The 67,996-nt window shown below is 43.3% G+C and overlaps 5 protein-coding genes across 12 annotated transcripts; 3 read left to right on the top strand and 2 right to left on the bottom strand.

Moving 5' to 3' along the window:
• The first annotated feature begins 1,692 nt into the window (after positions 1-1,692).
• Positions 1,693-9,461, top strand: LOC100839954 (MADS-box transcription factor 34-like). 2 transcript variants are annotated; one of them, NM_001302865.1, is made up of 10 exons: positions 1,828-2,012; positions 3,955-4,036; positions 5,571-5,632; positions 5,729-5,828; positions 6,289-6,330; positions 6,414-6,455; positions 6,740-6,879; positions 7,261-7,264; positions 8,004-8,178; positions 9,265-9,461. In NM_001302865.1, exons 1-10 carry the CDS (start codon positions 1,828-1,830, stop codon positions 9,459-9,461), a joined length of 1,029 nt encoding a protein of 342 aa, NP_001289794.1. The 2 variants fall into 2 exon arrangements, with proteins under 2 accessions (XP_003559391.1, NP_001289794.1); XM_003559343.4 differs by lacking the exons at positions 8,004-8,178; positions 9,265-9,461 and having other exon boundaries at positions 1,693-2,012; positions 6,976-7,353.
• A 7,457-nt stretch (positions 9,462-16,918) lies between these two features.
• Positions 16,919-26,294, top strand: LOC100842079 (MADS-box transcription factor 14-like). Its single transcript, NM_001301390.1, has 8 exons — positions 16,919-17,103; positions 23,408-23,486; positions 24,887-24,951; positions 25,031-25,130; positions 25,432-25,473; positions 25,582-25,623; positions 25,700-25,815; positions 26,192-26,294. Exons 1-8 carry the CDS (start codon positions 16,919-16,921, stop codon positions 26,292-26,294), a joined length of 732 nt encoding a protein of 243 aa, NP_001288319.1.
• A 528-nt stretch (positions 26,295-26,822) lies between these two features.
• LOC100823003 lies at positions 26,823-30,203 on the bottom strand. The gene is made up of 5 exons (XM_010231458.3): positions 30,008-30,203; positions 28,356-29,853; positions 27,846-27,968; positions 27,608-27,739; positions 26,823-27,215 (listed from the first exon to the last, which is right to left on the bottom strand). Exons 2-5 carry the CDS (start codon positions 29,724-29,726, stop codon positions 27,081-27,083), a joined length of 1,761 nt encoding a protein of 586 aa, XP_010229760.1. The 5' UTR covers positions 29,727-29,853; positions 30,008-30,203; the 3' UTR covers positions 26,823-27,080.
• A 25,362-nt stretch (positions 30,204-55,565) lies between these two features.
• LOC100822378 (senescence-specific cysteine protease SAG39) lies at positions 55,566-57,727 on the top strand. Its single transcript, XM_003559366.3, has 2 exons — positions 55,566-56,192; positions 56,798-57,727. The coding sequence occupies exons 1-2, from the start codon at positions 55,712-55,714 to the stop codon at positions 57,397-57,399; spliced, it is 1,083 nt and encodes a 360-aa protein (XP_003559414.1). The 5' UTR covers positions 55,566-55,711; the 3' UTR covers positions 57,400-57,727.
• Positions 57,728-59,430: 1,703 nt separating this feature from the next.
• On the bottom strand, positions 59,431-63,737 carry LOC100831895. Of its 7 annotated transcripts, none has more exons than XM_014897013.2 (4): positions 63,460-63,737; positions 63,032-63,364; positions 62,758-62,794; positions 61,707-62,219 (listed from the first exon to the last, which is right to left on the bottom strand). In XM_014897013.2, the coding sequence occupies exons 1-4, from the start codon at positions 63,658-63,660 to the stop codon at positions 62,182-62,184; spliced, it is 609 nt and encodes a 202-aa protein (XP_014752499.1). In that variant the 5' UTR covers positions 63,661-63,737; the 3' UTR covers positions 61,707-62,181. The 7 variants fall into 7 exon arrangements, with proteins under 7 accessions (XP_024312640.1, XP_024312639.1, XP_014752499.1 ...); XM_014897017.2 differs by having other exon boundaries at positions 61,707-62,387; positions 63,460-63,736; XM_024456872.1 differs by lacking the exons at positions 61,707-62,219; positions 62,758-62,794 and adding an exon at positions 59,431-61,464 and having other exon boundaries at positions 63,460-63,736.
• Between the last annotated feature and the right edge of the window lie 4,259 nt (positions 63,738-67,996).

The raw sequence follows: 67,996 nt of genomic DNA on the forward strand, positions 1-67,996 counted from the left end.
TATTGTCCTGCCCATATCTCTGTATCCAAGATGAGAGGAGGGTGACATTTAAATCTCTTAAATTGGGAATTCCCAAACCCCCGTACTCTTTTTTCATGGCCATCATTTCCCAGTGGGCAAGTTGGTATTTCCTGTGACCAACGAACATATCGAAAGGTTAGCTCGATCTCCGTGATTGATATGATTCAAATCCCCGCATGCAACACGACAAGTCAACAACAATCACGCAATGCAGGTCTCAGAAGCACCATTAGATTTGCATAGAGCCGATCATCATGGAGCCATGGGGCTCGGTGACACGGCGGGGCCCACGATCGAGGCGGCACTGTAGCATGCAGTCACCTCTTTAATCGCCGCTGGGACCCACCCTGCCTGGCCCCACGACGATGCGTGTACGTACCCTGCGGTGTAGTTGCATCTTGCATGCGCTCCTGTGCAGATGCGATGCGCTTCCTCCGGCTAGCGCTCAAACTGGCATCCCTGCAGACTGCAGAGAGGCCAAGGACGCAGGACTACCTAGCTAGGTCACGTGAGGCGACGCCGACGGCCCATCGGAGTAGACGCGTACTGTGCTGTATGCATGCCAGCCCCGCGTCCTATCGGCGCTCGGCAACGCGACGCCGTCCCATCGGATGCGCTCACTCACTGATCTCCACGCACGTACGTACTCCTGCTGCGCGCTGCACCGTAAAATTAACCACGCGCACGCCCACGTACGGCGCTCGCGGAGTGGCCAAACCAGAGAAGGATCGATCGATATAGACGGAGGATCGATATTAAACCCCTCGTGCCGTGTCGATCTGACCCCCAGTCCGTCACTGCTGACCCCTGATGGCATGATTCTGGCGCGGCAGACTGCAGCGGTGAAGTAAATAGTGGAGCGCGCGGCAGCATTGCTCCAGTAGCGTAAGTTTTGTCACTTGACAGGGAGCAGCCAAGCGGCGAAGCTAGGCTAGCGGCCTGGGAGATGAGAGAGCCGTATACCTGTCGGCGGAAGCGATCGAGCTGCTCAAGCTTTTGGGCAAGGGCAAAAGGGCGCGGCACCAGCCGCAGCTCGACACGTCCGCGATGCCTGCCCCTGCCGGCGGCAACGACCCGGCCGGATCCCCTTCCCCGCCTCTGCCCGGCCTTGCCGCCCACCGCCCTCGGTCGCACGTACGTGTTGATCTCACCTCATGCACCTCCCCGCAGCGCACCTGCACGTACGTACGTACTACATGGTCTCGATACACATCTCGCCGGTGACTTGGGGGAATTTTTTTTTCACTGGCATATTGATGGTTTGGGTGACACTGACTACTCGTGCATGGGGGTGTGGGGAACGTTTTGCGAGCGGGCGTTTGCTTGCTGCCTGGCCGGCCATGGGGCTGCCTGACCTAGTGGCTAGTAGTAGTAGCGGTGTCTAGATATAGTAGAGGTACCCTAATTAAGCTAGGGCGAGAGGGAGAGGTGAGACCGGGCCAATTTCCCCAATCTGCAACCAACGAAAAGGGAGAAAAAAGATTCTTCCCTTGCTCTTCTCGGCCAAGCTAGCTATAGCCCACCACCACTACCACAGGCCGGGGGCACTGCAGCTAGAGTCTGGCCAGTCCCATAAAAAAAAAATCTAGCTAGGAATCGATCGAACCAAGCTTCATGCCATCCTAGGTTATATAAACAATTAGCTACCAGTGGGGGGGGGGGGGGGGGGGTGAGAGCAGACAGATCGTGTGGTGGGTGCTGAATTGGGAAGGCCTCGTCTTGCTGGATTTGGAGCCAAGGAGGAGGGAAGGGGCCGGGGAGCTAGCTGGATTTGGGAGGAGTAGCTAGAAGAGCCGGAAGAGAGAGATGGGTCGCGGCAAGGTGGTGTTGCAGCGGATCGAGAACAAGATCAGCCGCCAGGTGACGTTCGCCAAGCGCCGCAACGGCCTGCTCAAGAAGGCCTACGAGCTCTCCATCCTCTGCGACGCCGAGGTCGCGCTCGTCCTCTTCTCCCACGCCGGCCGCCTCTACCAGTTCTCCTCCTCCTCAAAGTAAGAATCCCATCTCCCCTTCGCTTTGCTTAATTCCTCTTCCGTACGTCGTTGCCGCAATTTTTCTCCCTCGGATCGATTTGGCGCACGCTTTGCTCTCCCCGTTGCTGCAATCTCGCACGCACGCGCAATTGCCCGTACGCGGCAATTGATCTTGGACTCTGGTGCTAGGGTCCGTGCGTCCGTGCATGAACTCATGGGCCGGGGGTGGTTACGACGTACGTTATTTCCCTGTTCTTTTCTGTTCTATTGGGCAACTGTGTCAAAAGACGATAGCAAAGAGACGAACAAGGAAATGCGAGCCCATCCGCAGCACGAAATCGACACATGTGTACGTTTGCCATGTATGTGTGCGTCACTTACAGTACGAGAAAAGGGGTTTCATTTGATGTGCGCCAGGCCAGTCCTTTATATGAAGTATACACACGTATGCACGTACATAGTAATTAGTTACCGGTTATTTTATTACCTGATTTTTTATTTACTGATCTGTCATGCATGCTTGTGATGAAAACTGGCTATGAACTACTAATTATCTAGGTGTTCATGATGATTTGACGTCTTGGAGGTGAAATTAAGTTCATTCAGGATAATTTGTCACCTCTCTTAATAGTGGAGTTCAGGATAATTTTAGGCCATAAGAATAATTTTAGTTGGGCAGTCATAACTACATGAGTAAAAGTGACGGCGCGCCAAGTTACTGCATAAGATATAAGTACACAAACCGTACCAATTCCACTTGCTGGGAAACAAGAGAGGAAACAAAAGAAAACTAGTTAATTATAGTTATGTGTATACGCGCATAGCAGCTTTATGGGACATTGCAGAAGGAATAAGAGCTTTATTCATGTTGGATTCATACGTAGATATCTAATTTTTTATTTAATCTGCCAAGATTAATTAAAGCCAGTGATATGCATGAAATGTGCAAGTAATCAGAGTTAGTAAATTAGTACATGTTAATTATTTCTAGGTTAGTTATGTTTAATCCATGCCTTCTATAATGAGGACACACACACATTGTGGCTATATAGCTTCTCGCTTATTTGCGCCAATATATGCCAGTTCAAAACTTGGTAAAACTTATAAACGCAGGTAGTAAACATGGTCAAACTTGAAAAAGTTTGACTTAGAACAAAACTAGAAACATCTTAAATTTTACATGCAGGTTTTCTCCTTTATTTTCCATATATTCTTACTATCTAAATGGAACGACTTAGTTTGGGCTTGGCTGCTATGCTAAGCCACCTTTTCTCACATAAAACTGAGCGGTTGCCACATCTCTCACAAGGTCCAAAGACAACCTAGAATTGCTAACGTTGATTGGTTTTGAACATGCCAAACGTTTTTATTATCAGAGAATCCTTCACATAGAAAGTGAGCCATTGTGATATTTATCTTCTTTAGCTTAATTTTCATCAATGAAGTTGATAGGAGGCATGATCTGATTATTTTGCCAAACCTGGCTGAAAAAGAGCCAACTAGACTTCTAACGGGTTGGCCGGGTCAGGTCCAGATCTAACGTGTCAAAGGAAATGGGCCACCGGGACAAGTCTCATCTCACATGCGGGCCATATAACTGTCGGAAACTCTGTCAATTAGCTTAATCTTCCAGATTTGGTTTATGTAAAAATGTTCGTCTGAAGAGTGGTGGTGCTCTCACACAATTAGCGATAACTGTGGTTCTATGAAAACCTAGACACAAAATGTGTATTTACTCTGAAAAATATGACCTGGAACTTGCATGTTCTTGTTGAAGTACTCGATTGCATATATGAAGCCATCCGTGTATATATGTACTCTGAAAAAGCTTATTCTGCCATTTATTATGTTACTGTAACAGTATATCATGCATGCATCTCGCCATGGCTTCTGAAGTTGTGCCATTTCCGTATAAGTGAATATTTGCATAAGTTAACCTTGGTTTTTCAATTCATCGCAGTATGCTTAAGACCCTCGAGAGGTACCAGAGGTACATTTATGCTTCTCAAGATGCTGTGGTGCCGACTAGTGATGAGATGCAGGTCTGAGGTTTTTATTCTGTCTACAATTGTTATTGTTGATTACTAATTTTCCTTTAAAGAAACATGTTTGCTTTCTGGTCGAAACATTGATTAGGTTATTGCTAAAAATAGTTACATATCCACTTCTATAGGGGGGAAAAAGCACTATAGCATTCCTCACTATAATGCCTTAGATAACATATTTATGTTGGTTCTCACTGAATAGATGTTTAGATTTTGAGTTACACAATTAGAAAATCATCTTAAATAGTAGCATTGTGATAAGGGCTGCATATTTTCTTGAAAATATTATCCATCTCATGATGGCACATAAAGGTTTTTCTCCTGGCTCATGCACTATCTTATGCCTTGTTTTAAGCACGGGGTTTTCTTTCCAGCCTCTTCGACGTCATGTGGGCTATAAGCTAATTGTTTATTTTCTTCGGTAAAATTACTGCGTTCCAAATGTGCCCACATCGTCTGTGAACCAAACTAAAGGTAAAACTAGCAAAAGTTTTTAGCCATCGCAAAACAATACATGATATATGGTCCTATATATGGGTTGGTTGATTTAATATATGGTCTTGGTCTTCTCACAAAAAAAAAATACATTGCATGATATATATTTCATGCACAATCAGGAAACTTGCAAGTATATATGGCTAATGAGCACTGACCAAGTGCATTTCATGCATACGAACAACATAATTCATGTCTGTCTCCGTCTATCTGAAATTCTGGACGAAGCAATTTTGCATCTAGCAAGGTAAGTTATGAGTCTTTGTAGCAGATAGCAGCTTCAGCTTCAGCTTGGTTGAGTTACTACTTAGGCGCATGCCCTTGAGTTACTACTTAGGCGCATGCATGTTGCGGCAGCTTGGTTGAACGGTGTATCAAGTTCTGTAGCAGATAGCAGCTTCAGCGTTTGGTTGCCCATGTCATATTTATACTGACGAGTTGATTGTAGAAGTGGCATTCTATCAGATTTTGTGCAGTATGTCAAATATAGCCATATGCTATATGATACAAACACTATAAACATGCCTAGGGTACAATGCCGATTTCTTTTGTTAGAACCTAAAGCCTAATTAAAAAAATCCAATGAATTTTACTTGCTCTATCCTTAGTTCCTTACCTATCCATGTGAGAATCGAGCACTGATGAGGATATATTCACAGAGTCTGTTATGAAATATGCAAGGATATAGAAAGCAGAAGACGAGAAAAAGCATTGCTAGCTAGTTCTTTTTTTCTTGGTATTTTGTTATACACCACACCTGAGTCACGCTATAGGTTGGTTTGCATTTTTACATGATATCCAAGGTTCCAATTTGTATAGAAGCATGCTACTTCAAATAAGCTACGTACAAATTGCAAAATGATGATTCAAGATGGATATGGTAATTTTCCTTTTTATTGGTGAAACAAAAAAAATGACCGACACATATTCTGAATCGACCTACATTGTGACATAGAGGAATTATTTGTGGATTAAGTTGTTGTTTTTAGTTTATTATTAAATTACCTGTTTAGATATCTCTTTCTTGGTATTGCAGAACAACTATCTGGAATATATGGAGCTCAAGGCACGTGTTGAGGTTTTACAGAACTCGCAAAGGTTATGCTTCTCGCATTCTCAGAGAAGTGTGTGTTTAGTTTCGTTTTTTTATACCTTGCTATATTTGCTCAAGGAGGTACTGGTGACGATTCACAGGAATCTTCTAGGTGAGGACTTGGCTCCACTTGGTACAACCGAGCTTGATCAGCTTGAGAGTCAAGTAGGCAAAACCTTGAGGCAAATAAGATCAAGAAAGGTAATTAAGCTGAGCTGTCAGAAGGTTCAGGAGATTTTTTAGATAATGAGAAGATCGTCCCTCCGGTCTCTGCATTATGATACACACGTCTAAATTTTATTTGAGCAACATGCATTTCATTCATCGTATTGAGCATTCTTTGTCTTGCATATATGTCATGGTTTTAATTATTTACTTCACAGAGTGCCCAAATATATGTTTGGCGTTTGATGTTTACTTGTTTAAGTTTATCTTAGAATGTAAAAAGGTTTGAATGTGCAGACAAGTTATGAACTTGTGGCATAGAATGCGGAATAATATATAGGCAACCGCAATTTCCCATCCTGGAATTTGCAGTTTGCTGTTCCATTGAACAGAACAAAGAAATACCATTCTTCCCTAAAATTCTAAAATTGCACACCCAAGCTGCTAGCTCAGTTTCACTAACTCTTCTGTGCTTGGCTTCACCTGCACTTTTCAGACCCAAGTACAACTCGACGAACTCTGCGACTTAAAGAGAAAGGTAACACGCTAAAATACTTTCCATTCCTGTTCCCAAATCATACAAGTCTCCTCTTTAGTGTCAAACAGAGTCGTACTTTGCAGGAACAAATGCTAGAGGATGCAAACCTGACCCTGAAAAGAAAGGTAAGAAGACCCAAATCTTCCTAAAATGATTTGCATTTGTAGCTACTAGCTAGGGACCACCCCTCGACAGCAAGAGGTTGTCGTTTGCCATTTTATTTGAGCCAGTGACAAGTGATTGGAAAGTCCATGATGCCACACGTAGCTAGTAATGGGTACGTAGGAGCAGGACCTGCCAAATGCAGCTGCAGAGGTCCTGCGTGTGTTTAACCCCATCTGTCCAAGATTGTTTGGTCGATCCATAATGTTGTGATGCTTAATTTGGACCACCCCGTGGTTTGTTTCAGCTAGACGAGATCCCGGTGGAGGCAGCGGCTCCCCCACAGCTGCCGTGGCAGGGCGACCGCGGCGTGCCGTCCCATGCGCCTCTTCCGCAGCCAGACCACTTCTTCCAGGCCCTAGAATGCAACCCCTCCCTGCAGCCAGCGTAAGAGCACTTTCTTGTATTATTTCCCCTTTCCGTGATGCCATGGCGCAAAGGTGATCGCGGATGGTGACATTTTTATCCGGGTTCTGGTTTCAGGTTTCGTGGCATGGACGTGAACCAACCGCCGCCTGCATGGATGGCATAGCACTTGGCCGCATTTACCGTTTGGATTGAGCAATTTCTACATGTTACAACTGCAAGTAACATGGCTGCATCTGTGTTCTGCGTGTGCTGCTACGTATCAACCCTGCTGCTTTTGTCGTCGTTCTCCTCTTCAGTGCTCGCCCGAGTCCGAACGACTGCCTTCAAGTAATGAGTACAGGGCTAAGGGCTTTGCTTGATTTGCTCGTCAACTGTTATATTGCTGCTCATTTTGTTCAGAAAGGTAAGCGAAAACAGTTTTACCGGCCCTTTGGGATTTTACCTCACTTGCAAATTAATGAAACCTTCGCGGTGTGTAGTGGAGCAAGCTAATGCTGATACTGCGCTGCTTCCATGTGTGCCTCCAGCTTTATCACACGTTACCCGGCCGTGCCCTTATGGCACGTCTAATAAGGCGCGCATCTTATAGCTTAGTGACCAAACTTGTAGGGAAGATCATACTACTCCGTAAAGAATTTTCTTCCATTTGCCATGCATCGACAGGTGAAAAATGGAGGATATAGCTCGCGGGGGAGAACTATCCGCGCTAGACGAACACACCACGCAGCCTGCAGTGCGCACGGGCGATCGGAAGTCACTTTGCAATACATAGCTTGCCGTGTCGCCGTAAATTAATAAGGTGATAATGAAGCAAAGCCGGTCGGGAGATGAAAGAAACTTCGGTTACGGCACCGGCAAGTGCGTTTGCATCGACGTGACGGAGAGACAAAAGACTGAGAAAGAGTCAGCAAAGACGCCTGCCTTGCTCTGGAATCCGGATGCGTCGCGAGATCATCGGTCGCGTCGCCTCGTTTTATCTTTCGCTTTGCTGGGGAACGTCTCGGGATGCGGGATACTGTCGCTCCGTGCATGCAGCTCCACCCTTTTTACGCTGTTGTGACACTTGTGGTTTGGCTGGCGACGCGACGGGGCGGCATCTTGCACCTGATGCTCAATGTCGACCGAATCAGCGCCTTTGACAGGTGAGGGAAAATGCCAAAGTGCAGTCGAAAGCGAGAGATATTTCGCTAGTGGGGTTTTGTGGGCGGATATTTGAGAATATCTTATCTCTTCCGGAGGAAAGAAAGGAAAAGAGGGATACTTGCGAGCTTGGGAAAAGAACACCTATGCTTGGTGTTGCTGAAAGGATAGCAGAGGGTACGTACTAGTCAACGAGCAAGGACGCACGCACGAAACCGATGGGTCGATCGGGTGGACGCGTTCCTTTGTGTCCGCGCGCACAAAACGCATGTCTCGACGCGGCGACCCTTTTTTATCCGGCTCGATCCATTCCCGGTCCAATTTTTGCCTAATTCTCGTCTAGGTGGACAGTGCGTGTACGCTGTGTTTTTGTTCTCTCACCCTTCTGTATTGTGACCAAAACTAAATAAGAAAACAGACTAAGTTAAATGATCGAGTGACTGTGTCGAGGGCACCAGCAGAGCTAAATGGACACAGTCCAGACAAAGCCCTTAGGCGTGTTCGAGTCGCCACCAAAACGGACCAAACCGGCAATTTTGTGTCCGATTTGGGTGGCAGCATTGGAGTCGCGCTAACAATCTTTTCGCAGATAAATTTAGACAAAATCAAAAAGAAATAAGGTTTTGCCATTAATAAGTCGTCTGATTTTTAGTTAGAAATTAGACAACATGCTTGTATGTTGGATCTTTATCCAACGATAGCACTTGGGAGAGGAGAGAGTGAAGATGACTCTCATATCTTACTCCAACGACTCTAATGATACGCCAACTAAGATTTAACTTCGTTTGATTAGAAATCAGGCGACTAAAAAATAACTGCACCCAAAGAAATAACGTCTTGTGAAAGATACGATGACAGAGTGATGACTTGGGTGGCACTGTTGCTCCTGTGTGGGGCTGCTCTGGATTGATCTCCGCGTGGTAGCATGCTTGGGTGCCTCATTTTTCTTCTTAATTGAAGAGCGTCAAGCGCTTTTCTCTTTATAACGTTAGGGGAGCCTTCCCCTGGTGATTACTAAAAAAAAAATGAAGAGGTTATTACCACCGGCTCGCTCAAGCTACTCATGCAAACATTGTAAAACAGAAAATTGTGCATCGGTTTCAAAACCTACTAAGATACCCATGGAAATAAAAATAGGAAAATGATCCCGTCCAACAGAGGTATCGGAAAAAAATAATCAACCATCAGCTCGCTCAGGTCTCTCTCCTCCTCTACTCATCTCCACCTAGTACACCGTCTCTTTGGGTGCGATTTTTTATCCAGTCTTTTTTACATCATTAAACCTCTTGAGTTTTGTCAAAGTCAACCCACAATCTAAGGGCGTGTTCGGCAACGCCCCCGCTTCTATCTCGTTCTCCTGCTTCCGATCGAGAGCGAGAGGTGTTCGGGACAGCTTCTCGTTTCAACTGGGCTGGAAGCCCACAACCCAGCTAACTCTATTTGGCCTGCTCACCGGATGAAGGTGGAACATTGCAGGCCGACCAGATTGGGAGAGAAATTGAGTCCATTAGGCCAGTCAGGTGTTTCAATCGATCGATCAGCTATTCAATCGATCGATCAGATACTTGTGTAAACAAAGGAACTCCGCTATTCAAAACCTGCCGTTCAAAACATAAAGAACTGGTGCTAGACCAACAAAGAGAAGCTCCTGATCAACATAACATATACTGGTGCTAGACCTGGGCAAGATGACCAACCGTGACAGCAAACAAGCTCCTGATTACAGTAAGCAAGCTCCTGATCAACATAACATCAACTTTCATATGGCTCGCTACTACTCTAGTAGTACAGTAAGCAAGTTCGTGATTACGGTATCTAACAAAGAGAAGTCAGAGAAAGGAGAACTCATTAACATATACATATATTCTTTATCTAACAAAGAAAAGCTCCTGATGGTTCAGTTCTTCGTGCCTGTACTCGCATGTTCCAAATGACAAAAGCATCACAATTCACTGGCATGTTTCAAACGACAAAAAACATCAGTCACACCGAAGTGGGCATCACCAACCAACAGCAATGGCGGTAGCAAGCTGATCCCTGATCGCATCCATGTCATCACCGTTTGCCTCCGGAGTTGATGAATCCGAAGCACCTGGAGGAACAACATACCTCTTATATCGTTCCGGAATTTCTGGAATATAATCTGGATCTCTGTCGCAGCACTGAAAATGGATATCTTGTCTATCATGGGCACGGACATAATTGTGCAATGTCATACTCGCAGCAACAATCATCTTTTGGGTATCAACGGAGTACTTCGGCATCTTGAGAAGAATTTGCCATTTGTTCTTCAATACTCCAAAGGCTCTCTCAATGCAATTGCGCTTGGACGAGTGGATCCTATTGAATTTCTCCTTAGGAGTATTTGGAGCTACACCTCTATGAAAGTCAGGAACATGGTACCTTTCTCCTTTGTATGGTGCAAGATAGCCCAATCTGTTAGGATAGCCTGCATCTACTAGGTAGTACTTCCCTATATAAAGACAATAAAGAATATTTCAGTTTAGTCATAAGGTCATGCCTACGATAAGATTACATTTTATTAACAATAAGTAGAAATGCTAACCCTTTGGAGGATGCGGAAACGTGGCCATGTCCTTGTCAATTGCATGATATAGCACACTTGTGTCGTGCATAGCACCAGGCTGTCCAATTGAAGCATAAGTGAAATGCATATTGAAGTCACATACTGCCATCACATTCTGAGTAACTGCGCCTGTTCTTCCAATATATCTCACTTGCTGGTCCACAGGTATCACTGCCCTAATATGAGTCCCATCTATTGCACCAATGCAATTTTTTAGATGTGGGTAGGCCCTTCTATCATTTCTAATCCTATGATGCACATTGCGAAAATTTGGATCCTTTGGCTTTATGTAATGAGCTGACATGCTGACCACACAATGTAATACCTCATGAAATTTGTGGTGGATAGTATCTGGTGAATGTTTGAAACGGTTTTGTGTTCTTCTATTTGATTCACAACCACCCAAGGTCCACAAGAACATAGCAAGAGACTCATAGCTGCTAACATAGGGGGGATGTGTGAGGCCATACCGTTCAACCAACAAGTCATGAAGATCAAAGAATACCCTTGCACTCATTCTCAGCATTGTGTACGTCTCTCCTGGTGTGTCAATAGTCTCTTCGAGCCATCCAAACCCACTCAAAATAGATGTCCTAGGTTCAGCCTTCAACAACCAGCTTGCACAATATTTCCCAGCTATGCTTGTTGCATTAGCTGACATGATAGACATTTGCCTTGCATGATGGAAAACAGCCTGTTTCTTAATTTCATAAGCATTAGCATCTTCATTGTCACTGTCAGATGACATCTGCACATACAAAATGAACAAGTCACATGTAGTTAGTGTGAAATCATAGGTGATGTGTAACATTGACAAGTGTTTTAGGTGAAACATTCATGTGGATACTTGGGATAATATAGATACTTATATGATGACTTGTATTTGTTTGGACTTAGTGCTTTGCTAATGGTGTGTTGATCCATTAGTTTTTTATGTGAAAACATGGCGTGAGCTGTGTGGAACTTACCCTGAGTCAAATCGTGGACTTGTGTTCGTACTGGTTATTTGTGTGTTCGCTTTCAGGTGTTGCCGGAGCTAGAGGAACGTGGTCGATGACGGGATCGAGGGACGAAGCTTGGGAGAAGCTGAGGTCAAGGGATCAATGTCATGCGGGACGTTCGTGCGAAGAAACTATGAAAGTGAAGACTACGATGATCCGGAAGGGCACCGGTTTGTCGTACGTTGTTTATACCGGAGATGTACGCTATTGGAGATATTCGACACGTGATGGTCGAGTTTTGAAGACATCACAAGAAGACTTGATGGTATGGAGTGGCATCGACGTGAAGACATGTAGGTCCAGCCGTGGCTGGATGAGAGCTGTTTAAAGATTAAACAGTAGCGTCATCAAGACGAACAACTTTGCTTTTGGAGTCATCTCAATCCGAGGTCGTTTGTGGGCCTCACGGGCAGAATAACGACCGGGACAAAGGAGTTCGTGTTGGATTCGGACTCGGTTTAGGGTCGCGAATTTTCCCTTATAAATAGAGGGCGTCCTAGCTAGGGTTTTAGCAAAGATGTGAGGGAACTCAGAGGTTTGAATCTAAATCAATTCTTGGAGAGTTCTTAGATGCATGGTTGTATCTTTTGTAATCGATCGACATCGATGCAATAAAGAGATTCGTTGGCGGTGTCATCTCTGTTCTTCTCGGATCTTCGTGGAATCTTCGAGCTAGATCTTTCTCATACTTTGGTGCAGCTTTATCACAAGATCATAACACGATGCTGCAGGTTTCTCACGAGATCAAGGGAAGATTGCGATTAATTCATCTTTTTTGTTATTCTCGAAATCGATTATAGATTAATTCTCGTAACTTTGTGGCAGCTGTTACTGTTTTGATCATATCTTTTGATTGGTACGTCCGATTGAGCTGATTATTGTTGCTTTGGTTAGATAATTTCAATATCTTTCTTTTGCATACTCGTACGTATTTTTTGGTTCATCCAATCAAAAGTTACAACTGTTTTATTATCACGGACAGAAAGGTGATTTAGGGTTTGAACTTTCGGGAAAAGTTTTAATTTGCTTCCGCGCAATCATTCACCCCCCCTCTGATTGCCTATCTCAATCTCACACATCATACAAGGTGAGTAATCTCCAGATAGTTTTGTACATACAATAGATAAATATAAATATAAATAGTTAGCATCATACAAGGTGAGTATCTCCAAATATAAATGGTTAGCCTCATCAGCCGTGAACAATATCCAAAGAGACATTACAATCCATAGATAAAGATATATCATCCAAGTAGCATTACAAGCCAGATTCCAAACAATGGTTCAACAAAGTGCACAAATAGTCTCGATAGCATGCTATAGAAGCAACCATTACACATAAATAAAATCGAACCATCTACTTCGGATACTTGTGGTCATACTTCCTGCGGAGCCAAGCCAAACGAGACCCAACACTCATGTGCATAAAAATCTCCCTTAGGTCTCTCTTGGGGAACAACTCGATGGCTATGTAGTGCTCATCACTACCTTCATTAGCGCCACATTCTATGACAACATCCATGACAGTCTTCACGGAGCTAGCATCATCAGCTCGTATGAAAGACTCAAAAGAGGATTGGGATTGCACAGCAACATCAACAATCCTTGTAATCTGCTCCTGCATCACCATTGCAGTCTCGGGTTTCTTGCTCACTTCATGAACAAACTTTCCAAGCCTCTTGACCGAGGTACTAGCTCCTGCATTACCTGGACTTGGTTGCATTTCGGTATCTTCATTATCAAGACCTTGGATGTCATCAACATTCATAGCATCTGCCAATGCTTCACTGGAAGGAGGTGGTACGCCCGAAGTAGGATTCCAATGATCTGTACCATCACTAGTGATGTCTTCAAACATGATCTTGAGGTTCTCTTCATTGCGAAGCCCCTGCTTCTTGAACTTGCCACAACCAGGAATGTCCTGGTGTACATTAGAAATAACACCCATCAATAATCAGCCTGTATATTAATTATAATTTGCAAAACAAATGCATCTTCTCTCACCTTTTTGGCCTTCTTCCACCACTCAACATCTTGTATCACAGTGTTTTTCCCATCCTCCTCCGGTCTGCATTTTCAGTCTCTTGAATATGCCGTACTCACCTTTCAGTTTGTCCCATTTGTTTTTCAGTTGAGATTGCTTGTACTCCTTATCGGTCAGCATTTTGAATTTACGAGCAACCTCCTCATATGTAGCGGGGGGCAAGTGAGTGTTTGGCCTATTTCCCAACCGCACTTGCTCGACAAACAACTTGGTGATAATCCTAGTGTTATCCTCAGTCCATTCGGCAGCCATTTTGAACACAACTCTACAAAATCGGTGTCACTTATGTACCATAATTTCAACCAAAATTTGTACTGACATCACAACAAAATGAAAATGAAAATTGGCAAAGCAATTCTACTGCTGTTCTAAAGCAAATACACACTATTATTTCACAACAAACTTCACAGTGCAATTTTTACATGGCAAAAAAAAGAGCAACTAGACACTGCAAGTATTACATAGCAAATGAACTGTAGACCGGAGCAACATACCTCACCTTGAACTGCAGAGGCAGGAGCGGAGGAGGCCGGGTCAAGGCAGTGGCGGAGGAGGCCGGGTCTTGGCAGGGGCGGAGGAGAACGGGGAGGAGGAGGAGGAGGAGGAGGAGAAGGACTCCCGGCTGCTGCTATGGCCTCGTCGGTGTGGGGGTCCTTCGGCTCGGCTGCTGCTCCGGTGCGGGCCGCGTCGGACGAAGACGGGGGAGACGGGGGAGGCTACCGGAGGAGATGGGGATGGAGACGGGGACGGAGGCGGGGCGGCGAGGTGGCTAGGGCTGCCGCATCTTGCAGTCGGGAGTAGGGGGGGACTGGGGATGGGGAAATAGAAGGTCGGGGAGAGAAAAATTGGGGGCACGCGAAGTGTTTTCACTTGGCAGTGGCACATCCAGTGTAATTTCGGACTGCTCCGCGTTTTGCGGTTCCGGGGATCTCCAAAAGAGGTGCTCCACATTTTGTGAAGGGAATTGGTCTAACTTCTTGGATCTAGCTTCTTGGATTTTTTGTGTTCGGGGCTGCTCCATGGTGGATTTACGAGAAGCTGGGATCCAGAGAGTTGCCGAACACGCCCTAATTCCCCCTCCATACAGCACTCAAGATTTTATTATGTTCACTGTGCCCACGTATTTTTACAAAATATTCAAGTTCCATTATGGCTTAAATATTCCATTAATTGAGGTTTCTTATGGTTTTGCAAGAAAAAATATTGTTTTTATTGAGTTTTTATTATAATTTCATTAATGATGTGTTAATGAAAGTTTCACTATGTTATATTAATAGAATAATATTTTGAAACAATAATACTAATTGATATTATTTAGGATATGTTTGGTTTCGGAGTGGAGCGGAGCCGCTGGTAGCCGCACGGTTCATCAGATTTTGGTGAGCAGAACGAACCAGCGTATTGAACTACGTATTCACTTGGCAGGAGCCAACGCTCAAAATGATGGTTCAGGTGCGGCTGAGTGCGTTTTGTTTTTCCGGCGTCCTCATTTTATCTTTTTTTATCATTTGAGGGGACGAGTGGGGATGCTAAGTCCTTAGCGCACGTCATCTAATTCTAGTTTTTTAACTGTCTTTTCATAACAAAATTGATTGGTGATCACTACCACTTCATATTTGCTTATTATTGCTACCCACTTGTGTTTGTCTTAGCGTCTATATTCATACTCTTTCCTATACATAATAAATGTCGTTGATTTAGTACGAAGTTACAGTAAATCGGGACAATTATTATGGATCAGAGGAAGTACTTTCTTTTTTACCGGTTGTCAATATTTAATAACCAGTGCGTTTAGTTTTCAATTTTTGTTACGAGAGCGTGTGCATCCATCTCAAACGTTATGGAGATGATGTTAAGTACAATAAAAAAGAATATGGCAAACACGCCATGTGAGTATGTGACGGGCAGGAATGATTGCGAGAGGTGTCCTCGTCGGTCACAAAGAGCGCCACGGCGATGATTGGTTGCAAAAAAAGTGATCATTTTCCATGCATGCATATGGGCCTTTCCCCTTTTGGGGGTTAAATTTGGGCTTTTTGTGTGGGTCAGCGTAAACAGAGAGAATACATATGTAACCCAACGTTCCAACTTCCAACACGATGAATGCCATATTAGGCCCAGTAACACCGTGTTAGTCCCACAGAAGTTTTAACGCAAACCTAGACTGTACAGCGTGTTCTAAAAAGAAAACTTCCGCTGAAAAAAAAATAAAAAAATAATATGAAAACTAGAGTCTACAGCGGGCGGTGTGACCTCAGCATTCAATTATAGATGCGCGGTCAAACTGGAGAAATATGCGAGAAGGCTGGCTTCACGCACGGGCTTCACTACATTTTTAGAAGTCAAAGGTCTACTTTCTCTTCGTCATGTGTACAGTGCTCTCATTTCACTTTACAGTCCTTCTTCCTTTCTTTTCTAGAAATGCACCGATCGACCAAAACTAGCAAAATAAGCTAAACTCCAAGCAATGCGTGCGCTGCCGAAATTCTAGCGGTTTCTCACCGTGGGCCGGGTGCCCGGGTGTAGGGACACGACAGTTATGGGCAAAACCTCACCCATCGACGACGACAACTAGTATCACGATGGTAGCCCAGCGCAGCGCCAGCCACTTCTGTCCCAAATCAATCAGAGGCTGCAACCGGGCAATAGCCAAACGGGACAAGCCAGACGGGCCAAAAGAAGCAAAGCAGACCCTACTGTCGCAGCCCGCCCCATTCCTATTTCCTTGGACGGCGGACCAAAGCCGACCCACCACCATTCCCCTCTTCTGCCCTAGCATTTACCCGTTTCGTCCCACGCCGCCACCATTACATTGCAGAAAGCACAAAAGGAAAAAAGAAAAGCGAAAAAGGAAAGAAAAACGTTCCTGAAAAAGAAAAGAAAGCTCCGTGTCTGAGGCGCGCGAGAGAAGGATTTGGGTGAGGAATTAAATGAGGAAAGCGTTATCGGGAGAATCGGGCGTACGATCGGTCGACACGTCAACACGATCCAGGCCCACAGCAGGCCATCGTGTGGCTCATGGTCCACTGGGCCCCCTGGCGCGGCCTGAGCCAATGGGTACTCGACAACGGATATGCTCCAGACCAGCCCGGTATCGACATACCACGCTCCGTCCTCAGATCCCTTTAAAACCCCCCTCCCCTTGCCGGAACCCTCGTTCCGCGACCCACTCTCCGGCTCTCTTCCCCCTAATCCGCCTAATGGCACAGCATCCACGGCGGGAGTAACCGTCGCGGTCGCTGGCTGGCTTGTTGCGGCTGGGTTCGTGTCTCGATTCCGGGAGGAGATGGGGCGCGGGAAGGTGCAGCTGAAGCGGATCGAGAACAAGATCAACCGGCAGGTGACCTTCTCCAAGCGCCGCTCGGGGCTGCTGAAGAAGGCGCACGAGATCTCCGTGCTCTGCGATGCCGAGGTCGCGCTCATCATCTTCTCCACCAAGGGCAAGCTCTACGAGTTCGCCACCGACTCATGGTACGCACGCCTACGCTTAAGTAATTTAGTTCTGTCGAATCCGCCTTCGATTTCCTGACCTTCGAGCTCAGCGAAGCGCTAGATGCCGCCCCCTTGGATGTTTGGGCTTGCCTGTCTGCTCCATTTCCAGCTGTTCGGTTGACTGGGGTTTGCTCTCGGTGTTTCGCTGCTCTCAGTTCTGCCGCTGCTGCTGCTTGCTTTTGCTTGCTTGATTGCCTAGAATCGATGGAGTTAGCGCCAGTATTATGGTTGCGATTTCTGGCCTTGAGATTACGGTGTGAGACGGGTTCCTGCGCTATTTTATGCTCCGCTATCGCCAGGGAAGGTGTTCATGTGCTTTATTTTGGGGGAAATTTTGGTTCCAGAAGCTGAATGACGAGGCGGGTAGCCGGCAATTGCTTCCAAGTGGAAGGGTTAGGACAGTAATACATAGAGGAAGGGTTAGGACGGTAATATACTGGAAGGGTTAGGGCGGTAATATCTTACTTGCCACGTCCCGTTGCCGACAGGGGTATTTATTTCTCAATTTTATTTTTGGGATTAAAGTGACATTTGTAAATAGAATTTAGCATGCACCTTCATCGCCTCAGCTGGAACCTTATTTGATATGGTATGTTGCTCCTCGCTTCTTTCCAAGCGTTTGTCTTACAGGCTTCGATTGCTAGCTCCGGCGGTATGTTTTTGTTGTTTGCTTGGAGATGCCTGTCCGCGATAAGCATGGACACACAAGCTAATAGCCATGCCAAATTAAGAGCTCATCTGCGTTCTTAGTTTGCCCGTGAGATATATAAGTCAGCGATGGCGTGGATTCTGGTAAAAAAATGAGGGAGATCCACTTTATTACTCCGTATCTTATTCCGCTGACATTACTCCGTGTTAATTTATGACTTCTATCTGCTTCGATCGTTTCCAGTCGGTGAATACAAGTAGTAGCATATCTCATGAGAAGTACTACTGTTTTTGGTAAATATCCGACGTTGTTTATAATCTTGTTGACAAAGCGAAATTTCCCTTTGCTTCATGCATATTAGCACGGACGTGTAGGTTAAAGTGCTAGATCTCATGGACTCGTTACCGTGACGGAATTAAAGGCGCTAATGAAAGAATATCGCAAAGTCTGATTGCTTTAGCTTGAGCTGCTGAGTTGTTTTACTGAACGAAGATGCACACAGGCAGTGGAAAAGTCACTGGACAGATTAATGCTTGCGTGCATGTATCAAGCTGGACACGTGATTTGTCTGTTTGTAAGAGTGTGTACAGGTCAGTTACGGAGTACTCACTCCCTCCCATATGAAGTGACGAAATATTACATGTATCTAAATGATTTTTAGATATACATACATTCATATTTGTGCAAATTTGAGTCACTTAATATGTGACAGAGGTAGGGAGTACACTAGTTGGTACTGTACTGTAGGCTAAGTATCTGAGATCACAATATTGAGTAGATAAGAGCACAAACGTTTTAACTGGCAGCCAGGCATTTATCAGGTGTGCGTTGCGGCTTTGTTTTCTTCTCGCATGATACGCAAGTCTCTTTGTAGTTAGTAGCTGCATCACGAGAGTACACTATTCCCCGGTTTATTTTGTCGGAACTAGTATAGCTGAGCTAGCTCTGATATATAGTTGCTGAACCTTGAGGATTGAGATCTCACAAATACAGGTACACACGAAGTAGTTCAGTGTTTATAGCCTGATTAAGGCCGACTCAGCACAAAACCTGCAGCACTGATCAAGCCACAATCGACCTGTGCATACACTAGCTAAAATGCAGCCAGTCATGGTTTGGGACCCAATTGTTGTTGTTCACTCTATATCCACTCCTTTTAAATCTGCCAGATCAAAACTCACATTAAGACCTACTCGTCTAATCATTTTAATAAACACCAATAAAGGTGCGAGGGAACCTATGTTGGATCTAAGTTACCTCTGCTGCGTCTCTGCAGTGCCTTTTCAAGTCTGGGTATCGATTATCCTCTAGATATTTTTGTATCTCTGAGCACTTGCTTTTAGTAAAGCTAAGTCATGTGTAAAAATATCTCTGAAGTATTCGAATTCCATTTTTACTCTTGCCATATCTTTCCCAGTCCACAGACAACGCTTAGATTTTCTAGTAGCCTAGGACCATATATAGTTGGTTAATTGTATGTCATGTTCTATCCGCCATGTATTTAGGCAGGTTATCTTTGCCAAATTCGAATAAGATTAATCCGGTCAATAGAATAAAGTGACCTCCCACAATCTCGAAGCTTGTTAGATCCTTACAAATTTTTCTACCGGGAGTTTCGTCATATTTTCTGGGACTGGCAGGCAGCAAATAGGAGAAGGCATGCAAATACTGTAGACATAGGATAATAAATCCACCATCATACAACCCTGGCCGCTCACCTTGCTACTACTGGCTCATAGCTACTTCATCAATCATCAACCAACTAAAGAGCTAAACTGTACTCTAGACCTTAGTCAGTCAAGGTTCAACAACTATTGGTCTCAATTCACCCTTGATGCGTGACATTTATTTTAATAAAAATATAGCTATGGGCGTCCAAGAACACAGATGCTAGGAAGTTTTGACTTCATTTTCGAAAAAATGAATCACATCAGTGCCATGAAATAGAAAAGGAAAATGTATTATGCTCCAACATGGGTGAATCTTGCTAGATGCTTTAAGTTTTAACTGTGCGAGATGTGCATAATTTGTTTGTATAACCTTGTTGTATTTTACCAAAATGATATTCAGGTAGTTCTGGCCATCCACAACCAATTGATGAAAACATTTTATGGCTTTTAATTGTTATCTTACAATCACATTAGTAATCAGACATATGACTCATATCATGAAATTTTTTCATTGTGAAGTAACTAATAAAAAACTTCGGTGTTCCATTTGTTTGCATTAATGGATTTTAATATTTTATTGTTCCTACGTGTCATGTCTTTATTTTGAGCAAAATTAACAAACTGCGGTTATGAACTATGAGTTTCATTTCAACATATTAAATTAATTAAACTAAATACATTTGTGATTCTTATACTCTGGATTTCAAAATCAAATTTTGAATTTAGAAAATTCAAGTGTCTAATTCGAAAATTACTTTTAATTTTAACTTTTAAAATTTTGGAACTTTTTCAAAATCTCGATATTTTAGTCTAGAATTTTGGGTACCTAAAAATCAAATCAAAAATTGAGTTTGAATACTCAAATTTTGAAATGTTTGAAATATTATGAAATTATTTCGCTGTTTTCATTGAACTAGCATAGTCGACCATACTTCAAATTTGTATTTTATTTTAATTTCAAATTCAGCGGAATGTTGTATGAAGGGAGAGCATAAGCTTAGTAACCAAACAGATTCACTAATGAATTAACACAAAACGAAGGAAATTCATACAGGTGCTTCTAGGTGAGACACCTTTTACCGCAGCTCTCCACCATTAGAGGAGCGCTTTATTGAACAGACACTTTTGGACTGGATCTGTCGCATAACAACACATAATACATGCAGATTGAAGCTTGCAAAATATGCCCTTTTAAAGTTTGTGCTGGAAAGAGAGAAAACTCATGTAATTATTCGTATATAGTTCTGATAGAGAAAAATTCATTATTCGGGTCACTTGACTGCAGGATATCATTGTTTATTAGGATTGCTGTTCTAAATTCAGTGATATTTCTCCCACGCATATATCGCTTCTTTTGCTTTTCTTTGCTTGCTTTTTTTAGACTCTTTTCATTCTTTTGGTTTCATTCCTGTTGATGTAGATTTACTTTAGTCCCGTTCTCAATATCACATGTGTGTTTCTTTGTCGGTTGTCATTCCACAGAACCTCCTGTTTTTTGCCAAGGTACATAGGATACTCAGGGTATGGTTGGTTCATGTCCAACATAGCCCTACAAAATCTTGGAAAATTTTGGCTTGCCTTTTTTGGCCAACAATTCTTGAGCCCATATTTGGCTTAAGATTTGACAAAAATCTGTGAGAGGTGTGGTTAGATGCTCATTGGCACTAAAACTTTGGAAACAAACAAACAAGTACCAAATTTTCACAGGCTGCCAATATTTTGGCATGGCTGGCTCAAAACCCATCACAACCGAGGTCTTCACTTTGCCAAGGAGAATTTGGCCACATGGCTCAAGACAAACATATGCGTTGTTGAGCTTGGATGGGAAGAAATTTGATTGGTTTAATTAATATGTAGGCACAATAGTACATGCTCTCTTCAAAAAGTAAAATAAAGACGTACAACTTAAATAGTGAATATGTGTATAGTTTGTTATTCAAGGTACACCACAAATTTTCTAAGTGTACACATGGTCTTAAGTGTTGTACACTCATGATTTATTTGATTATTATTTTCAGTTGGACAAACATATTTCAGTATAGGGGTGACCGAACATACGTACAAAATATGGTTAGATCGCTCTATGTTGGACCGTGTTGTATCTCTACACAAATGAGGCAGTAAGATGTTGAGAAAAATTGCATCTTCAGAATCGATGTATTTTAGACATGCACGTCCAGGAATATGTATGAGAAAACTGATGATTTGGCAATAAGTGGGTCTAGTTCCGAGAAAATGCAAGTTTTATGCTCCCTCCGTCCCATATTAAGTGACTCAAATTTGTCTAAAAATGAATATATCTATGTACTAAAATACGTCTAGATACATGTAATATTTCGGCACTTAATCTGGGATGGAGGGAGTATGTAGTGCTGCGAGACATAAAATATATATTAAGAGAATCTAGATAATGTGAATGTCATTAGATTGTGCATACAAATATTCATGCTTTCACATCTTTTCATATTGTCTTAGCAATTTGTCATGTGTATGTTATTCTTTTCTAAGAAGGGAAAATCAAATCCCTACTTCCCACCAAGTATCATCATTGTCCACTTAATCCTTGCAGAGCGTGGGTATTGGCCGGTGCTGACGACATCCCTTTGACCTTCCGCCAGTTCTTGTTCATCGTCAATCTCCAGCATGTATTCATAGCCTAATTAGGGTTCCAATCAGAAACGACATGACTGCAATAGTCCTACCTAGATTTTAGTGTTAAAATGCACCAATTGTCCTAATTCTTTTGTAAAGGTGACAGGTCCAAAAACTTCTTTAAGTGGTTCATCATAGGACGTAAGTGTGTTTGCTCCCATCTGACCGGGTTGACGTGGCGGTTTGACCAAGCCCTCCTTGTCCACTTCTCCCTAGGCGTCTCTAGCATCGACAAGGAGCGCGTCCATAATGTCGTATACCGCGGTGTCGAACTCAGAAGGGAGCCTGAACTTCCTTCTCGTTGTGGCTTCCATCTCTGAGTACCCCCCTGTCCCTCATTCCCATCGCCGCACCTCCCCGTGCTCCGCCATGAAGGCCTCCCACCTTCGCTTGCAGTCGCTGATGGCCGTCATCAAATCCCTACTTCACGCTAGGGCTTGGTTACTCAAGTTTCTTACTAGGTGAATTGTTGTTTATTTTGCTGTTTCTTCTGTTCTTAAATGCAAGATGCAGTTTCGCCACCATTGCTCATAGGGTCAGGTCACCGAATAAGCTAGCGTTGTGCCTGGCATCACTATCTTTGGCTCACTGCATCCTGCTCCCTGTGGAGAACGTTGGAGTGTGTTGTAATGTCCAGGTAGATTGTGCCCTCAGTTCGGTGGCCTTTTGACACAAGTTGTGTTGAGACACTTGATGATATACAAAGTATATAGACAAGGGAAAGGAGCCATATCAAACACTAGAAAATCTAGATCCCTAATAACTTCAAGTATCACTTCCCAGCTAAAATCTCAGGCGTCGCTAGCCACTCCATATGGCTGACAGTTTTGCAATTTTCAGTTCAGCAAAGGGACTACCTCCTTTCCCTTCCATTTGTAGCAGTCACTGATCCCGATGAGTGCCAAATCCGCATCTGGGCATAGCAGCTGCCACGACTTTAATATGCACTTCTTACAAAACTTCATAGGCCAAATCATTGCTGACCTTGGAAACAAAACTTGAACCAGAAACATCAAATTAAAAATCAAGTGCATGGTCTTTCAGCTTTGGCTATTTAACTTTTCATGAGTTCCATTTTAAACAAATTGACCAGAATGTTTTATGCAGTGTGGGAATCCAATTTGCATGTCACTACAAAACAACCATTATGGTAAAATCACGACATATCAAAAGGGAGCATACATCTATTCTTGCAATTGTGTGTATACCCCATATAGTCAATCATGTTTGGATGTACTCCGAGTGACCAGTCGTTTTGTGCAGTATTTACATATGCTTCCAGTGACCAGACATTTCTTTCTCCTTTACACAGTATGGACAAAATTCTTGAACGCTATGAGCGCTACTCCTATGCAGAAAAGGTTCTCGTTTCAACGGAATCTGAAATTCAGGTAAAAATAATGGCAAATGGTTTCTTTGCTTTAGCTAGCTGTAAAGCAAATTGTTAGTGATGGACTTTATTTCACTGAAACACTGTATATTTTAATTTCATTTCATGAGATATGATGTTACTTCACTTGCAACTACGGATTGGTGGTCCATTTTGATTCTCTCTACTTAGTTTGTCCTTTATGAATGCTTAGGCATACCAAATGATGTAATAAAAGGCTGCTTGACTTATTTACATGGCATAGCAAATGATCATGGCTACTCAACTTGGTTAGCATACTAATTCCTTCGTACTACTATCTTTCGAAAGAATTAGAACAATAAGATTTCATTTTTACCAATACGATTTCAGGAGTAAGCTGAAATGATGCCAAGATTGGCAACTTTACATTAGCTTACCGATTTTCTTAAAGCTTAGAAACAAAAATAGGCAGGCATGTTATAACGGGATTAAAATACTATGTGTGCATATCTGACATCACTATGTTTTGATTGAAGTTACCAAAGACATTCCTAAATCAACATGACTTTCCATCCCACTAGATTGATCATTGATCTTAACTTAGGATATGCTCCCTCCGTTCCATAATTCTCGTCTCAAATTTGACCAAAAATGGATGTATTTATTTCTAAAAAGTGTCTAGATACATGTAATAATTCGACAAGAATTATGGAACGGAGGGAGTAGTACCTTAGAATCTCTGCACCTTTCGTTGTATAATGCTACTAATGGCCATTAAGGATCACCCTTGACATCAGTTCTCACCTCTAGTTTTGCTATGATGGTTGCTATATTGCTTCAGTTTCTTCTTACAGCTTGTCTGAGACTTGCTGCCATCCTCTAGGTTAAAAATGTTAATCCTTCTTTAGAAGTTATTGGTCGAGGGAAGTTAAGCCATCCAATGAGGCTCGGCATTAGTATTTTGTAGCTCAGAGCACCGCACCCCTACCGATAGATTTTGGCCAATTTCCAATCATTTCTAATGATATTTTGTATAAAGCACCGTTGTAACTCAAACCAAGAGATCTTGCCAGCTTTATCTGATTTCTTACTGATAGATTCAGCATGCATGCATGATAAAGAATATTGAAGTATGTTATTTGTGTCAAAAAAATGAGTGCATTTATATTGATATTTTGCAGCCTTTTTGGTATTACGAAATCTAATTTTCACATCTGATAGTAACACTTCTTGCAGTGACATAATTGATTTTAAGTTACAAAAATTCAAGTTCAGCCGACAGAACAATCCTTCCTTCCTACTTTATTCTCCCTGGCGATAATGTTGTTAAGTCTCTTTGTTCAATTCTGAATTACTGAACTTAGTTATAGCATTTATGTCACTGTTCCTTCATGTTTTTCACTCAAGAGTTAGTAATGCAAATCGTATTTGCTCGTGCAGGGAAACTGGTGTCACGAATATAGGAAACTGAAGGCGAAGGTTGAGACAATACAGAAATGTCAAAAGTAATTCGTGGTGATTTTAGTTGGTTGAGTAGTACTTTGCTGAAGATAAATGTGGCTGAACTTCATCCTGCACCTGCAGACACCTCATGGGAGAAGATCTTGAGTCTTTGAATCTCAAGGAGTTGCAGCAACTGGAGCAACAGCTGGAAAGTTCACTGAAACACATCAGATCCAGAAAGGTAGTATTTTATATGAGTTAATACAGTAGCAGAATATATCGAAAGAATAAGAAGACCACCAGAAAAGAAGTACAGTAAAGTACTCTGTTCCATAATTCTTGTCCAAATATTACATGTATCTAGATGCTATTTAGGAATAGATACATCCATATTTGGGCAAATTTGAGACAAGAATTATGGGACGGAGGGAGTATATCTGAAATCAGATTCTAGACTGAGATATTTGTATGCATTTTGCAATTTACAGTCATATTTCCTGTATGTTCAAGAGCTGACGCTTACAAATTCTTTGTATGTGCAGAACCAGCTAATGCACGAGTCGATTTCTGAGCTACAAAGGAAGGTAAAGTATCAATCTTGCTTGCACCACACATCGCTTGTTCCCTTCCTTGCGACAAACAATACACGCAACTGCTCTATGTACTTACACAAAACCTCATTCGTGCTGCAGGAGAGGTCACTGCAGGAGGAGAATAAAGCTCTGCAGAAGGAAGTAAGCTGTACACCTTACATCCCATTATTGTCCATCCGGTCTAAGCAACCTAAATTGACTGAAACCCTTTCTGCAGCTTGTGGAGAAGCAGAAGGCCCATACACAGCAAGCTCAGTGGGAGCAAACACACCCGCAAACTAGCTCTTCTTCCTCCTCCATGCAGAGGGAAGCTCCGCCAACAACAAATATCAGGTGATGTGTACATCAGAGTCAATTCCTATTCGAGTTCTCTTGAAGAAACCAATGACCGGCAAACTCAACCAAGAATCTGGCAACGACCAAGTAACCAGAGTTTATGTCCTGCTTGTAGTCCAACCTCTAAATCTTAAGTCAAATTTTGAGCAATTTTTTTTGAACTAGCATATCCCTCGTGCCCTATCTCGTGGGTAGATTAGTAACCGGAATAAGGTCTTTTGCTTTCTAGCCAAGGCAGGGTAGACCGGGCCTATTGAGATTTTCTTTCAATTTGATCCGAGTTCTTGACAAAGTTATTTTCGGAAGATAAGAGTTTCCTTCCTTGACATTTTAAGTAACAAAATAATACGCTTGTCTTCGGTCGGTTGTGCAGTAATCGCCCAGCAGCGGCCGGCGAGAGGACAGAGGAGGCAGCAGGACAGGCTCAGGCCCGCGTGGGGCTTCCACCATGGATGGTGAGCCACATCAGCGGCTAAAGGGCTTCCCAGTTCATACATTATTCAGTACAAGTAACAAGTTGCACCGGCCGGCCTGGTGGATCATCATTGTCTGCTTGCTAGCAAGCTGACTACTTCGATAAGAAAAGAAGAAAATCCAGCGAAAAGTAGGAAGCTGCAATGTGTATATTTCAATTAGGTTCAGTCCCTTCAGTGACCCTCATGCCTGTGCTGAGATGGCTGTACGTGTAATTTACCATGTAAAAGTTTTCCAGTTCCCCTGACACATTCACTTTCTGTGAATTAAATCAATACGAGCATTGTATAAATCGTGGTTTTGTAAATAAATAAACCGCAAATCTTTTTGTCTTTTTTAAATTCATATAGAAATCGTACTTAAGGTTACTAATATACTTGCAAATTTGCAGGGAAACATGCCTAGTCTTTCTTAAGTTGGGAATAATATTCTGTCAGTTAACTGAAATGATACTTGTAGGGAAGTATAATCAGTCAAATTTGCAGGTTAGCCTTAAAGCTGGCAGCCTTACAAATTTGCAGGGAAGTATCAACCTTAAAAAAAATGATACTTCTGCCACCCATATAAGCATTTCCACATTGTAAACCAAGACACATTAAGCTAACCAGAAGCCCACTACAAAAAAAGTAAACTGGATGGACAAGGAATTCTCAGCAGTCAGCACTAGTTCTAACGATTACACTGTTTCACTCCCGACATCAATTAACTTCAGAACTGTGCAGCTTCAGCCGGCTGATGAGATTTCAGCCTATCAAAAAAATAATACAGCTATAACTGGAAACTGAACATTATAACTTGAGCTTCTCCTTCAAGCGTGAAATGAACTTGAACGTCTCCTCTGCTCTGACCTGCTGATAAATATCGTTTCTTGATACTCTGTCCGGATGGAATTTCAAACAAGCTTGCTTATAAGCAGCTTTAACCTGAAAGAAGCAGCATCTTAAAAATGAGTAGCAGGCAGGAGTCCCATTTATACAAGGTCATCACACACATATATTTGGTATGTTCTTACATTTGAACATACCGTATATTTGCATCAGAACAATTATGAAATCTAGGTAGTAATCTATATCTGCTATGATACATTTAGATGCTACAGAGCCTCAAAATATACTACTAAAACCACAACAAGAATTATGGAACCGAGGGAGTACTTAAACTACATCTAAGGGCCATTAGTATTTGTACTTTATACTAATTGAAATAAACAGAAACCAATATGGCAATTTGAAAGTTAGCTCATTACATACAGTAAATAATGTTTTGCCACCAGAATTCCAGACAGGTTATGTGTACCAGTATAAGTATGACATACCTCACCCCCTTCAACAGGGATGCCTAGTGCACGCAATATTGAGGACATATCGTTGTATCGCCTTTCCATGTTTTCGAGCTCCATTCTTACTGCCCCTCGAGACTGCTCCTTCAGCTGTATGGCTTCTTCACTCTTTACCAAAAAAAAAGGAATAGTAAGTACCACAGAAGGCCACTTAAAGGATGGCAGAGATGCGTGCAAGAATCAGCTTATTGCACAGTATAGGTAGAACAGAAACCTTTCTTTGTGATTCACGGACTTCTTCCAATCTTTGCTTTTGCCTCTTTTCCATATCAAGCAATCGCAAAGCTTCAGCCTTTTTTCTTTTTCGCAACCTCTTTGCCTCCTTTGCCTGCTCAGCCTGTGAAGATTTTTTTCCAAAGAAGAAACAGCAATAATTATGTGAGTAAGTACTTACTTGCTTTGTTCTGATGTGGCATGATTAATTTTTTTTGCAAAAAAAAATCTTTAAAACAGTGCATGCCAAAGACAGAAAAGTCATGTGCAGATGTTCCTTGCTCCTTAAAATTAACATGACTCGTGAATTTACATGCTTTGTCCTTATGTGGCATGATTAAACATTTTTGTAAAAATAATTCTTTAAAACTTTGCATGCCAAAGACAGGAAACACATGTGCGGATGTGGCGTGCTCCTTAAAATTAACATGACTTGTAAATTTCTCAGTTTTAGTTGTGTTGCGGTTGTTGTATTGTTCAAGATGTATTCTAAGCGGGCAAATTAATTTACCTGTATTGCCAGTTGATGCTGTCTGGATGCCCACTCCTCCTCTGCTGCCCTTTTGTACTCAATAGATTCTTTGTGCTTTTCACGTGCGCCAATTAGACCATCCTGGAAGTCTGGACCATCTTGAACCATAGCAATACCAGATTGTCCTAACTTTTCAGGATCGCTGGAAAAATCCTTCTGAGATTGACTTGAACAGACGGATCTGCTAGTAGAAACGGGATCTTTCGAGAGTTGATCCATGGCAGAACCATCATCTGGTGCAAAGCACATTTGTTTCTTCTGTTTGGAAATTTCATTCTGCACATCGGATATATCCTTTTCTGAAAGTGTGCCTTCAGGTATCTTCTCATCCATCTTTCCAGTACTGCTGACAAACATAGCGCTATCAGCTTTCCAATCTGCTGTGGAGCATGCAGGAAAAACCCTGTTTGCAGAGACAAAGCTATAGCTTGTGTGTCCTTCAGGCTTCCGGCTCTGACTTATTTCTGGGGATTTTTCAGGAGCATGGGACTTGTGGGCATTGGCTGCTTCATTGTTGCAAGCCGTATCAGCATCTGAACTGCAAGTGCCATCACGATTACCAGTTTCTTTTCCATTGGGATCATTGTGCATCGAGCATTCATGCACATCCGGCACTGAAGGACCAGTGCCAAACTTTCCACCCCTTGTACTACTTGGGCCAGCTTTGTTGACTGCATCATCATTAAAAAACCGCCAGATGTTGTCGTCTAGAGGGCACTCTGAATCAAATAGGTTCCCAAAATTTACACCATACTGCGTACTTGACTCGGCGCTTGATGCAGAAGTGCTAGCCCTGCCATCTTTACCCTTTCGGAGATCATGAGGCGTCGTTCTTCTTGAAGCAGCATTCTCCCACACCTTACGCGCCATCCCAGTGTCATCCAGAATCTCACAATCCGAGCTGCCATCACCATCTGAGTCCGAGTCCCATCCTCCGGACAGATCACTCTGCTCACTGTCAGTAACATAATCCAGCCCAAATCTTCTTCTCGGAAAAGCATGCCCAGGGGGAACTGTTGCAGCTGGAGACCCAGGATCTACCGTGCTGGGGCCAGCCCTATCACCACCACCACCCTCCTCCTCCTCATCATCAATGTTAATCACATTACCACAAGAGCTGTTTCCTTTCTTGGTATTGCACGCAGCCGCAGCACGGGCTATCTCTGCCACATCATCAATAATGAAAACCTCAGAAGCAGCATCTCCGTCATCGGCACCGACATCATCATCTCCGTCGATAACCACCACCGGCGTGGGCGGCGGCGGCACGGTCTTCGGCATGGAGCACCGCCCAATCTTGGGCATCCACGACGAGGCCGCCGCACCACGGCGGAAGCGCCGCCACGACATCCCAGGCCCCGAGCACAAAACGACGGCGGGCGCAACCAGAGGAGGCAGGCAGGCCCGGCGGCGGCTAGGGCATGGCAGCTCGGGGCAGGCTGGCGAAGCTACCTAGGGTTTCAATCCGACGTCGATCCTGCACAGAGAGTCAAGGGCGGTGCGTCAACAGATGCCGTCACGCGGAATCGCCGAAATGCGAAACAGGAAAAAACCCTAAATTTCTACTACCGGCTGTCCCATGGTGAAATCTGACCGGCGAAAAGAAATGAAGGGAGGGGATTCGCACGTACCTAGGGCTTATAGCGGCGCCCCACGGTGGGATTCGGCGCCGGAATTCGAGTTCGCTTCGTCTTCGGCGCTCCCCTCTGATTTGGGGAACGGTGGGAGAAAGGGGAGGGGAGAAAGGCACGGGACAGGGGGCGTTGGAGTTTGAGTATCCCGGACGAGAGGAGACGAGCAGGAGACGACCCAAGGGTCAGGGAAGCAAAGGGTGGGGGTTTTCGTTTTCCCGTGCGGGTGGTGCGGCGGACCCCAAAGCGCAGGATACAATCCGGTCTATTGTTGTGCGGTTGAGATGGCGCGGATTGGCCGAGGATGCTGTTATGGCAAAAGGGGAAATCGATTGGCCGAGGATGTGGGCGGCCGGAGGTTGCCAAATCGAAGACGTTTCGTGTGATTTTTTTTCCCTCGCCCGGGATATGGTTTCGGGTGATTTTTTCCTCGCCCGCGCGTGACCGTGGCAGTGTGGCACCGTGCGCCGATGGGCCGCGAACGCATCCGGCCCGTAGGGGCGTCGTCTTGCGGAGAACCGTTGGGCTGCGATCTGGTCATCTACCGGGGCCTCAGCCCTGAGGGCTGTCCAGAGGGTGGAGACTACCGGTAGGGGTGGGCATTTTAACCGAGAAGCGAATAAGAACCTGAACAGAACACGATTAGACCGAAAGTGATAATTTCGGTACCAATTCGGCCACCAGTTCTGAGAAAACGAATTTAACACGGTCTATTCAGTTCGTATCCTACCCAAGTTTAACCAAAGTGATCGAATAATAAAAAAATCACCAACAACCTCATGTCTCAGCCCAGCCCAACAACAATACGGGTGGGAGAACTTCAAGGAGACGACACGCCTCTAAACAGTTAAAAAAAAAAGACGCCTCTAAATCTAGCCGCCGCCGGCCGATCTCTCCCAATCCTCAACTCCAACACCTTTGGATCTGACCTCCGTTTCAACCTCTCTTCTCTGGCTCACTCTCCATTCCAGCGGTCAGCGGGCAGATGCGGCGCCGTTATATCTTCGCGTGGCGGCGCCACTCCCTGTTCCTAGCGACGGTGTTTCATCCCGCCAGTGACGTTTGTTTGTACGGTGGCACTTTTGTGCATTCTCTTCGGTTAACTTTGGTCAAAAACCGAAACCTATGTCATTTTCTTGCAACCGATCAGTCCGAATTTCTTACGAACCAATTTCTGAAAATAAAAAAATGAATTGAACGGTTTGGTTAAACTGAATGCCCACCCCGAACCACCACACGCCCTCTGTGATAACAAGAACACAAGCGAACCGGCATAGGGTTCCATGAGGAGGACGGCAACCGTTAGCCAGTGCGGGGATTAGCCGGTTTACCTCACCGCCAGCTTGGGGGGGGGGGGGGGGTGGCAGCTTGAATCTTGCTAGACGTTTCAAGAAGGTTTTAGTAATTTGACGCTCCTTGTTGACAACACTATGATGGAGGCACGATGTCGTTGAAAATAAAAATAATTAGGTTCTTCTTCTTTGACGGTGTCTTGTCGGACGATGCTACGAAGTCAGTGTATTTCCACCCATAAGTACGGTGTATCCGATCTTGCGAATTTTTGATATGTCTTCTCGTGACCGTTCATACGGGCCTAATTAGTTTTAGTTGGTGTGTTTCGGTGCTTTTATTGGTTTGACCTGTCAAAAAGAGTTGCGTACGTTTGTTGGAAACTGAAAGAGCGACACACATGTACATGACAAATCCGCCCACATAGGCTGCAGGAATCTGACAGGAACACTTCGAAGCGTTCGTAGAGGACAAACGTGAGCTCTCTAATTAATTAAGCTGACGAGTTTCGCCTAGGCCCCCTTAAACCCATAACGTCCGCCATGTCTTGCGTATATAAACGTTGATACCTCGAAAACGACATGCATCCTTTTAGATATACTCCGTGTACTATATTCGTGTAATAGGAAATGAGGAGGACTGAATGCAATTTTGGGATCATCTGATGAAAAACTAATGATATTCCTCTCGCGTGTGCAGGGGAGTAGGATAGGCACGGCCCAGGTGCGCATTGGCTGCAAGATACAGTAGGTTTTGCTAGCTAGACTATATCTCGAAGCATCAGTGTAAGAAAACACTGTAAAAAAGTACTATCTCGAAGTATACAGTACTAGTAGCAATGCCACGGAAGTTGAAAAAAGATGAAAAACATTACCCTCCGTCCATATTAATTATCTCAAAATCTATTACAATATATTAAATTGAAATCGGTGGTGATGAGTGGACGCCGTTGGTCGGTCAACTTTGTTAAAATTACAATTAATATGCTTTATTTTCTTTCCCTCCCGCCTTATTCACGGTTTCAGTAGCAGAAATTTTACGGTTTAAATTTACTGAAAGTTATCGTACGGTCCAAATTTGTCACAACATAATACGAATAGTCCTAAAATAAATCAATCTCCTTAGCATGAAATCCAAAATTCTTCGTATCCATTTCAGTATGGAAATCAATCCGAACCCAAACAAAAAATCTCAGTATCAATCTCAGTATGGAAATCAATCCAATCAAAAAATCAATGTTCAGACTTCGCCTCCACCGGCTCGTGCTTGATACACTTTCCGTTGTTCCGTAGCATCGCACGGATTCTTTTGCTAGTTATAATATTTCAACAATTAATACAGATGGGAGTGAGTACATTGCCTTTGCTGAGAGTTTGCTCAAGCACCCGCCCGCATTCCCGGTTACCATTCTCTCTCTTTTTGACCGGAGTTGCCTAGTCGATTCAAAATTCGGCCAACCCATAAAACTATGATGATGGAGTATGACAGCACATAAATCCCTACCATCTAACTTGGCTGGCAAGCAACACATCATTGATATTGTCGAAAAAGAAGATCTCCATCTGCATTTGAGTCAGGGTGGTCCAATTGATATAAAAAAATGATCTATTTGACACAAAATATTTGAGTTGCACGATGTCTGGTGCCTTTTTGTGCCACGTCTAGCGCGTGCAGTATGCTGTTGGTTGCCTGCGTGCCACGCCGCTGAGCTCTCTGCTCGCTAGGATTCGGAGTTAGGAAAACGCTTATGTTCAAATAATCGAGTCAGAAAGGGTACGGTGCAATCAGTATTTGTGATCATACCGTTTGCATGAGGAAACAAAAAACGTCAATACAAGGAGGAGGACAAAGACATAAGAAGATCTATGGGGAGGATGCCAAGGACACAGATGTTGATCTGGATATGAGACATTTAGGATTGGGTGAGCTGTGCTTTTTATTTGATTGTTGGGTTAATTATATGGATATATATAACTATTACTTTCATCACACATCATTCCTTCGAGTTGATGCATGTCTTCAACTTTGCCATAGACTGCCATCAACAAGGCCTCGCCTCAATGGTAGCATGACCAGCAATGAGCATTCTCTTTTGTTTCACTATGAACTAACATAGTTTTTTTTTTTGAAGTTGTTTCTAGAATATATACTTCCAATTAAATCTGGAACGAGCAGCTCGCCCTGGCCCGAAAACCCAAAAAGCCAGAAATGACTACAATATAGTACTCCCTCCGTCTCATATTAAGTGACTCAAATTCGCTCAAATATGGATGTATCTATGACTAAAAGGCGTCTAGATACATGTAATAGAAAGTCATTTAATATGGGACGGAGGAAGTAGCATTTTATTAAGAAAACTGCATGCCCTCACTCAGATTTTGCTCAACCTCCGCAACTACGCATGCGTGTTCTCTCCGTTTTTTATTGGAGTTGCCTAGTGGACTAACGGAAAATCTGTTGGATTCTGTTCCAAATTCTCAGGAGCCGGAAGTTCCAGCCTAACTTCCGGCCGAACCTCCGGGTGCTCTCTGCTACTTTTCAGAAAATTGCGCAACTTGTTGCGGAACTTCCGGATATTCAAGAATAAGCGGAACTTCCGGCCTCCAACCGGAACTTCCGGTGTGACCGTTACGGATCTGAGTTGCCCTAATGCTCGTGCTATGTATATACCCCTTGTATGCCGCCGTTTTGGGCTGAGTTCACACGATTTGAGTTCGTGAAATCTCCCTGGCGTTGTAAACACTCCCATATAGTGAAGTTTCGCTGGCTAGCGCCCGTGGTTTTTTTCCCTCTCGTTGTTTGAGAGGGTTTTCCACGTTAAATCCGTGTGTCCTTGTGCTGTGATTTCTTCTCCGTTCTTCGTTTTTGCTTGTTGTGTTCATAACAATTGGTATCAGAGCTCCAGGTTCCGCCTAGGGTTTGCAACATGTCTACCTTGAAGTTCGATCTGCTGCAGCTGAACTACACCACACGATTCTCGTTGTGGCAAGTGAAGATGCGGGCGATTCTCGCCCAAACTTCAGATCTGGATGAAGCGCTTGATTCCTTCGGCAAGAAGGATGAAAAGGAGTGGACTGCCGAAGAGAAACGCAAAGATCGTAAGGTTTTGTCTTTGATTCAACTTCATCTGTCCAATAATATTTTGCAGGAAGTGTTGGAGGAGAAATCCGCAGCAGCCCTGTGGCTGAAACTGGAATCGATCTGCATGTCTAAAGATCTAACCAGTAAGATGCATGTAAAGATGAAGTTGTTCACCCATAAGCTGCAAGAAGGTGAATCGGTAATATCTCATATAACTGTTTTTCGAGAGATAGTTTCTGATTTGCAAGCTTTGGAGGTTAAGTATGATGATGAGGATTTAGCCATTTTACTCTTATGCTCGTTGCCTAGTTCATGTACAAATTTCCGCGATTCAATTCTTTATAGCCATGACTCTCTAACCCTCAATGAGGTTTTAGAAGCACTTAGACACAAAGAAAAGATGAAGTTTATGGTGCAGAACGATGGGTCGTCGTCAAAGGCAGAAGCTCTGCAGGTTCGTGGCAAGACCGAGCAGAGGAACAACAACTATGGCAACCGAGATAAGAGCCGGGACAGAAAAGCTCGTTCAAAGTCCCGTGGAAAAGACAAGTTCTGCAGGTATTGTAAGAAAAATAATCATGTCATTGAAGATTGTTATAAACAGCAGAACAAGGAGAAAATGAATGGTACCTACAAACCGAAAGATAAGTCCGATGGTACTGATAAGGCCGCTGTCGTTTCTACCGACAGCTCTGAGGGTGAATGCCTCGCTGTTCTTGCTGCTTGTACTTCCCGTGATGATGAATGGATTCTCTATACATCATCCTTTCATATTTGTTGTAACAAGGATTGCTTCAGTTCTTATTAGTCTGTGCAGACTGGAGATTTTGTGCGTGTGGGCAATGACAATCCTTGTCATATTGTTGTCATTGGGTCCGTTCAGATCAAGACCCATGATGGCATGACACGCACGTTGAAAGAGGTGAAGCACATATCAAGCATGGCAAGAAACTTGATCTCAGTTAGTACCATGGATTGTAACGGGTACAAGTACGCCGGAGGGCGTAGACTTCTGAAGGTATCTAGATGTTCTCTCATTCACATGATAGGTGATATGAATTCTGTCAAATTATATGTTCTTAGAGGTAGCACTTTGCCTGGTTTTGCTGCCGCCGTTACACCTAATGATTCTGATGATTGTGCTAAAACGAATCTGTGACATATGCGTCTTGGGCATATGAGTGAACATGGGATGGCGGAGTTGGTCAAGAGAGCGCTGATCGATGGCTGCAACTTGAGTAAGCTTGAGTTTTGTGAGCACTGCGTTTATGGTAAGCACAAAAGGGTTAAGTTTATTTCCTCCGTTCATACCACCAAAGGCATATTAGATTATGTGCATGCCGATGTTTGGGGACCTTCCCGTAAGATTTCTATTGGTGGTGCTAATTGCATGCTTACCATTATTGATAATTACTCAAGAAAAGTTTGGCCTTATTTTCTGAACTACAAGTCTAATGTTTTTGGTGCTTTTAAGAAGTAGAAAGCTATGGTAGAAAAGCAAACTGAAAGGAAGGTAAAATTTTTGCGTACTGATAATGGTGGTGAATTTGTTTCTGATGAGTTTGAGGAGTTTTGCAGCAACGATGGTGTTCTTAGGCACTACACAGTTGCCCGTACTCCACAGCAAAATGGCGTGGCTGAGCGCATGAACACAACCATCATATCGAGGGCCCGTTGCATGCTGTCCAATGCAGGTTTGGGCAGGCATTTTTGGGCTGAGACAGCTTCCACCGCATTCTACCTCATAAACAGGTCACCTTCTATTCCACATGACAAAAAAACTCCCATTGAGGTATGGTTTGGTAAACCTGCTGATTATTCACAGTTGAGAGTTTTCGGTTGCACCGCTTATGCTCATGTTGATAATGAAAAACTAGAGCCTAGAACTGTTAAGTGCATTTTTCTTGGCTATGGTTCTGAAGTTAAAGCTTTCAGGTTGTGGAATCCTGAAGCTAAAAAGATTTTGCTGAGCAGAAATGTTGTTTTTAATGAAAAAGTTATGTATCATGATACTTTGTCCACTGATGCCTCTCGCATTGAAGAGAAGAGACTTAAAGTGCAGGTGGAGCATGTTGATGAAATTGTTGACAACGATGATGCTCAGGTTGATCATGGTAATGATGATGGGAACAATGATGATGGGAACAATGATGATGGGAACAATGATGATTATAATGATGATATTGTTCCACCCTCACCACGTGTTTTGCAGAAACCCACATGGTCTATTGCAGCGGACCGTCCAAAGAGAAATAAAGGTCCTCGCCCACGTTTAATTGAAGAGTGTGATCTTGTTTATTATACTTTGAGTTGTGCAGAACAGGTAGGGCATGAGAGTGAACCGGCCACATATAGTGAAGCGGTTGTTTCCGGCAACCGTGTCAACTGGTTGTCTGTCATGCAAGAGGAGATGCAATCTCTTGAGAAGAATGGCACATGGGATGTTGTGCGCTTGCCTAAACAAAAAAAGGCCGTTCGCTGCAAATGGATTTTCAAGAGAAATGAGAGTTTGTCTCCTAATGAGCCTATGAGGTTTAAGCCAAGGTTAGTGGCAAAAGGTTTCAGTCAAATACCAGGTATTGATTACAATGATGTGTTCTCTCCAGTGGTAAAGCATAGTTTCATTCGTACTTTCTTTGGTATTGTTGCTATGCATGATCTTGACCTTGAGCAGTTAGATGTGAAGACTGCATTTTTGCATGGGGAGCTTGAGATGGAAATATACATGGACTAGCCTGATGGGTTCATAGTTTCTGGTAAAGAGGAGTTTGTTTGCAAGTTGAAGAAGTTCCTTTATGGTTTGAAACAATTTCCTAGACAGTGGTATAAAATGTTTGATTCATTTATGATCTCACGTGGCTTTAGTAGATCTCAGTATGACAGTTGTATCTATATTAAATTTGTTGATGGATCACCTATATACTTGCTATTATATGTTGATGATATGTTAATTGCTGCCAAGAGCATGAAAGTAATCAGTACTTTGAAAGCACAACTAAGTAGTGAATTTGATATGAAGGATCTTGGTGCTGCTAAGAAAATCCTAGGTATGGAAATTAAAAGGGACAGAAAATCTAGGTTACTATTTCTTAGTCAACAAAGTTACATTGAGAAAATACTTCACCGTCTTAATGTGCATGATGCAAAGTGTGTTAGTACTTCTATTGCTTCTCATTTCAGGTTGTCAGCGTTGCCATGTCCTACTTCTGATGAAGATATCGACTATATGTCACGAGTTTCCTATTCTAGTGCTGTTGGTTTCTTGATGTATGCCATGCCACTACAACAACTACCCCCATTTAGCAATGCATACTTTGCAACGCTTTAAATATGTGTTACTAATAATTTTCATAGCTACGAATATATGCGTTGAAAACTCAATTCGCTAATAGTAGTTTTCATAGGTACGCAAATATAGGTGTTGCAAATTGTATGTTGCAATTAATTTCCGTAGCAACACATATATTTGTTGCAAATTATACGTTGCAAATAATCTCATATGCACTTATATGATCTAATCAGTCTTGCGGTCATAATCTGACAAATAATTAAACTATTCATTGATTAATCTAGTTTTCTTAAACGACAATAAACTGCAAAAGTTTTGTGCTAAGTTTTGAATAGTTTTTTTTCCATTAAACCTATATTTATAGAGAAGGTATAAATACCAAAGAAATAATTGCCGAGAAAGCACCATTGAAAAAAAAGTCGCGCGAAACAAACCGAGAAGAGATCTCCTTCCGATCCAAACTGCTTGTAGTTGTCTCCAAATTCCTCTTCCTCCACGACTTCCTCCTTCCAGGTATCTCTTTCCCCTGCTCCAGATCCCCCACAATCTTCTCCAGATCCCTAACAGGACACGGCCATCTCCTTCCTCCATGCAAACCCCTCGTCCTCTCCAAATCCTTAACAGGACGCAGGTAAGAATCTCAGGCAGATTGAGTACCGAATTTTTTTGTCCACCTAGCTTCACCCATAATCAGATAAATCTCTAAATCGTTTTTATTCTCCAGATTCGTCTCCGCTGCCTCCTGTGATTTGGATGCGGCCTACCACCGTCCCAAGGTCTGAGCTCAATCAATCTTGTCAGGATTTCCTCCATTTGCTAACGCCATCTACTGTCTGTGGGAGTCCCATTGGTAAGTTCTCCTAATGGCTGCTGCAGCCATAGCAATTTTATTTCTGTTTCGCTGTGCATGTCAACTTGGTTATGTGTTGAAAGTCTATGCCCTTTATCTAATTTTTCGTGGATTACAATAATACTAGTATCGTGGCTGCACCTTGCTGTGGCAATGCTTTGTGTTACAGCTGGGGGGAAAATCTGTTATTTTGCAACTTTTCTAATTTATGCCGGTGATAATACTTTTAGCATAGTATTATTGATGTTCATGTTACTGTTTGAGATGCTTGATAATACTGCCATCTTGTTTGATGCATGGTTGGATTTTTTTTTGTTAGATCGCTTATTTAGACTAAACTCTTTATACAGTGTTGATATGGCTTTAGAAGCTATCAAGTTGCTTTTGTGTTATCCAAGAGGAACTTCGGAGTACGTAGCTGGTGTGGATGGATTTCTGGAATTTGCATATAAAGATAAGCCAGAGAATACCAAGATCCTATGTCCATGTGAAAGCTGTGTGCACACTTCTCAACTATCAAAGAATGATATTCGTGGTCACCTGGTCTGCAATGGAATTCTTCAGAGTTATGACAAATGGGTTTTTCATGGTGAGTCTTTAGACGAAAAGAATGATGATGAGCCAGCACAACCTCGTAAGGAAGAGATGCATGTGAACATGCATGATTTAATTAATGATGCATTTAGACATTTATATGATGATGTGTCTATGCCCGGTAGTACAAATTCACCAAATTCTCATATAGATGGACCCAATTTAGAAGCACAACAATTTTACAGAATGATCAAAGATTCAGAGAAACCTTTATGGCCAGGATGTACGTTGTCAGAGCTATCTTTACTTGTGCTTCTTTTTAATGCCAAATCCATGAACAAATGGTCTGATAAGTCATTTGGAGATATGCTTGATATTTTGCGCATGGCAATTCCAAATGGAAACGAACTACCACAAAACTTTTATGATGCGAAGAAGATTATTTCAAAATTTGGTCTAGGTTATAAAAAAATTCATGCATGCCCAAATAACTGCCAGCTGTTCTGGAAAGACAAAGCAAATGATGATTTTTGCTCAGTGTGCAAGACTTCTAGGTGGAAAGGTAAAAAACCTGAAACCAAGTTGACAAAGAAAGAAAGGAAGAGCGCAATACCACACAAAGTGTTACGGTACTTTCCAATCAAGGAGAGGCTGAAGAGGTTGTTAATGTGCAAAGAAACGGCAGCTCTGTTGCGATGGCATGATGAAGGACGCACAAAGGATGGCGTGCTTTGACATCTCGCCGATTCCCAAGCATGGAGGGCTTTAGATGAAAAGTTCCCAGAAATAGCATCCGATACTCGTAATATTCGTCTTGGCTTGGCTACCGATGGATTTAATCCATATGGGATGTTGAGTTCTAAATATAGTTGTTGGCCAGTTGTGTTGGTCATCTATAACCTGCCTTCATGGCTATGTATGAAGGAATATCATCTTTCCCTATCTTTGATAATTCCTGGGCCCCAAAGTCCTGGAGATAATATTCATGTCTTTCTCCAGCCGCTTTTGGATGACCTAAAAGATATATTTGTGAATGGAATTCCCACATATGATGCATCCAAAAATAAGACTTTTACTCTGCGAGCAGTTGTGTTCTGGACCATAAATGACTTGCCTGCATTAGGGATGCTTGCTTCACATAAGGTGCATGGAGAATTTGCATGTCTACCTTGTGGTCCGGATGCATGGTCCAAATGCTTGAAACACAGGAAGAAATCTTGTTTTATGGGGCATCGCCGATTTCTGCCACCTGATCACAGATTTCGTAATGATAAAAAGTCTTTTGATGGAACCATGGAGCATAGACCAGAGCCTAAAACTTACTATGGGCGTCAGGTAGAGGATGAAATAAAAGCTATTGATGATTTTGAGGAGTCAAAAACTTACAAGGGAGTTAGTAGTCTATTCACATTACCTTATTGGGACTATAATCTTCTTCGACATAATCTTGACGTGATGCATATAGAGAAGAATGTGTGTGATAATATTATTGGCACGCTTCTAAATTTAGATGGAAAGTCAAAAGATAATCTCCAGAGTCGTCTGGATCTCCAGGAAATGAAGATTAGAGAGGAGTTACATCCAGAAAAAAAAGCTTCAGGCAAGTTTTACTTGCCACCCGCAAGATTTCCCATGTCTAAAAGTGAGAAGCAATTATTCTGCAAAGTTCTTGAGGATATAAAGGTTCTCGATGGCTATTCCGGAAATATATCCAGATGTGTGAACTCTGCTGATGGAAAAATTTATGGGCTAAAAACACATGATTGTCATGTCCTAATGCAGCAACTCATGCCTATTGCTTTGAGGGATATTCTTCCAGATGATGTCACAGCGGTACTATTTGATTTGTCCTCTTACTTTCGAGGAATATGTTCAAAAGTTCTTCGTGTTGACGAGCTTGACCGCATAGAAGAATCAATTAAAATCACATTATGTAAAATGGAGATGATATTCCCTCCTGGGTTTTTCACGGTTATGATTCACTTAGTCGTCCATTTAGCAACTGAATGTAAGATTGCTGGACCTGTGTGCTATCGATGGATGTACTTTATTGAAAGGTAACAATGTAATGTTTTAAGACATGTTCTCTCTTAATTTTACAACTAATGTAATATAATTTGCTAAAATTTCATGTGCTGCAGGTACCTTGGTAAACTGAAATCGGATGTTCGCAACAAAGCTCATCCAGAGGGTTCAATTGCAGAATCATATTTGGCGGATGAGTGTATGATATTCTGTTCAAGATACTTAGAGGGTTTCCTCACTAAGCATAACCAACCATTGAGGAATCATGATGAACCACAGGAATATGAATCTCCCTTGTATGCTGAATCCAAGTTATTTCCTCCTGTTGGAAATCCATTGGGAAAACCTAGCGATTACACTTTGAATGACGTGGAGACATTGGAAGCACATAGATATGTGTTGTACAACCGTGATGCTGTCACTCCATATCTCAAGTAATTTTCAGCCATAGCTTGGTAACATGTTAAATAATTGTTTTCATTTAAACTGATATTTAACATTTTTTAGAGCGCATGCTGCGGAATTGAAAAGGAGAAATCGCAATAGTCGCCTATCACTTAGTACCATAGAGAGGATGTAGCATGAAAAATTTCCTGATTGGTTTAGAGATCATGTAAGTTCCATGCTATGTTTTTTTTCTTAATTTGAGTCTTAGCTTATGTATGTTTCGCTTTGGTGTAGATCATGCGGCTGGAGCAGCAAAGAGGTACTGACAGCATTGATGAGGATCTTAGATGGTTGGCCCGTGGTCCACTTCAGGATGCAAGAAAACATAGGGCCTTTTGCATCCGTGGATATAGATTTAGACCCAAGCGTTATGACAAGGTGACTCAGAATAGTGGAGTTGTTGTGACCGCAAAAACATCAAGCTACTCTTCTGCAGGTGATACTAACCCTATCCTTGGAGATGTCATGTACTATGGTAGGATAGTTGACATAATTGAGTTAGATTATTATAGAAATTTTTCAGTGGTCCTATTTAAATGTGAATGGGTTGAGGGTAATGAAGAAAAAGGGGTAAAAAATTGCCCACGGAAAAAGAAAGAAAAAGGAGTAAAAACAGACAAGTATGGTTTTAGGCTTGTGAATTTTGCACATGGGATCCACAACGGTGAAAAAAAAGAGCATGAACCTTTTGTATTTGCTAGTCAAGTTGACCAAGTGTTCTATGTGGAAGACCGTACAAATCCAGGATGGTCACTTGTGAGGAAGGTGACCCCTCGAGATGATTTTGACATGGGTGAAGAATGGAATGATGTAGAGATGGAACCTTATCATGTGAGTAACCTTGGGGAGGATTTTCTCCATACTGCAAATGAGAATAAGACATGGATGCGAGGGGATATAGAAGGAACAACAGTAGATCCTATTGCAGGTTCTGTTGATAGAGATATAGAAGGAACAACAATAGATCCTATTGCAGGCTCTGATGATGAAAATTAGTAACTCAATGAAGGTCTGCTTCTATTTTTATCTTTCTCCCTCTCTTCTTCTATTGTTTCATGCAAATTAGCTTCACAACACCAATTATTATTTCTCGCAGGATAATTGAATGGAGCTCCATTGCCAGCTGTGTATCTCATCACGATAATTTGTTTTATAGTTACTATGTTGTCTCTTCATTGAGAAACAGAGAAGGTGTTATGTTAATTTCTGAGATGTGATGACTTGTGTTAATGTTAGAGAAGTGAACTCAGATACATCTATTTTCTATGTTGAATTGTTTTAAGAGATATAAACTTAGTATCCTCTATTTTTGAGATGTGGCATCAGAATTTTGTATTTTCTGTAATTTGAACAACGCATCCTTTAAGTGATATAAACTCACTTTTCAGATGAACTTCACTGCCTCCCTTATGCAACTGGAACAGATTGTTCGTAATGTTACTCTCCTCGATGAACCTGATAATCTGATTTGGCAATATAATGCTTCAGTTGTCTACTAGTTCTGTGTACAACATTATCAATTTCAGAGGTGTAATGCCAATTTAAAAAAGAGAAACATTAAAAACCAGAGGACTGTTCTGTACTGAAACTGAATCTGTATATATGCTTGGCAAACTGCATACATGCTGAGTGCAAAGTTTTAGACTTCATAAGTACGAACTATAAACAAGCAAAAAACAACAATTCGGCTGCCAATTAATTGAAATTCCAATCACCAACTAAACAATCCGTGTATTGATAGTTCTTTCTTCCAATTATAACACTTACATGTACATATGTCCAGAATTTTACATAAGAGAAGCTTTTATCTGGAGTCTGAAACAAAACAAATCTACATCGCTGCCTGATTCCCTTACAGCTAACCATAAAAATCTTACAACAGCAAACAAATAAATTTCTTCAATACTAGTGCACAGAAGAGTCAGTTCTTCATTTGATCTGTCCCCTATGTTCGCTTTCCAGTTCAGTAAGGAAAAAAATTCAGTCCTCAATGGTGATACTGACGTCCGCGAACATCATGACACAGGTTACCAGCCCACCAGAACCTCCTTCTCGCCGTTGGCGGCAGTGTCCCCTCCTCCTCGCGATGCTCGACCGCCAGCGGACCACCTGGTACTTCGGTTGGGAGGAGGTGCAAGAGGCACGGGCGGTGGTGGATTACGTGGATTAGAGAGTGGGGATTGGGGATTGGGGATTAGAGACTGCGGATTTGTCTGAGACTGAGAGGACTGGGGTTGCGTCGATCTTATGGCTCCAGTGGTGGCGGCTGGGAGGATTAGTCCACTTAGAAATATATTTTAAAATCATAAAAGTTTTGAAATTTTGATGAATCATGGAGTGCTTTTCAATTTTTGCTCACAAAGTCTAGCCCCGATGAGATAGAGTAAAATACACCACTAGTCCATGAACTCGGTAAAAATGAACACTTTAGTCCACGAACTCAGAAAATGCACACTTAAACCCCTAAACTGGACTACTGTGTCACTTTAGTCCAAAAACAGTTCGGCGAGGCTTAAACACGCCACATGCCCGCCACATATGGATGTATCTAGACACATTTTACTATGCAGGTTTGTTCATATTAGAAAAAAAAAGCGTCAAATAAGAAGTTCTAACTGTGTCTGAAGTAAAAAAAAAAATAAGTTTGACCAAGTTTACAGTAACATCAAATAAATAAGATTTATAATAACTATAGATTTATTGAAACTAATTTTGTAGATGTTGATGAATTTTCTATAAACTTGGTCAAACTCGAATAATTTTGATTAAAGACAAAACTAAAACTTCCTATATTAATGAACGGAGGTGGTAATTTTTATAAGATTACATACTCCCTAAAACTTCACAGTGCAAACACCCATGGTTGTACGATAGGAATCATGGATGCCGTCCGATAGTAGTCACACATGTCGTCCCGATCGGAATCACGGGTGTGCTTTAAAGACATCTCCAATAGTTGTAAGATGATTGTTCATAAATCTGCCATGTAAGATATTTTGGTGATGTATCTGAGAGGCTCTGTATCAGATAATAAATGAGGTGAGAGCAACAATGTTAGATACATCTTGCTGGGTTAGTTGTATGATATGATTTTTGCCGATCATATAGACACCAAACCTATGATTTCAAATTGTGCGTGCAAAACACATCGTTGGCGCCTGAGCTCAGCTCTATTTCATTTTCTATTTTAGTTCATCTACTCAATTTGAAATCTCGAATCACATGAATGTTCGTGGCACTTCAACACTAATTTTCACCTCTTCCAATTTTTCGTACCAGGTTTTAAGTTCCCTCCATTATTTCCCTCCATTTTTTTGTTTCCCTCCATTCCTTGGTACTTCGATTGATTTTCCGGCTATTTCTCCTCGTGGGTAAACCAATCAGTTGATTTGTTACACATGGTATTGTTTAGTAACCCCACCTTCCATACACTGGAGTTTGTGACCCTTGATTACTCAGATTGTAAAGAAACAAATTAAGGTAACTACCCCTAAAAATCACCGCGCCTCCTCGTCTACCTATAAAGATCCCCAATTTGTAGATTTAGCCATTCCTGTTTCCTGTTGACACTTCCACGGAACTACGGCCTGCCGCCGGCGATTCTGCGTCTTGCTTACAGGTCAGCGCCGACTCTCCTCTTTGCCATCATCTTTCATCCCGACTTCCTCTCCCCTAACAGAGGAGCGTCGCCCCACTCCGCCGCCTTCGCCACTGCGCCCTATCCGAGTCCCCAGCCATGGCGATTGGCTGGCCATGTTCGGCCGCTGGGCAACATACTACTCGTGTCATGCAATTTACCATGGATGTTGATGACCATCATGTTTATAGCAATTGAGAGCTTATTTTGATGTTTATTTGGCATTTAGCTTTACTGATCAAATTCTCAAATCCAGCGGCTGGGCAACATACTACTTGTGTCACCGCTGATATGCACCATCGCCCTCGATCTTGTTCGTGTATTTGTCTGCAAAAATCTGAGATCCATCCAATCCCTTGTTGCCGATAGTTGAGTTTGTTTTGCATTAGAAAATAGTGGATGCTCTGTTTTGTGATCTTTATGTGCATATGAAAACCCAGACAAATTCAGTTACTGTTGATTGTGATATTCAGAGTTTATTTAGTGCCTGATGTGTCCCATTCTCGTTACAGTGCTCCTATCCCATCCTTAGATGTTTGCTTGTGATCTGTGTTGCATCTTGTTATTAGATCTGCTGTTCTCATAAAGAAAATCACCAAAAATATTATCTATTTTGTCATCTAAAGTTTTACTAATTTGTTACTCTGTTCAGATTTGAGATATTTCAAATTGTGCACCCAAAAATCATTTTCTTTCAATCTAAGAACTTGTAATCTGCTCCCAGTGGCACAGGCTACCAGAGATAAATTACAAAGGCATAAAAGTTTCTAAAATGTTGTTTTCCTTGCTGTTACTTGTGCCTTAATTTCTGTCTATGATCTACAACTTGTATTATGTGTCCTTGCCATGAGATACATATTTGTCTGTCAGATGTGTCCTACAAAGTGCACTAATTGACTACTTACTTTGCTATTGATTTGCAGCTAGCATGTGGTGAGATTACATAGTTTAATCTAATTTACAATTTACAGCTCTGCACATGGATATTCAGCTAACGTTTTGGTTGTTGTTGTGCAATAGATATGGCGACTAAAACACGTATCATTCGATGCCGTAATAAAGTCCGTGTCGATCAATGCCACGAGGAATGTATGACAGAGGAAAATATGGATCGTGAGAATGGTACGCATAAAGACGATGATTCATCTGATTCTCAATCTGTATCTTCTAATGAAGAAGACTTGATAGATAGCGATGCTGAGGATAACAACAACGTGGATGGTAGTGATGGTAATCTCCAAGGTAATATTTTGAGATATTCAATATTGATGATGATTAGTAATTATATGTTGATAACTCATTTGTATAACATATTTTTTTGGAACTGTATCAATGATCAGTTGAAAATGGGGAAAAAAAGAGAAAGGGGACAAAGCTGAGGAAAACATGGAATCTTCCAAAAGGGTTGAGAATTGTAGTTAACTGCAATGACCTAAATCAACCGATTGGGAAGGAAGCTGGACGTCTAGGTAGTTTTCTTGGCATGATTGCAAGGAATGGAAAATTGTGCAGCTTAAGCTACAAGGACCGGAGAAAACTAATAAGGGAGACAGAGAAAACTACCAACGAAGAAAGAAATAAGAAGGATATACTAGGACAAGTGAAGGTAAGTGTGAGTTTATCAACTTTCTTATGCTAAATTCGTTTTGCTTTACATTTCATCATTTGTTTGATATGTAGATGAGGTTCCTTTACCCTGCTCGCATGGAAAAATATATATTAAAAACTATTGGAGATAGATGGAGACAACATAAATCAAATCTAAAATCAATGTATTTTGATGAATCTAAGAGTATGGAAGATAATAACAACAATGTTCCATCGGGTGTGATTAAGGACCAGTGGATCACTCTTGTCATGAACTGGATGAGCCAAAAAGCCCGAGTAAGTATACACTCATAAAATTTATCATTCACATGTTGCTTGCTCTTTCCAAGACATTATGAAATTAAATTTTCAAAAATTATTTACCAATCTTATGACAGGATATAAGTGAGCAAAACCGGCAAAATTGTGCCATGAAGAAGTCAACGCACACGGCTGGAACTAAAAGTTTTGCTCGAAATAGAGAAGAGCTGGTAATTTACTCAAACTATATACATCTATGTTCATATCTTACTCCTTATATTCGCATTGCCAACTTTGGGGTAGCTTAACGTATAATGAACAGAGGCAAAAAGATCCAGAAAAGAAGAACCCACACAGAGCTGTCCTGTACATCCATACACACAAGCATAAAAGTGACAAGAACATGAACAACCACGTGGTATGGTACCAGCTCTTGATTATTTACAGTTTTTGTTTCTATTTAATTCGTTCTTCCTAATTTCATTGTTTAATGTATAAGATGATTTGAAGAAACTTATAGAGCAGCAACCAGATTTAGCAGATACTATTCGCGGAAAGACAGCTTGGAAAGGAGATGCCTTGAATAAAATACTTGGAGTAGACAAGCCTGGACATGTACATGGCCTGGGACGTGTTCCAAATCCAAATCAAGTCTTTGGTATATCAGCTTCACGTCACTTTCAGGATATGAATCTTACTTCATTGAACGATACCTCCAGTGAAGATATTATGTCACTTAGACTTAAGATGGAAAAGTATGAACAACATATGAAGAATCAAGATGATAGAATTCTGGAACTTCAAGAAAAGACAAAAAACTTCGAAAGACGGGTAGATTTAAATAACTTCTCCATTATTCATTACATGTACTAATTTGTTTAGTTGGCATTACAGGGTACCTTGGATCAAATATCTACATACCAAGATGATATTTATGTTGACAGGACAGGTTCAAAAAAGAAGGTATGTGTATCTGTACGAAGTAGTTAATAAACATTTTCAATGTTTATTTCAAATAAATATGGTCTGAATGTTATGGTTTTCTATCACCAGAGAGTATATGGTGATTGTCCTCGTGAACAACATGATACAGTTGAGCAGTGAAATGATATGATGGTAGAGTATATATGCATAATTATATTCAGATTTGTATTGTAAAGAAAATAATCATTTCTTATCTTCTGGTACAGAGCAATCAAAACTTTCTTGATGATATGGATTCACAAGTACCTAGCAAATATCCTTCTGTAGACAAGTTATGCTCATTTATATATTGTTGGGTGACCACCATCGTTGGGGTACTGTATCTGACCCTTATCAGCTAATAAGCTGCTGGATCTTTCACTGTTAACATGCTCGAATCAAGTGTGAACTGGAATTTGTTATGGCTTCTGGTATCTGTTAACTAATGGAAGATAATAAACCTATATGGACACATTTATTATCTTCCACATGAGGTATTTTAAAAATCCATCTCTTACCTTTTGCTACAGACTAAACAAAATGTTGTCGATGATACGGATTTGCATCGATCAAACAAGCGTCCTGCTACAGATAAGGTATGCTTATTTGTATACTGTATAGTAAAAGCTTGATTGAGCATTAAATTATTATTTCCCATTCATTTTTGCAATTTTTATATCTATTATATTTCTTGCCTATCTTACAGAACTTTCCTCAAACAAAGAAACTCTATCTATCTTCTTGTTATTAGCATGGTGGCCAGAACAAAAAGATTTTGAAAGAGGATAACGCGACAAAGCTTGCTAATGTAGTAACATAGACCTTCTAAATCTTTTATTCTATGTTCTAGTTTGCATAGGTTTTAAGTATATTGGATATACTAATATTGCACATAATGTCTTCCGCAGAAGCAACAAGGCAGTAGAATGAATTTGTTGGGTGCTAATTTGATGATGGTATAAGCATTAAGTTTTAAATTACTGCCTTCCAGATTATTTTCTCATATTAAAATTTATGTAATAGGTTGGCACTACAATATTCCTGAAGAGCTTGGAAACTGCAAACAAGAATGTTGCTCTTGCTACTCTCATAAGTAGTGATCCAGAATATAAAATTGAAGGTGCTAGACTTGGAAATGAGTTCTGGGCAGTGCGTGTTGAGGCTGCATTAGCAAAATGCAATGAGTTGATACGACCACTCAAAAAGGTTAAACTTATCGACCATGCCGTAGGAACAATTATCGCATGGCCTTCAACCTTTGTATGTTGCTCCTCTCTTAAAATTAAATACTTAGTATATTCATTTCTCTTTAGTGCTATGTTACTTATCTCCACATTTTATTTTTGTAGATTGCTAAAATAAATGGATGATGCAAGTCTCAGATGTTGATCGCAAGGTGGAGGATGATGCTATACTTTTTAGAATATTTGTTTAGGACACAAAACAATATATATACATATAATGTGATGGGTGGATGACTTCCTTTGTAATGCAATAATGGCGTTATTAATATATAAGGTGTTTTTATTTGCTACATTGTGATCCCTTTTATCTTTTGCTATGTTAGAATATCATTAATATAACACGTAATGTAACAACGCTCCTAAGTGAGGCGATGATATGTTATCTCCATTGCACTGAATATTCAAATCCATCCAACAAGCTAACCATCAACGCATTCATGTCCCTTAGAAATGCATATATATGTGTTGTAGCAAACCCTTGCAATGCTACCAAAAGGTACGCATACAAATCCGTTGTTGCACCACTAGCAACAATTCAGAAACGTTACCAAATATATGTTGCAGCAGACCCGTGCAACGCCACCAAAAGCAACACATGCAAATCCGTTGGTGCACCACTAGTAACGATTCGGAAGCGTTACCAAATATATGTTGCAATCCTCCAACGCTTTTTCATGCCTTTTACCAACGCAGGTATATGCGTTGCACGGTATCCTTGCAACACCACAAAAGGCAACACATACAATGTGCGTTGGTGCAGACACTAGCAACACCTATATGGACATTAGGCAACACATCGATGCGTTGCTAAAGGGGGGGTCATGGTGTAGTGGTTTGTTCACGTCCTGATTTATCATATGCTATGAGTTTGGTCAGTCGTTACATGGCTAATCCCGGTAAAGAACATTGAAAAGCTGTTCAGTGGATTTTCAGGTACCTCCGTGGCACATCCAATGCTTGCTTGAAGTTTGGCAAGACTAACGAGGGACTCGCTGGCTTTGTGGATTCAGATTTTGCTGCCTACTTGGATAAGAGGAGATCCCTCACAGGTTATGTGTTCACGGTAGGTGGATGTGCTGTGAGTTGGAAGGCAACACTGCAACTAGTTGTTGCTCAATCTACAACCGAAGCAGAATATATGGCTATTGCTGAAGCTTGCAAAGAATCTGTTTGTTTGAAGGGTTTGTATGCTGAGCTTTGTCAAGATGTTTCTTGCATTAACCTGTTTTGTGACGGTCAAAGTGCTATTTATCTTACTAAGGATCAGATGCTCCGTGAGAGAACCAAGCACATTGATGTCAAGTACCATTTTGTTCGCGACGTTGTTGCAAGGTAAATTGAAGGTATGCAAGATCAGCACTCATGATAATCTTGCTGATATGATGACAATTCCTATTGCTATGCTCAAACTTAGTTGGTATAACTGTTTAGCCCTGGTGGTTGTTGGCGCCGAAAGTGTTTTCTTTGTTGATTCAGAAATTGTTGATGTTCATGCTACAAGGAGGAATTTGCTACAAGGAGGAATTTGTCTCAAGGTTGAGTTTGTTGGATTCTGTTCCAAATTCCTAGGAGCCGGAAGTTCCGGCCCAACTTCCGGCCGAACCTCCGGGTGCTTTCTGTTACTTTTTGGGAAATTGCAGAACTTGCTGCGGAACTTCCGGATATTCAAGAATAAGCGGAACTTCCGGCTTCCAACCGGAACTTTCGGTGTGACCGTTACGGATCTGAGTTGCCCTAATGCTCTTGCTATATATACCCCTTGTATGCCGCCGTTTTGGGCTGAGATCGCATGAGTTGAGTTCGTGAAATCTCCCTGGCGTTGTAAACACTCTCATATAGTGAAGTTTCGCTGGCTGGCGCCCGTGGTTTTTTCCCTCTCGTTGTTTGAAAGGATTTTTTACGTTAAATCCGTGTGTCCGTATGCTGTGATTTCTTTTTCTTTATTCATTCTTGCTTGTCGCGTTCATAACAAACCGAACGAAAATTGTCATAACGTAGCCTCATCACAAGTCATGACATCACATAGGGTGCACCATCGGCTTAGCTGGCTACCAACACAACAACGCAAATGCCGTCGAAATTCTTCTTGTCTAGATTGCCCATATATAGGCCATAGCATTATTTTCATCACAAATCATTCCTCCCTAGTTACCATGCATCTTTAGATTTCACACCCTGGATGATCACTGAACCCTCACCGCAAACAGTCGCAACCAACACCACGGGCGCTTTCTTTTCTTTTCGCTATGAACCAGCCTGTCCTCGTGTCCTCTATCCTCTACATGTGGACACAGCGTCTACATAGTATAGCTTGGATCTGCAGAAAGGTCGCACCGTGAACGCGCGTAGGGGTTTCATAGAAAACAAGTTCAGTTCCCATCTATAACTCTGAAAAGTTCCAAACGGAGCTCCACAGGCCCACACGTACGAGAGCAGCACGGATAAGAGAGAGTCCCCGACTCCCCGTCTGTCCATCGAGCCGTGCGCCACCAAGAGATTCACGCACGATCCCTTTCTCACACCAGGATCACAAGGGAATCACCCGCGATTCCATCACGGATAGCCGGCGCCTCACGGCAAACCAGTGCACGCAAACGCCAACTAATTAAAATCGACCAGCAGAGCCCAGGGCGGCGAACGGTTTCAACTTTCAACGATAGCACGACGAAATCGACGATCGAACACACAGCAAGCAGCATATGGCCTCAACGTCGTCGCACGTCCCGCTCGCCCAAAAAGACGCGCGGCAACGTCACACATGTTCGTTATCTAATCAATGCGGCCGTGCCCATTAGCTTGATAGCTCCAGCGATCGAATTATATATGTTCATACATATATGTATATGTGTGTGTCTGTGTTTCAGGTTCGTTATCTTCATAATCAATGGCGAGATGTGTCCATTTGTTTGGCTGGATAGATGGGTACGCAGCAAATAATGTACTTATATGTGATGTAGCAGCTGGGACCTTTCGTCACGGCTCTAGCTGCTCTTTGTTGGGCCCGGCCTCCCTCGTCATGTGGTCGTAGTCCGCGATTCCTTTGCTCCTGTGGAATTCTATCTCCTTGGTTAGGCTGGTCTGCTTGTTGCTTAAACAGTTAACCGTGCCTAACTTGATGACTGATGGATGTGGGGCGCTTAGATGGCAAGAGGCCTAGGAAATAGGGAGCATTCGGGAATTTTACAAGTCATGTTCTGACGGCACTCCATGTTCCTGGGTTCGACTCCCTCGAGAGTGAATTTCATGCCAGAGGTTAAAAAATCCACTCGTCTGTCTCATATCAAAACACAGATCTAAGACCGGTTTTGATCTCACGTGGCGCCGCGGTGCCGCTGTGTATGGGTGGGACATGAGGTTCGGAGGTTTTTTAGGCCTTTGTGAGAAGGTCTTCTTCCTCAACATATACCCTGGGAAAGGTCTTTCCCCCGCCGGGCCTAGTTTTTTTTATTACACGTAGTACACCACTAATCACTCCATTTCTTTATGTAAGATGTATAGTATGTTTCTTTCTAAGACGGCCATTTGACCAACAATTACACCATATGTGTGTGGTTTATGTGACACCAAATTATGATCCTCACTAAGTGATACAAATCATAATCATCAGTAAGTATTTTTAATACGAATATATGATATTCCATGTGACATACAAATTAATTGCACGGTAATGTTGGAATTGTTGATCAAAGGTTAATTTTAACGAAACAAACTGCGCCATGTGGAAAGAACGGAGGGATCAATTCATTATACAACAAATACTACTCCACGTCAGTTATTTCGGGACGGAGGGAGTACTTTTTATCCCCTCTAACAAACTTTGTGGCATCCTTTACTTAGCGAAATTTCCTCTAGAGCCCCATTTACGAAACTTTACACGAACTTTTACCCCATTTAAGGATTTGGCCTATTCTAACACGATGGTCTCGGATATCAGATTCATGATAGGAGGGAGGGTACCAAACTGGGTTAAGCCACACACACACACTCAATCCAGCCGCACCTAAGCTCTCTCTCCTCTCATAGCGCGGGATGAGAAGGAGAGAGCTCAGGCAGGTGGTGTGAAGGGCACAGTGTCTTGTGATCGCCAACGTTTGCCGGAGAATGAGTCCACATATGCTCCAACAAGAAAAGTATTGCGCTCCTGTCAAGCTAGCAGGGCCTCCATGTCAGATTGGGACAAATCCTTGAATGTGCTAAAGTTGGTTCCAAGTTTCTTAAATGGAGTAATCAGGTAATCTAGAGGGGGTTTTTTCCGCTAAATTGGGGTAAAAAGTGTCATTAAGGTTGTTAGAGGAGCTTAAATGCAAAATTCACTGTATCATAGTATGACGTTGGATTGACAATATTTGACTCTTTCACGAAAGGAACATCAAAGAAAGACACTGCACCAAAATGCAATCAAGTTAAGACTAGTGGTGAGGAAGGTATTTAGCATTGCACAGGGATGGGCTCCAACAAACCAGCGATTGATGTGATCATCACGAAGGATCAGGGCCATGCATGCTTCTTGTTTGCACGTCTCTTATTCAGTTACAGCAGTGAAGTGATCAGTGTTACTGTCCTGCTCTTTATGGCGTTTTCATCTACACGCCAAACCAGACTTTTCTTGAATCGTTTGAAGCAAATTCGTTTCACTGGTTGTATCAAACATTCTGCAACGGATGATTTCGGTAATAAAATTCCAGAAGTACTCTCTTTTGTCATTTTTAAAAAGAAGTTGTGCCCGCATCCTAGAGTCCTAGGGAGATCGATCTTTGGCCTTTTTTTTTTACGAAAGCAACAACGCTGCATTCATTACTTAAGAAGGAGAAAAGTACAAAGGACCTCAAGGAGGAGAAAAACAAAAACTTTACAGCCAAGGCAACCGGAGAGCTAAAAAAAAGAAAATAGAAAATTAAGACAATTAGACAGCATTTCGGGTGGATGAACCGCTTGGGACCAGATGCAATCAATCATGGAAACATGGCAGCTCCTTTGAACCCAGCAGCCTTCCAAGCGGCAAGCTCATCCCAGGCAAGGAGACACAATTGAAAGACAGACCTCTGCCAAATGAACCAGTAGCCAAGCATGAGGAAGTGCTGATCTTCTGCTTCGGACCAGCAGCAAGAGATAGCTCAGTGCACCGCCAAGAAGTAAGATCATTTGTACAAGGCGGAGCAAGGGCTGAAAGCTGCAGCTGGCACCACCGAGCAAGTGCATTTCGGAATCTTTATCTTTATCTTTCGGCCATTTTATAAAATGGCCGAAGATAAAGAGCAATGGAGGCTTGCCGTCAGTTGGATGGCACTCATACATCGTCAAGTTCTTTTAAACGTGATGCCACTTGTATGGTGCAAGAAACATGGGAAAGCTTCAGTTACTCTCCGGCGCACTACTCCCGCTTCTACAGTGCGCTGAAGAAAAAAAAATTGGCTCGCCGGAAGCACAGGGCGTGCCGCCCGCCGCCGCCACCTCCCCCACACGGCCGTGCCGCCGCCACATGGTGCGCCGCCCAGAGACGCTGACATCACTTGGCGTGCCGGCCAGCGTCGCCGCAATTGGATCAAAGCTGCCACCGTGCCACGTGAAGCTGCCATGAAACGGAGCCGCCACCGCTGCCCCCAGGCCGCCCCGTGCTGGACCGCTGCCGCCGCAGCCTCCACCGCCCGCGCGCGCAGCCTTGTACTCCGTGGAGACGGGGAAGGGAGGAGACGGGATTCTCCCCGTGAAAGAAGTTGGGAAAGAAGTTGGATGGGTAGTGGGACCCATCGGCAGTGAGGAGGCTGTTTTCACTATGTGGTATGAGACGCGAATATCAAGACAGAGCGGACGGATAGGATAGGAGGAGTGTGCTCGAGTGTAAAAATTCCTGTCTCAAAAATCATCCGTCACACTTTGGTTGGCTGGCCTAAAGAAGAGCCACTGACGAATAGGTTCCGGTATGTGAGAAAAGCGTGAATCAAACCTGTACGGCTGCAGGCAAACACTTGCAAAACCTGTCCGCCAAGAGTTTAGCCAAGTGTGGCCGCGAAGAAAACATACCTTTAGCATGCACAACGGACGTACGCGCATGCGTGTGCATGTCCGCGTGAGTGTGATCCGCCGCCGCCCTGGATCGATTACTCGCGCCCCCCAGCTAGCTAACATGTGCGAGTATGAATTACATGTATACTGTACATACTACTGTATGTACAAATTCACGTCACTTATTTTAGGACAGAATAAGCATGTCCGATTCAGTGATTGTCCTAGCCATTAATTAATTTCTGTGGCTGTGTACATTTCCCTTTGCGCATTACAAACAAAACCCATGCCGAACTTTCTTGCTCCAACGTACCGGCCTGGTCCAGTGGTCCTTCTATATAAACCCATCCCCCGCTCGCAGCATTGGCCAAAGCAACAAGAAGTTGCTTAAGCAACACGCACGTTGGCACGTAGCCATACACAACACCTGAGCTCCAGTAGCACACACACTCACTCACCACACTTGACTCAGAACAACAACCCTGTAATAAGCATGTCTCTGTCCACGCTACTCCTGTACTCCGCTCTCATCCTGAGCATCGCCGCCGCCGCCCCCCGCGTCGCGCTCGCGGCGCGGGAGCTCGACGACGTGGCCGTGGGCGCCGCGATGGCGTCCCGGCACGAGAGCTGGATGGCGGAGCACGGGCGCACGTACGCGGACGCCGAGGAGAAGGCGCGGCGGCTGGAGATATTCCGCGCCAACGCCGAGCGCATCGACTCGTTTAACAGTAAAGCCGATGCTGCTGCAGGGGAGAGCGTGGACAGTCATCGGCTGGCCACCAACAGGTTCGCGGACCTCACGGACGAGGAGTTCCGTGCCGCCAGGACCGGGTTGCGGCGCCCGGCCGCCGTGGCCGGCGCAGTGGGCGGTGGGTTCAGGTATGAGAACTTTAGCTTGCAGGCTGACGCGGCCGGGAGCATGGACTGGAGGGCCATGGGCGCCGTCACCGGCGTCAAGGACCAAGGCTCTTGCGGTACGTAACGTATGGTCGGACATTACACTGGCACGCTACTTCGGTTGCATACGAATTGAGCTGCAAAACGTTGCACGCATGCATGAACAGTTACTGACTGAACCTTGCTCGAAAAATAATTTCCATCTAACTTGCTGATTTAACGATTACGATTGGATTCTTTTAGATTTCGTACGGTACTAAATGTTGCAACGGACTGCACGTACGTTGCGTGCGTGCGTGCATGCCACGAACTTAACTGATTCTAAATTATTATCTTAAAGTTGTCCAAATATGGATGTATCTATTTTTTTAAAACGTCTAGATAGATATACGTAATATTTCGACAACAATTTAAAATTGGAGGGAGTAAGTGACACGCGCGTGCGGTCAAACAAAAAAGTTAACTTGTAAAAGCAAAACTAACGGGATGACCAGAGTCTAGAAACTAGTCATGCCCGACTTTCGGTCAACTCAGACAAGAAGCTGGCCGGGCCCGTCAAATTAAACTTCCTTTCAATGATTGGAGCTAGTATCATTCTTTCCCATTTCCGACATGTCCCATGGAGTATCTCACCGACTCTGTTTCATCGCAAACTTAACTTGGCTGCCGTACTCACACACAGGTTGCTGCTGGGCGTTCTCAGCGGTGGCGGCGATGGAAGGCCTGACCAAGATCCGCACAGGGCGTCTAGTCTCCCTCTCCGAACAACAACTCGTAGACTGCGACGTCTACGGGGACGACCAGGGCTGCGAGGGCGGGCTGATGGACAACGCCTTCCAGTACATATCCCGGCAGGGCGGGCTGGCCTCCGAATCCGCCTACCCGTACAGCGGCGAGGACGGCGGCTCATGCCGGTCCGGCCGCGCGCAGCCGGCGGCCAGCATCCGTGGCCACGAGGACGTGCCGGCCAACAACGAGGGCGCCCTGATGGCCGCCGTGGCGCACCAGCCGGTCTCCGTGGCCATCAACGGCGGCGACTACGTGTTCCGGTTCTACGACCGCGGCGTGCTCGGCGCCGGCGGGAACGGCGGGTGCGAGAGCACGGAGCTTGACCATGCTATCACGGCCGTTGGGTACGGGATGGCCGGGGACGGGACTGGGTACTGGCTGATGAAGAATTCCTGGGGGTCCGGCTGGGGCGAGTCCGGCTACGTCAGGATCCGCCGTGGGTCTCGCGGTGAAGGCGTCTGCGGCCTCGCCAAGCTCGCCTCGTACCCCGTCTGATTACAAGTCACTGGCTAGCTGCGTACGTCCGTACGTCATGTATATACTGTACGTGTGACGCGTCCAGGCATGGCTTAAACTAGATTGGCACTATTCTAAAATGAATTAAGATGCATGTAAAATAGAAGTAGGGCCGGTACAGTGGTGGCAATGACGGCTCGATCGCGCAGCAAAGAAAAGGACCGATGCGCGGGGTTGTTTGTACGTACAGTAGCTGCGTGTGCGTATAGATATCATGAAACCATGATGGAATTTGTACAGATTGGCTTGTAACACTCAAGTGTGTATACATACTTATATATATAGATGATGTACAGAGTTATGTATAGTCTCATGTCCATCGCTGGTTTCCCGGACAATCGACAATTATTGCAATCCTTATTTGATTTAAATCGATTTCAAAAATGCAAATTTGTATGCACAACACGGTCTGCCTGTCTGGTATATTTGTAGCTTGGGTTTGAATTTGGCATGTACATTATCTGTAGGACCCAAAGCTACGGGTCCGACCTGGTGCTTTCCCTGCTGCCGCAGAAACACGCCTGGATACATCCAGAAACGACTTTATCAGCTGTGATAGCGTGGCTTTCAGCTCTATTCTCTAGCCCAGCAGCATACAGCCAGCGATAGTCGAACATGTTTCCATCATGGACACTCTTTGTGTGTACGGCGTTCATGCTTCGGACAAACGATGTAGCTTTCTGCTATTAATGAAGCTTCCCTTTCCTGTCTCTCGACGGCCGCAAACTGGTCTGAGCCCGAGCGGATTGGCATTGCATCAGGATCAGAAGAACAAGGAGGGGAAGAGCTGGAGGAGGATGGCTGGAGATGCATGACGTGTAAATGAGATGGGCCTCCTTGAAAAGGTACGCTATTAAATGGTGATCGATGCATTGTGGGCAGTGGCTGTGAATGGATTAGCTTTAGGATTTTTAGATTTCGATGTGTCAACATCTTTCAGTTTATTTTTTGTGAGAAGCTTGCCAACATCGTTCAGTTTGAAGAATTCTTCTCCATCTGGACCGGACGGTAGGACAGCCCTACCATGGAATAGTTTTTTTTTTCCAGGAGGAGACATGGCGCACGGTTGTTTGCTCCTCCTCTCCTCCCAACCCTGGCCGCCATCCTTCACACCTTCCGATCCCGCTACCCCCTCCCTTTCCATCGCTTTCTTGATGGCCTCGCGGTGGATGGCGACAATGAGGGTGCTTGTCAATTACCGTTGTGGTGGCTGGCCATCAAAGGAGATGGCACATCTCTTGCGGGTTTTGGCCTCGCCATGGCGGCCCTTACCGTTCTCCTGTCGTGGCGGCTGTCTGATGATGTTGGTGGTTGCCCCAGTTGGCAGTCATAGGGTCACTATGTTCATGTGGGCGGCACAACTGCTTCTTGAGATTGCTTGTCCGGTTTCAGTGCGCTTCTTGGTAGCACGATACCAACATGTTTTATTTAACTTTGCTTTGTTGATCCAGTTCACGTTTGTCATCTGATTCGGTCACCGTGACTAAAGCAACTATCATCGACACAATAGCGAGGAATGATCAAACCTTTGATGGTTGGGTCAAGCCATGTAAGGTTTTGTAAAACCCTGATTCGTTCTTCGTCGGTTGGATCCGGTAACGACAACATATGTGACAAATCCTTTCTGAAGGCTTCGTCTTGGAGTTTTGGCCGCTTATGATGACGTTGTTCGACAAGATAAACTCCAAGTGAATACCTTTATTATGGTCTTCGTTGGCTAGTTCCAACAACGTTGCAGGTGTTTGTTACCTCCGTGAAGGCATTATCTCGATGGTATCAGGGTGTTAACAAGAGATAAGAAAGAAAAAAAGTTGATATCTTTTTGCAACTTGGGAGTTTGTGTAAAGATTGTTGTCTAAACGACGTACAACCTCGATCTCTCTTTCCTAATTTATAGTAAAGTAGCCGTGCGTTGCCACGGACTCTTAAACATAAATGCTCTACAATAACAAAGAAATCATGAAAACTTCTTGCTACTCTAGCTAATTAGCAGAGAAGAGAAACAGTACCGATCCATAATCAAATATATATGTAATAGTGATTGCATTTCTATATACAAAGTAAAGTCAAGATGTTTCCAATGGCTAGATCATCTTGGCTAAAGAACCGGTTTGATTGCTAAATATAACATGTACAAGAAAAACTGGCAGTTTGTTCAAAACAATTTGTCTAATTGTTAGATCTACAAAGTAGGTGGAAGCGACAACCTGGTCATGTATTATACAAGTTGCACTGGCTTGTTGGTAAATGGAGTGGAGAGAAGGCTGAATTTTAAATGTGGCAACCGAACTATAATTTTCATTGCATTGGATATAGTATATAGTATATATACAACTCTTGTACCAACTATAAGGTACAAAAGAGTATGGCTGAGTACAACCCCAAGTATATATAGAAAAAAATCTTAACCATTAGAATCTTTCGAAAATTCATTTGAAATAATCTTACGATCCAAAAAGACACTTGTTATGAGAGATATAATACTATTTTAGTGGATGCGTATTACTAAACAACTATACTAATCAATCATGGTAGTTCACTTCTATTCTCATGATGGTACACTACACTTATCGGTGTGGTGGTCCACGACAACTATTCCTATTTCTAGGATTACTAGCTAAATGCCCGTGCGTTGCTACAGATAAAACATATTAGACTGCTCGTGAATCAGAAAACTTTTATGTATTAATGTCATTTGCTAGTAATTTTATCTTAGCTTCGATGAAAAACATAATCTATATCTTAATTATTTAACAGATTTAATTGTTTTGTTAGGAGGTGGTAAGCTTTTTTTTTACGATAGATGAGCCATGGGCGAACCCACATTAATGCTTGTGGGGGCAGCTGTCCCCAAAGTTTTTTATCTCCTTGCATTTTGTTCATGAAACAAGAGATTGCCCCCACTAACATTAAGTATTTGCCCCTATTTTTCTAACTTTGTCCTATATTTTCAAATGATTACATATTTTGCCCACTCTCAACTAATATTCTGGGTCTGCCCATGCGGAGGCAAAGAGATGACGGACCGCCGCCACCAAATGCCTCTTTTATAAGAGTAAAGATACTACCTTCGATCTATATTAATTGTCACAAATTTGTTAGATATGCATGTACCTGCATACTGAGATGCGTCTAGATACATACATATCTAGAGAAATTTGTGACCATTATTTTGGATCGCATGGAGTAACATCATTGGATTATTGCCAAATGACAACCATCGAAATCCTGAACCTATAAATATCTTTACTCTAGAATACTCCACACAAATTTCTAGTTTTAGATTTGTCCTAATTTACCATGAACAACTTGTTCAGTGTGTTCCGTGGTAAATGTCTTACTGTTCAAGCATACTCCCAAGCATTCTAGAACGTTCCAATTTTCTCATCACATAATACTTTCATTCTGTTAGAAGGCTCATGCCAAATATATTCTATTGTATTCTCCAACGTATTCTGCTCCCTCCGATCCATATTACTTGTCGAAATATTGCATGTCTCAAATATTTTGTTATAATTATAACCCTTATTTTTTTTCTATAGTACAGTGCCCGTGCGTTGCCACGGATTTAATTTATCTCGCTTTCATATGTAAACAAATGCACATGAAAAATTCAAGTTTATAGAAAATATAACAACATAATTTGACATTATCAAAATTTGACTTTCTATGATATAATAAATGTATACACACAACATATGATCATTTAAGAATGAATGCTTGTAAAATTTGACCTGAACTCCTATAAACCTATCCACGGTGGAGTGTCATCCGATAATTATGACTCTCAACATGCACCCAAACACTTCTATGTAGGTTACCTTATACGTGACCTCAACAAGTAACGAAATTCGAAGGAAGAACCCGAACAACGCCGCAGATAACACCGTCAAAATAAGGACAACTTTCATCCTCCATGCTCACACCCTTTGAGCAAAATGTGGCAAAATCCATGAACCGATGAGCTAACAAACTAAGTATGAAGATCATTACAGATAAGTGCCAGTTAGCACTATTTTAGGTGGTATTATCATTCCAATTATCCTGTCGAGGAGTTGGGGGAGAGGTGCAAAAGTACAAAGAGAAGATGAATTAAGAACTGGAAGCATATTCTAAACAACTATTTAAGTACTTAGGATTTATATAATGCTGAACTTATACTGGGTAAAATGAATTCTTCAAAATATGTGTATGATATGAAGACTACTTCCAGTTTTGCACTGACAAATCACAAGTACTTCATAAGAAAAAAAAACAGTGTTTAGCGTTTAGCACAGATCACAAAATTGGAAAAATCCGCACCAATTAACCAATCACTGGACAAATAAACTTTGCATTGAGTATATATCATAATTGGCCGAAGTAAATCCCTGTTAACACAAATCACAAATTAGAAAATCCGCACAAGTACAACAGCCTGAAGCGACTGAGTGATGACATCAACAAAGTTGCCACCGTGGACTTGCAGGCCGGATTGAGCCGCGTGAGATGGCTCACCTCCTCCAGGTATCCGCGCAGCCCCTCCACCACGATGCGCACCGGCCTCCAACATGCCGTTGTCGGCCCTGACCGTCACAGCTCGAGCAGGTGGAAGGGATCTAATGCCTGGGCTCGTATCTTATTGGGAAGAAAGTGGTGGCCTTTTTCTTGGACGAGGGGATGGAGTTCTTCCTTACAGTTTTACCAATTAAGATTCCTCCGGCGGCTGAGACCAAATCATGCTCCATCTAAGCTCTAGGTGAAAAACTATTACTCTTCCTTTTATAGTTTCCTTGCTGCCCTTGCTGTGTGACTGTAAACTGAGAACGAAACCCTTCACATGTTATGGTTGCTGATTTGTAGTAAATTCAGTACTATAGCTTGTGAGTTTTATAGCATTGCATGTGTACTTTATCTTGTGTCTTTTAGATTTAGTTTGAGACTTTCGTCGGTTTTCTGCCCCTAGCGTAGTTGCAACCTGCTTCCATCTGAAAATTACCAAAAAAAAATTAGTGTTTTTCTTTCAGAGTGTACCTTGTGCGTGTTCTTTCTCTGTCCCTATCTATTTTACTGCTTCTTTTCTCATCTAATTTGCCGCTTGTTTCTTTCATTTAGTTGACATGTCTTTCTTGTTAATTTACAAGTCCTAGAGAAATTAATTGTTCAAGTTTCGTTAAGTCTGAAAAGCCTACATGATGTTCCTTGTCAAACCAATTTTTAGTTTGCTTAGCTTCTAGAAACTGCTTGCTGTTGTTAATTTGATCTCTGTGGAAGAACAACAAATCCCTATTATTTGCTTCGACCAAATTGGTAAACCATATATGTTCTCTTCTCTTCTAGTAATGGTAGAAATCATACCTTTGCTGATATAGCCTGCTAGCTTTTCTTGACAGCACTGCATCAATTGGTTGTTCCAGTGGAAATGATGATCTCAGATTGAGGTTATGTTTCTTATAATTAATTTGTAAGTTAAATACTTGGAGCAAGCATTATCTGCCCAATTTCAATATTTGGAGATAAATTTAACAAACTAACGAAATCAAGCGCAATTGATCAAGTGGCTCTGGTCTACGCATCAAAACTGAGCTGAACAGAAAGGAAAGGAAAGGAAAGGGAAGAAGATGCATCTCACCTCGAGCACAGCAATGGCGCGTGACACGCCTGCCCTGGCGAGCCACCGCGGCGCGTCGGCATCGAACATGAACTCCACCGCGTCCCTCAACGCCGCCATGTTCTCCACCCCGTAAACCTCGATCTCCTTGCCGCCGACAGCGGAGAAGGCGCTGCTCTCGCACAGCACGGCGGAGTCCAGCACCATGGCGACGCACCTCCCGTACTCTCCCCGCAGGCACAACCTCAGATCCATCCCGTCATCCTGCTCCTCCTCCCACGCCTCCACGAACGGGGCCAGCACCCTCGGGTCCGCGTCCCCTTCCTCCTCCACGGTAGCGCAGGCACACACAAGCTTGTTGCAGAGAATCGAGAGATTGAGAGAGTGAGCGAGATGAAGAGGCGATTCGAGTTCGTACCTGCAGAGAATCGAGAGGGAGAGGCGGTTACCTGCGGAAGGAGAGATGCAGTGCGATGCGCTTGATCGATGGTTGCGGCAGGGGGATGGCGGCGAACTGTGAAGGGGCGGCAGCAATGGATCCGGGGTGGAAAAGCAGAGGCCAGGGCGGACAACGGAGATCGGGGCGGCGGAGATGCGACGGCCGGGCCGGCGGCGGGGCGGCAGATTGGGGGCGGCACATCACCACACATTCTACATGGCAATTTTTACCAACAACTACCTCGAAACTTTCTTGATTGAGTTTTGTCGGTTACGTTTTCCGCTTAGGGAATTTCCAATAGTGCTATGTCATCGTCGGTTAGCTCGTGTCACATCAGCAAAATTCTATGTCTAAAGGTAATAATTAAAAAAAATGATGCATTGTCTGTTAAACTTAATAATCCCAATAGTTGTTACACGGTGACCTGACTTGCCTGACCCGTACGACACTCACTTTCTCCTCATTAAATACAGAGTACATGGGGTGGGGTTGCCACCGACTCGTGCGCCCCACACCAACCCTCTTCTAAATCGTTCCTCCATTTAATAGTTTGTTGTGTGTTCTTATTCATTGGACTTATATAAAGGAGAGGAGATTACCCCTTGTACGTACACTTGAGATCAGAAACTAATAAAAAACTCATGTTCCTCTCTACTTCCTGGTGTTCATCTACTTTACTGTACTTCGTGATTGTGTGTGTGTTCGACTACAATCCTGATGTGCAACCTCGGGACCGGCCAGCCGGCAGGAGTTGCACAGCACGTTATCAACACGAGTCTCTACCCCAAGCCTTCATCGAGCCTACTCCAAGCAGGCTGCCGACATAAATCATGGAGGTATTGGATCCGAAATTTTATTGCAAAAATGGATTCCTCTTTGTGTTACGATTCCGTTTCTGCGATTAGATTATCTTTCGGATTTTTCTACCCACGGTATGGATTTTCCTCGCGAGATGTTGCCGACCAAGTCGTCGGCCAATGCCGATCATCCTCGCCGCACGAGGGACTTGTTGACCATAACCATTGGGAGACGGTGTCGCACTGCTGTTCTCACCGCCGGCCACCGCAGGCTCCATGCCGCGAGCCGTCCCAAGCCACCCCATGGAGCCGCTGCAGCGGAGCGCGCCGTCGCGTGCTGCTGCTAGGCGCTAGCCTGGCCGTTGCTCCGAAGTCGTCGCCTCGCGCGCGGCGCCGCCCTGGCTGCTTCAATGCTCGAGCGCCGCCCTTTGGATGTGCGCGGGCCGCTGCACGCACTGGCCGTGTGGGAGCTGTCACTGGCCACGAGCACCTCCGCGGAGTGCTGCTAAGTGCCGCCGCTAGATACCGCGCCTCGCCAACGCTGCCGCCAGACATGTTTGGGCGCGTGCCGCAGAGAGCCGCCGCCGCGCGCCCCGCGTGCACTGCAGCCCCGCTGCAGAACCGGTGGCCGTCAGGCTCCGCCGCGTTGGTGCGAGGCCTCGCTGCACGCCCCTGCTGGCGCTGCCAGCCTTGGACGCGCGCACCGCCCGCGCCGCCTCAAGAGCGCGCCGGGCACGAGCGCGCTCCGCCTTGGGCGCCGGCCGCCGACGTCCACACCTTGTGCGCGCGCTGCCACTCCTGCCCCGCCGCCGCGCCTCGACAACCTCTGCTGCTGCCCCGTGCGCAGGGCCGCCGCCGTCGCTCCATTTGCGGGCACGAGCGCTGCCACCGCGCCACGGAGCGCGCGAGCGCAGGCCGCCACGGACGCCGCCTCAGTCGCGGGCACGGGCCGTCGCCGCCACCCAAGGGGAAACCCTAATGAGGGTTGGCGCGGCTGGGCTGGGCCAGGCGAGGCAGGGAGTTGGGCCACCGGCCCAATAGGCGAGCGGGCGGGCCAGATTCGGTCTGGGACGATAGATTTGCATTTCAGCCCTTGGTCTTTCTGTAATTACGCGCATTGTTTACTGTGCTGCGTTTTTGCGACCAAGGCCTTGGAATTGTCAGTTTTTGCTGAAATCGCGTATTTTGGCTCAAAATGGCTTCGGGAATGTGTTTTTGGGACTAATTTTTACATTTAGGAAACATTTAACTTGCCATCTCTATGCACATGCTTGTATTACTATGTTTTACCGTTGTTGATTAATTGTAAATATGCTTTATTGCTTTTAATCATTAAGTAAGACATGAACTCGCATGTTTTAAATATTGGAACGTTGTTATGAACAACTATATCATTTTATCACATTTATGCGATGGGTTACATGAGGTTACCTCGAGATTATATGTTGGAATCTCGTAAAAATTCGCATTAATGATATGAATCACGAACCTGCAGTTCGAGGAGCCGACCTAAAATGGTTGGACTTGATTTTTGGATGTGGATTTGTTCTCGGAGCTTGGTAGCTTTTGAGGTGGTTGATCGGCTTGGTGTCTTGTTGACTACCGCCACCACTCTACGAGGAGAACATTTAGGCATTGCACCATCCCTTTGTACTTTTGGACAAGTACATACATGTTGGGAAAGTGGTATGCTTTACCAGATGGTCCTGGTTCCACATGTGTTGTTCATCCTCGCATGTCATAAGTATTTTCAGGTTATGTAATAGCGCGAGGTTTAACCTCGCTATAACTCAGAGGGGGAGGCACAAAATGGAAGCACTAACTGATTCTATTAAGCTTGGCCAACCCCCGTTGAGTTTGTGCTATGTGTGCTTTCACGCACGTCTCTCCCGACTATCGCTACCGTGATAGCTGATAATGGGATGAGACCATGCCGAACTGTGACATATGCGAAGGATGAGAACACCATCGTCAAGTGCACTTGGCCCTCCTAATGATTCATTTGTCAATTGATTTTGATGATTCTATGATATAAAATCACCTGAGGTGGTTGTATATGCTCTGAGCAAGCAAAACATTGTTCTTTCAACAATTGGATGATTTGTGAGTTCATCCATTAATTACTTTATTGATGGCTTGTTATGTTCTGAAATATGTAATGCATTTATTTAATTATGTTGCTACTTCCTCGCTTCATTAATTAATTAGATGCTATATTTTAGAACACGTGGCGCTCGAATGGAGGAAACGTGCCTTGTGGATAGTTGTACCACAAACACCATCTTGAGATAAACTCATTATTTCGAGTCCATTAAAAAAGACTCCGGGGAGTATAATGACTATCGCAGGGGGCAAGTCAAACATAGTAGGCTCTGGACGAGCTACTATCATACTCCCCATGAGAACAATTTTGCTCATTGAGGAAGCATTATTGTACCCAGAGTCGACTCGAACTCTCTTGAGTTTTAAGGACATCCGCGCAAACGGCCTCCATGTGGAGACCGATGGTGATAATGGCAAAGAGTGCCTACTTATCACAAAGCGCGATGCCCACGATAAGCACGTTGTTGAAAAATTCCCTTCATTCGACACTAGGCTTTACTACACTAAGATAGTAGCACCGCCTGTGTACACTACCTTAAAGACTATATTTGGAAGCTCTGAACTGTTTTGCTTATGGCATGATAGGTTAGGCCACTCGGGTATTAGAATGATGAGAAATATAATTAACAATTCAAATGGGCATGGGGTGAATGTTAAAAATTTCCCGAATCATGATGATTTCATGTGCTCGGCATGCGCGACGGGGAAATTAATCATTCGACCATCACCATTGAAAGTGAGGGACGAAATCCCTGCGATTTTGGAACGCATCCAAGGGGATATATGTGGTCCGATTCAACCCCTTTTCGGGGCCGTTTCGATACTTCATGGTGCTCATAGACGCTTCGTCTAAATGGTCCTATGTTAACTTGTTGTCTACACGGAACCATGCCTTTGCCAAGTTGATGTCGCAAATCATACAAATGAGGAATAATTTCCCGGATCATCGTATAAAGTCTATTTGAATGGACAACGCTGGAGAATTTTCTTCAAAAGCGTTCGATGATTATTGTATGGCACCTGGCATTAAGGTTGAGCATTCTGTACCGCATGTCCATACGCAAAATGGACTAGCGGAGTCATTGATGAAGAGGATTAGATTCATTGCCATACCACTCGTTTGGGGTTGTAATTTACCAACCACGTGTTGGGGGCATGCAGTGTTGCACGCCGCAATCTCATCAACTATAGACCCACGGCCTACAACATCCATTCACCTGTCCAACTAGCGCAAGGGTCGGCACCGAAAATTTCCCACCTTCGTAGGTTCGGTTGCCAGGTATATGTACCGATACCACCCCCTCAGCGATCAGCAATGGGACCGCTCCGTAAGTCGGGGATATACGTTGGTTATGAGACTGTGTCCATAATCAGGTATCTGGACCCCATGACAGGAGACTGGCATACGGCCCGCTTTGCTGACTGCATTTTTGATGAGGATCTCTTCCCGACTTTAGGACGAGGAAATCAACTTGTTGATGAGAAAAGTCGAGAATTGACGTGGCAAGCCACGGGGATCCACGCAAATGACCCGCGCACAAGTGAGACACATAGAGAAGTCCAAAAGATAATAGATTTGCATGCTTTAGCGAATCAACTGCCTGATCATTTTAGTGACTTGAGAAGTGTGACAAAATCACATGTGGC

This window comes from Brachypodium distachyon, chromosome 1, assembly GCF_000005505.3.
Source record: "Brachypodium distachyon strain Bd21 chromosome 1, Brachypodium_distachyon_v3.0, whole genome shotgun sequence".
NCBI classification, from domain to species: Eukaryota; Viridiplantae; Streptophyta; class Magnoliopsida; order Poales; family Poaceae; genus Brachypodium; species Brachypodium distachyon.

Coding starts and splice junctions, on each gene's coding strand:
- LOC100823003 (XM_010231458.3), bottom strand. CDS start 29,726: ATGTCGTGGCGGCGCTTCCGCCGTGGTGCGGCGGCCTCGTCGTGGATG. Junction 27,969..28,355: donor AGCATCAACTGGCAATACAG/GTAAATTAATTT, acceptor AAATCTTCACAG/GCTGAGCAGGCAAAGGAGGC. Junction 27,740..27,845: donor TCCGTGAATCACAAAGAAAG/GTTTCTGTTCTA, acceptor TTTTTGGTAAAG/AGTGAAGAAGCCATACAGCT.
- LOC100842079 (NM_001301390.1), top strand. CDS start 16,919: ATGGGGCGCGGGAAGGTGCAGCTGAAGCGGATCGAGAACAAGATCAAC. Junction 23,487..24,886: donor CAACGGAATCTGAAATTCAG/GTAAAAATAATG, acceptor TTGCTCGTGCAG/GGAAACTGGTGTCACGAATA. Junction 25,816..26,191: donor CCGCCAACAACAAATATCAG/GTGATGTGTACA, acceptor TCGGTTGTGCAG/TAATCGCCCAGCAGCGGCCG.
- LOC100839954 (NM_001302865.1), top strand. CDS start 1,828: ATGGGTCGCGGCAAGGTGGTGTTGCAGCGGATCGAGAACAAGATCAGC. Junction 2,013..3,954: donor CAGTTCTCCTCCTCCTCAAA/GTAAGAATCCCA, acceptor AATTCATCGCAG/TATGCTTAAGACCCTCGAGA. Junction 5,633..5,728: donor GTTTTACAGAACTCGCAAAG/GTTATGCTTCTC, acceptor GACGATTCACAG/GAATCTTCTAGGTGAGGACT.
- LOC100831895 (XM_014897012.2), bottom strand. CDS start 63,660: ATGTGTGGTGATGTGCCGCCCCCAATCTGCCGCCCCGCCGCCGGCCCG. Junction 63,365..63,459: donor CTGCATCTCTCCTTCCGCAG/GTAACCGCCTCT, acceptor CTCTGCAACAAG/CTTGTGTGTGCCTGCGCTAC. Junction 62,795..63,031: donor GCGCCATTGCTGTGCTCGAG/GTGAGATGCATC, acceptor CAATTGATGCAG/TGCTGTCAAGAAAAGCTAGC.
- LOC100822378 (XM_003559366.3), top strand. CDS start 55,712: ATGTCTCTGTCCACGCTACTCCTGTACTCCGCTCTCATCCTGAGCATC. Junction 56,193..56,797: donor CAAGGACCAAGGCTCTTGCG/GTACGTAACGTA, acceptor ACTCACACACAG/GTTGCTGCTGGGCGTTCTCA.